The sequence below is a fragment of the Phyllostomus discolor genome, chromosome 7 (genome assembly GCF_004126475.2).
Source record: "Phyllostomus discolor isolate MPI-MPIP mPhyDis1 chromosome 7, mPhyDis1.pri.v3, whole genome shotgun sequence".
NCBI lineage: Eukaryota > Metazoa > Chordata > Mammalia > Chiroptera > Phyllostomidae > Phyllostomus > Phyllostomus discolor.
The window spans coordinates 2,634,754-2,703,343 of record NC_040909.2 but is presented as its reverse complement, the minus strand read 5'-3'; the positions used below and the strand labels follow the sequence as shown (position 1 = coordinate 2,703,343).

Here is a 68,590-nt window from a genome sequence, read left to right as displayed (position 1 = left end):
AAGCCCGCATCCCCATTGGACGCGAGCTTCGTCCACACTTCAGCCCTCCACGCTCCCCCGGAGTTCTTCCGTTTTTTAAAACCCTCCCCACTGGGGCCCCCACACATGCCCGGTTCTCCCCACCGTGCAGCTCGAGCGAGGGTCACATTTTGAGAAAGATGGTTTCCTTAGGCGGACTCACACAGCCCTCCCCCCCCCCCGGCCGCAAAAAAAAAAAAAAAAAAAACCAAAACAAAACAAAAACACCTATTTTCTGCATCCGCTGCAACAGTTCCCAACTTGGGGGAATGCCATTCCGTGCCAGAATGGGGAGCCCTCAAAACCAGTCTCTGGACTCGAGAATTTTTTTTTTCACCTCAAATGAACTCCCCCCTCAAAAAAAAACAAAAAAAACCGCCCGCAGTAAAAGAACCCACAAACGCCTGCAAGTGCTTTCAAAGCCACCAAGAACTCCCACAGAGCGGGACACAAACTTGTGCGTCGTGGGGACATGCAGCTCCCCGCGCCCTCCGCCCGGCCCCAGCCGCTACCTTGGTACCCGGGGAGCCACGCCGGTTTGGGGGTGCAGGGCGAGGAGAGGGTCAGCAGCCGCTGGGGAATCCCATGCTCGCGAAGAGGCAGCTCGTTCCGTTAGGATGGAAGCGGAACACCCACACCTCCTCTCGGCGCGGCTCTGGCTCTCCACCCTCCGCCTCCTCCGCCTCCTGCACCTCCTCCCGCCCCAGCGAGCCGGAGGGAGCGCTTCAGCAGCACAGCCACATGGTTACTGCACTTGGAAGCGGCTCTCGGAGCCTTATATAGGCCGGGGAGCTCCCTGGGCAATGTAGTCCGAGGCCGCGATGCGACGGCCCCGGGGCGACGGGACGGACTTCCAGTCCCAGAATCCCCTGGGCAGTGGGCGGGGCTCTAAATAGTTGCGCGGGCGGGGAGGGGCGGGGCGTCCGGCGGGGTATCCGGACTCCGCACGCGGGTCCTCGCTCGGACCTGGCGGGGCTTGGGGGCCCGCCCCCCCAAAGCCGCCCCTGGAGGGCGCCCCCATCCCTGGGGGACCCTCCTCATCCGTCTGGCCTCTTTCTGCTGAGTGCAGGTGTAGCCGGGAGCGGGGGACGGGGCGCCGCTCGGATTTCTGCTTTGGGAAGTTTTTACCAGCTGGAACCCTCCCTCCCTCCCTCCCTCCGCGCGCCTGGCGTCGCGAGCCAAGAATGTCAGAAATCCAGGGCAGAGGAACGCCAGTGTTTGCGGTCAGGGATTGAAGGCGCGAGGTCGTCTTTACTTAATCAGCTCGGGTTTGCACGGAAAACTATGCCCGGGAGCGACGGTCCCCGCCGGCGGGGACACAGGCCAGTGGCTGGATGGAGGGCACTTGACTGAACCGAACTGCGTGCGCCCTTCCTCGCCCTGCAGGAGGTGGGGACCTCGAGCCTCCCCCTCTGGTGCACAAATAGAGGAGCCGTGTTGGGACTCGCCAGCGCTGAGATGGGGAGGCAGGAAACAAATACAGACCGCGACCTCGGTCCTGACCCGGCTCTCCAGCAGCCCCCCTGCTCCCGGCAGCTGTAAATGCTTAAATAAATAAACCGCAAACAAGGGAAGCAAAACAAAACGACGTAGGGTTTGGAAGAGAGCCGTTGGCACAGAGGGGAGCGTCCAGGCGGGGCGCCCTCCCGCGGCTCGGGCAGCGGCGTCAGGGACGCGGTGGTTTTCGGCTCACTGCCAACCAGGGCCTGAGCTCCCCGGCTGCGGGCCGCTTCAGGCCCCGCCTTTGGGAAGCAAGGACTAAGCCCAGAGGCAGTCGGCCGGCTGCCCTCCCTTCCTCAGACGACGTGCATTCATTCCACAAACGTTTCCTGTGTGTCTACTGGGTGCCAGGCGGTACGCCAGGCGCTGGGGCACGGTGGGGAGCCAAAATACATCGCAGCCTCCCAGACGGGAGCCGCCTGCACCGCACAGGATCTGCTATAAGAACAACAACAACAATAATAATAATTGGGGAGACCTATTTCCTGGAGCCCAGGCCACATGCACTTTTCATGCGACCATGTTGCTGAGTTTTAACCACCTTGGCGTCTTCTTTATCCCTCTTTGGTAGGCCGCACTGGAGGGCTCAGGGAAATCGGGTACTTTCCCAAGGTGAGGCCAGGGATAACTAAGCAGGGCGGCCTGGATTCCAATTGCGGCCCCCACGTGGACAGAGTCCTAGTCTTCGGGGAGCTCCAGCAGCACAGCCTCCCCTTTCGGGAGCAGCCTCCGAGCCCCCGGGCAAGGCAATTTCATCTCTCTGTCCCAGTTTTGCCATCAGAGGAGAAAACCATCTGAATTTGCCTATTTTCTATCAGGTTGGCTCGAGGCACAGCGGGCAGTCTGGCAAAACTGTCAGGAGTGAGTTAGGGGAGCGCCACAGCTGATAACTGTTACGGACGTAATGCCAGCGTCAGTAATGACACCTGGCGTTTCTCAGGTACATGCTGTGTGCCAGGCATTATTGGTCTGAGCTCTTTATGGACATTGTTTCATCAAAACCCTATTAACAAATCTTTTTTTTTTTTTTTACTTATGGGAAAACAGGCACACAGAGGTTAAATAACGCCCCCCGAGTCCCACAGGTGGCGGTGGGCTGACTGGCACCCGAACCCAGTCCCCGGCCTCCCGGGCACACACATTTGCCACGTGTGAGTGTCTGCTCATATAACACCAGGCCAGGAACCGGCACAGCTCTGAAGTCCACGATGCTTGTGTTTATCACGCTCCCTCCGCCCTCCTCTCTTTCAGCACCGTCCCTGGTCGCTGGGCACTACAGCCTCTGTCCCGTGTCTCGAACCACTGCCCCGGCAGCAAGGAACTCCCCCCGCCTTGTCACAGCAAAAGGGCTCGCGCCTTCCCCATTTGTCCCGTCCCTTCTTTCCCCTGTGAAAACAAGCCATTTCTCTTTCCTCCCCGTGGTAAATATTTTGTTTTATTTTTTTTTTAAGATTTTACTTACTTATTTTTACAGAGAGGGGAAGGGAAGGAGAAAGAGAGAGACAGAAATATCAATGTGGGGTTGCCTCTTTCATGCCCCAAGCTGGAGAACTGGCTCGCAACCCAGGCATGTGCCCTGACTGGGAATCGAACCTGTGACCCTTTGGTTCACAGTCTGGTGCTCAATCCACTGAGCCACACCAGCCAGGGCTGTTTTATTATTTTTTTTAAGCTTTTATTTATTTGTTTTTAGAGAGAGGGGAAGGGAAGCAGAAAGAAAAAAGAAACATCAGTGTACGGTTGCCTCTCGCACGCCCCCTACTGGGGACCTAGGCCTGCAACCCAGGCATGTGCCTTGACCCAGAATCAAACTGGAGACCCTTTGTTCTGCCAGGCCTGTGCTCAATCCACTGAGCTACACCAGCCAGGGCTTAAACACAAGCCATTTCTGAAGGGTTTAGGTGTGTTTGGACAAGAGCAGGAAAGAGGCCTGTTGGGTGAGGAGCTAAAGGAAGCAAGATGCCTCTGCTGACCCCAGGCTCGGGGCGTCCCGTGGGGCTGGGAGAAGGCAGGAACTCAGAGAGGGCCGGTGTTCATTGTCCTGTACCTGGAGTTTAGGAGAGGCTGCTGCTCAGTAACTTTGCACGTGGAGGGAACATGGACAAGCTGGTCAGTGATTTAAGATCTGGAAGCCAGCATCCTAGGCACAGAAGGACACAAAAAGTGAGCAGTTCCTACCACTTTGTCCCATAAGGGGGGGTGAAAGCTACACCATCTCCAATCGCTGCCAACATGGGCTCTAGGACCACACACGCAAACAAAGAACACCATCATCTTCGTTCACATTCTTTTCCTGGGAGCCACGCGGAACCAGGGGTTTCTTATCAAACGGACGCCCCCCCATCTCCTGCCTCACACCTGCAAGACAAGACTACCATCCTAAGTTGCTCTGGCAGCCAAAATGTAGGGAAAGGCCTTATTCTTATCTCAGTGTTTGAACTGAAAGGAAACATGGTTGTCAAAAGAAAAACAGAAAGCTCTTTTTTACAGAGGAATTTAGCTAATCCATGTGGAAAGAATAATAAAATTAGAACAATCACCATGTTGCAGCTTCCAGTGCAGCCAGTGATCTAGACAAAGATATCAACAGAGCACAAACTCCCTGGACTGAGAGGTCGATGAGAACGGGATGCTCACGCGATCCTAAGCATCACCCCACACACTGCCCACTAGTTCGGAAGTGGAGAGTGGACCTTTACAACGAAGAACTGTGGCAATCTCCCGAGTTCCCCAAGGGACCAAGCTGGCTGTCAGTGACATGGGGTCAGCCGGGCACCCTCTGCCCTCTGATGCGGTTCTATCAGGAGTAACAGCACCACACGTGACGTGTCCTTGCCGGCGAGGTTGGAGGATACCGTCAGAACCCCAGGACGGGGGACACGCCACAAGATCCTTGGCCTGGACTCTTCCAATAAAACAGTGTCATGACCTAAAAAAAAAAAGGCAGGAGGACTACAGGTTTACAAAGACTAAAATGAGCATAACTACTAAATGCCACCTGTGGCCCTTTATTGGGTCCTGGGCACAAAGAAATAAAAAAGGAAATTGATGGAAGGCATTTTTCAGCAACTGAAAAAGTTTGATTCTAGACTCTATATTAAGGAAAAGTGTGGAATTATTCATTTCGTTAGGTGTGATCATGGTATTGTGCTTCCGTGGAATCTCCAGTGGTGTCTGCAACTCACTCTTAAAAAATGCAAACCTATTTAATACACAAAAAGTATGCATTGTATGTATTTATACTTATCTATTTTATTCAAAAAGCTACCAAAAATCTTGCTGCATTAATAGATATACCTATGACCACTTTTATGGTCATTTCACAGTTATTTTGGAGAATTACTTTATACCTTTGAGAGTGATAGTTAAGTGCAGTAAGTTATTTAGAAAAATGGTTTAGGAGAAGTTCCCTTGGTTTGAGGAGGAGGGTGGGAAAGCTGCTATTGGAAAATCTTTGCATTATGCTTTGTTGTTCTCACTTCAAAAAGAAAATAGAATGCGTACATTCTGACTCCAAATCAGTATGAGAAAGTAGCTTTCTGGGTTCAATTTAACTCTTTAGGGGAAATGCAAAACCAGCTAGTTACTGTAACGAGGCAACTTTTGTGTCAAGGGTCTCCAAGTTATAAATAATTCCAATTGTTACAATATATCCTTCTGAGAGTCTTTTCAGGTGGACCAGAAGAGCAGGGGGAATTATGCATGAGGAAAGGGAAGTGGGAAACTTGGGAATTTTCACAGGCTTCGCTCTCCCTTCTCCTGGGAGAGTTCTTTAGTGGTCACTGGACCTGGTCTCTAAAGCAGGCACCGAGTTCTGCTTTGTTCAGCCTGCAACAAGCAGAGCGCGCGGACTTCTCACTTCCTGCGCTGTATCGGCGCACCCGGACTCGAGCAACTTCGCTGCTTCCTTGGTTCCCACACGCTTTTGTTTCCAGATTTAAAGTGTGTTTCCCTTTAACTGTAGTTTTAGGCTGTGGGCAACCTGCATCATGCGTTCAACCCAGATGCAGAGTTTGAGGTCAATCCTTCACTCTCCAGACCACTTACAGGGTCAGTCAGCCCCAGGGAGGGGGGCGGGGGCGGGTAGAGGGATCCACTGGGGAACCTGCTGGTGGTCCCCTAGGGGCTTGGTTGTACAAATTGATGGTTGCTGGGCATTTACACCAGGCCCCAGGTGCTGGGCAAGGGGTGGGAGGTGGGTTGAGGGAGTGGGCAAAGGCTGTGTCGAATATTCCCTTGTCATCACCCCCCTTGCAGGGCAATTTCAGTCGTGGTGTTTGGAGGGCAACAAAGAGGAAGATGGCCGCTTTGTAGTCATGGGTTGTAGTCCTCAGCTGGTCTTCCACCCCACCCCCTCATTGTTCCTTCTTTCCAGGCCCAGCCTGCTGTGACCGAGTCCCCTGGTCCTCCTTAGGTCCCTGTCCACTCTCCAGGCCCCCTGACACTCCCCGCTGGGCTATTTCTCTGTCAAGGGTCCACACTGCCAGGGTGATCCTTCGTCACTGAAACGTGTGTGTTGGGCGTAACAAAGCAAGCGAAGGAGGGAAACAGCGTCTTCTGAGTAGCTTCTCTCCAAGTCTCCCTCAAGCAAGCCCTTGTATTTACATCTGTAACTGTGTTACCTCTTAGGGGAGAAGGAGGAGGACGCGAAGTGTCTGGTATTTTCTGGGCATTCTAAGGCTCACTCAACGCCCAAAGTGCCTCGAGGGACAGATGAAATTGGCTCCTCCTGGAGCAAATGAGCCCTTCTGCAAAAATCAGTGTTCCTTAGGGGGAGAAAAATTAAACATGCACGTAGTTCTCTTATCATCAGAAATAAATAAGGATATTTAAAGGGGAAATATTATTTCCAAAATATCCCACTCATAGGTAATTCTACGTCTCTGAATATACTGTTTTGTACCCGAATGAGAAAATGTTGTAACCAGGCTCAGTGAAAAGATTTCCATACAGTGACAAGTAAGTAGATCTGATCTCTCCAAAAACCGGTTCAGGTATTTGCTAAGTATTTGTAACTTAAGCATCCATTGAATAATCATCCGGCCTTCAGAACAAGCAAAACTGTTTATCTGGTCTTGGAAAAACTCACTGGGTTCAAGAAGTAGGGTGAGAAGCTGCTATTAGAAAATCTTCATATTATGTTTGTTGTCCTTGCTTTAAAGAGAAAGGAAAAAAAAAAGTACATTCTGACCCCAAATCGGTATGAGAAAGTAGGTTCTCCGATCAAATTAGCCTTCATTTCTCTCCCACTTAACTTATTTTCAGAGCATTACCACAAGGGAAGAGGCACCAATGTTAAAAATAACAGGAAAAAAGGCTTCTTGTAATGCTAATCTCCGTTGGAACAGTGCCCTGAGGCAACAGTGTGGCAGCTGGTGACATGTCAATCCACGCTACAAAGTAAAGGAGAAAGCCACTTTCACGGGTTCGATGGCATAACTCAACCAGCCGGCAAGTTACATTTTGGTTACTCTCGGCCCTTAAACTATGAATCTTATTGTGTGTTGCTATTTCGCTGGAAAGGCAGGAGAAGCAGAAGAGTGTTGGGGGAGTGAGAAAACAGTAGAGTTTGCCTTTCAAAGCCTATTTTGGAGCAAAAGAAACCACGGACCGCCGTCACTGTGCCCCAGAGAAGAGGCCCGTTGAGGAGGCCCAGGAGGCTTTGCTCAGAGGGTGGGGCATTCCGCCGGAGACGAGTGACTGGCAGATGTCGGTGCCCTCCGAGCGCGCAGTAGCAGAGGGCTGGCCGGTTAGAACTTAGAATTTACACGTAGCTTTCGGAATAGTTTCCAGTGCTGGGTTCTTTGATTCTGTGGGTCCCCAGCTCTTCCCGCAGTGCCTGGCACATGCTGGGTACTCAGTATAGATTTATTACAAAGACACCCCCAACCCCGTGGTCAATACATTTCTTAGCATCTTTATGCTCAAGGGATAGCTGGTCCATAAGGGTCAGAGAGATCACGGAGGTCCCTAATGTCCTATAAACAAACTAAGTGGCCCTCATTCTTTATCACTGTACTCTGTGTTAAGAGAAATGTATTCATTAAAGTCTTCTATTAAATTAAGATATAGCCAGCGCTAACTAGTGAGTTATCTGTGTCCTAGACAGGCCGGTCCTCAGAAGCCTGCCAGGCCCGCAGGCGGCGTGGCGTCAGAATGCCGGCGTGTGTCCACTCGCCGGTCCCCGTCCATCCAGGAGAAATAAATGCACACCTCCACACCAAGTCTTGGGCACAGACGTTTGTAGCAGCATCATTGATGAGAGGCGAGAAGTGGAAGCAACCAAATGTCCACAGACCGGTGAGCCAATAAACAAGGTGTGGACTTACCCCACACAACGGAATGTTACTCGGCCCCTAGAAGAACCGGACTAGTGGCACGTGGTTCCATCTGTATGGAATGTCTCGAATGGACCAATCTATAGACACAGACAGTCGATCAGCGTTGGCCTATGGCGAGCAGGGACTGGGGTGCTGGGGAGAAATGGGGGTAACCACTAAAGGGTTTGGGATATCCTGCCGAGGTAAGGCCCATGTCCCAAATGGATTTTGATGACGACTGCACATCTCCGATGATCGCAAAAAACATGAAATTGTACCCTCGAAATGGGTGAATTCTAGACTATATGAACTATTCCTCAGTAAAGCTGTTAAAGGGAAGAAATGCGGGACTTGAATCCTAGCACCTGGCACTCACTCGCTCAGGTGAGTTCCTTATCTGAAAAGGGACCGACACAATTAGCCTACCCAAAGGGGTTGTTGCTATAAAGATCAAATGAGAAGATTTGGGTGGAAACTTCCAACACAACGGCATGTAAGTGGTGGCTCCTGTTCACTATTCAAGGGTGTGGCCCGCCCACAGCTCCTGCTGCTGCATTTGGCAGCATTTAGGGGGCACCCCAGGCCCCCCACCACATCCTGCAGCCTCACCTGAAGAGGTGACCCAGGTCCGTCCCGCCCCTGCTCTGAAACAGAGAGATGGGGCTACCGGACTGTGAGACCCAAATGTCAAGGTCACAGGGGTCGGGTGAGCCTGTGCCAATCAAAGTGACAAGGCAGCAGACATAACTGAGGGGACAGAGGGGGGCACGGAAGACATGCAGAGAAGGACAGATGCCAGGAGAGGAGGGGGCCAGGGGCCAGGACCCAGAGCTGCCTGTCTTCCTGACAACTCCTTTGTCCGACCCGAAGCCTTTTGCAACCTCGAGCAGGGCCACTCCCTCAAAAAAGTCAGTGTGACCCAGGACTAAGTCACAGCAGTGATGCAACCACATCCCAGAAGAGCAAGGCCCACTTTCACATCCCAGCTGGCCACTCGCCCGCTCCGTGAGCACGGGTGGGGCCCTCTCTCCGCCCAGCCCAGCTCGCAAGTTCCCCAAAACAATCTGCATCTCCGAGGCCTGTGTCCGTCCAACTGGTGCAGTGACGGAGCTTCCTGCACAGGGTTGTCGGCACGAGATGATGCACCCCCGTGCTCAGCACGCAGTAGCTGCTCAGTAAGGGAGAGACTACTGGTTAGCACTACCTACAGCCTTTTTATTGTCAGTGTAACCGCACTACTTGCAGCGAAAGCCCTCCCTTCAGTAGCTAGCTGGTCATACGAGGTCATTGCCAACACACAGTCCTCCCTTTGAAAGGGCGATTGGGGAAAGGGTATTCCAGGGTGAAAGCTTCAAGTACGAGGGATCTGCTCTGTGCCTTCTTTTGCAGCTGAAGGAACAGAATCTAGAACAGAGTCACTGGTCCTTCCAGACCACGAGGCCACTGGAGGCTCTGCGTGCGGGGAGCCAGCCTTCCCCGCCTCTGGCTGGCGCCAGGTAACAGCCCCCCTGACCACCTGCACTGCCGCCGCTCAACGGACCCAGCAGGCTTTCCGCTGTCCTCTTAACCAGCTCTTTATTGTTGGGACTGTCCTAAAAACAGGAGACGCAGTTAAAGTCCTTTATTGTACATCGTTTCGTATAGACTTGTTACTGTACACATGATAGTAAATCCACTAGTGAAGATAGTGGGGTTAGTGCACTGAGTTCTTCACTCCTCCGTCCACGTGGGCAACTTCCACCAGGGACACTTTATCGTGGGGAAATCCACAAGAGTATCCTGACTTCCCAGTGACCCAGCCCGCTCTCCTGCCGCTGCGACCCGGAGAGAGCATTCCGCGCAGGGGACCATGCAGCCATTCCGGTGACTTACATTTTTCCACATGATTGTGAGACCAATTGCCCTAGAACCGGGAGGGAAAAAAAAAAAACCCGTCAGAACCCTGACTTTTGTCAGATTTCCCACAGGGGTGAGCACGGCACAGTTCCTTTTTCTCGTCTGCAATTATTTTCCAATTAATTTGTTCCCGGCCTGCTTTGCCCTTGCTCGCTTCTGGAGCCACGGCTTCACACCCAAATGAGCTTCCTCCTTCTATTGTGAGATGCGCCTTCTCAAAGGAGTAAAACACTTTCTGCTTCCTTGGTGTTCTGCTTTGTGGGCGAAGCGATGTATTCGATTTGCTTGGACTCTTTCCTCAGGGAGGCCTCTTGAGTTACAAAGTTAAGAGATCGTCCGTGGGTGGGAGACGGTTTCTGAGACGGCCACCGGCTTATCTGTGGATGTTCCACCTGGTAGCTCGCCCTTAATCATCGTCATCATCATCATCATGGCAAACACCTGATATTAGAAACTTCTTTTTTTTTAATATATTTTATTGATTATGCTATTACAGTTGTCCCATTTCCCCCTTCACTCCCCTCCCCCCTGTGCCCCCTCTCCCACCCACCTTCCCCCCCTTTAGTCCATGTCCATATGTAATACTTATGAGTTCTTTAGCTTCTACATTTCCCGTACTATTCTTGCCCTCCCCCTATCTATTTTCAACCTACATTCTATGTTACTTATTCTCTATACCTTTTCCCCCTCTCTCCTCCTCCCACCCCTACTGCTAGCCCCCCCTTGTGCCCTCTATTTCTGTGGTTCTGTTCCTATTCTAGTTGTTTACTTAGTTTCTTTTGGTTTTGCTTTAGGTGTGGTTGTTAATAATTGTGAGTTTGCTGTCCTTTTACTATACATGTCTTTTCTTTATCTTCTTTTCTTAGATAAGTCCCTTTAGCATTTCATAAAGTAAGGGCTTGGTGATGATGAACTCCTTTAATTTGACCTTATCTGAAAAGCACTTTATCTTCTCTTCCATTCTAAATGAGAGCTTTGCTGGATAGAGCAATCTGGGATGTAGGTCCTTGTCTTTCATGACTTGGAATATTTCTTTCCAGCCCCTTCTTGCCTGTAAGGTCTCTTTGGAGAAATCAGCTGACAGTCTGATGGGAACTCCTTTGTAGGTTACTGTCCCCTTATCTCTTGCTGCTTCTAGGATTCTCTCCTTCGTTTTTACCTTGGCTAATGTAATTATGATGTGCCTTGGTGTGTTTCTTCTTGGGTCCAACTTCTTTGGGGCTCTCTGCGCTCCTTGGATTTCTTGGAAGACTGTTCCCTTTGCCAGTTTGGGGAAGTTCTCCTTTATTATTTGTTCAAATAACTTTTCCACTTGTTGGTCTTCCCCTTCTGGTACCCCTATAATTCGGATGTTGGAACGTTTAAAGGTGTCCTCGATGGTCTTAAGCTTTTCTTCGATTTTTTGAATTCTTATTTCATCATGCTCTCCTGCTTGGTTGATTCTATCTTCCTTCTGGTCCACTGTGTTGTTTTGAGATTCAGATTCCTTCCTTTCACAATTGGCTCTTCTCCGTGTGTCTTCCTGCATCCCTTTTATGGTAATCTGCATTTTTTCATGTAATTTGGATCCAAAATTCACCAGTTCCGTGAGCTTCCTGATCACCAGTGTTTTGAACTGTGCATCTGATAGATTGGCTATTTCTTGGTCACTCAAAAGGATGAGTCCTGGGGGTCTGATCTGTTCTGCTGGAAACATATCTTACGTCTTTCCCCGTCTCTCCTATTATTTTACTTATTTATTTATTTTTTCTCCGGTCTGGTCGCTCCTGTTACGGTGGGGGGCGGAGCCTTAGGTGTTCACCGGTGCTGGGCACCCCAGTCGCTAGCTTGTGACGTTATATGTGGGGGCAGGGGCGGGAGCGGGGACAGGAGGGATCAATGGCGACCCTTCCGTTCTCCTGGAGTCAGACACTTCCCTGGGCTTCTGGGCTGTGAGCTCTGCCCTGATCCCCAGTCGCTGCCCCACTGATTCCCCCAGCCGCTGCTTGCGTACTCAGGGATCACCACTACACCGCTGCGCTCCCGCGTCCCGGATTGCTGTCGCGCCGATTCTGCGCCAAATTTCCCCCGACCCACACGCGCCTGCGACCCGCGCCAGCCCCATGCCTGCTCGCTCGGCTCGTAGTCCCCTACCAGTCTGGATGTACAGGTCTACTTCAACTTCTAGGCTGTCCGACTTCCATTTAGATAAATCCTCTGACAGTTCTGATATTATGACTGCAAATCATTGTTGTAAATTATTGTGGTTCTGTTCTTGGTTGTGCGAGGAGGTGCGGTGCGTCCACCTATTCCTCCATCTTGCCGGAAGTCAGAGAGCTAACCAGAAACTTCTTTTTTTTTTTTAAAGCAGTATTTTTTAAAAGATTTTATTTATTTATTTTTAGAGAGGGAAGGGAGGCAGAAAGAGAGAGAAACATCAATGTGTGGTTGCTGGGGGCCGTGGCCTGCAACCCAGGCATGTGCCCTGGCTGGGAATCAAACTTGCGATGCTTTGGTTTGCAGCCCGTGCTCAATCCACTGAGCTATGCCAGCCACAGGCTTTTATGGAGGTTTCACGATGAGCTAAGTGCTCTACATAGACTGTTCATTCCATCTAATCCTCATCACAGTCCGGGCACGGGGTTTTAGTAACCCCACTTGATAGATGATGAAGAAAGTAAAGGGTTCCTAAATTTAAGTACGTTGCCCAAGATCGTTCGCCTAGCAAGCAGCAGACGCTGCCCGAAGCCTCAGCTGTCCCTCTGCGCCCTGCTTCTCAAACCGTGGTCCCCCCACAACAGCATCGGCCTTATTTGGGGAACTGTTAGAAAGGCAAGTTCTTGAGCTGTCCCAGATCTCCAGAATCAGACATTCAGGGAGTGGAGCCCAGAAGTCTGTGTTTTTTTTGTTTTGTTTTGTTTGTTTGCTTTTTAAGATTTATTTATTTATTTATTTTTAGAGAGGGAAGGGAGGGAGATAGAGAGAGAGAGAGAGAGAGAGAGAGAGAAACATCAATGTGCGGTTGCTGGGGGTTATAGCCTGCAACCCAGGCATGTGCCCTGACGGGGAATCGAACCTGGGACACTTTGGTTCCCAGCCTGCGCTCAATCCACTGAGCTACGCCAACCAGAGCTGTTTGTTTTGTTTTAATCATCCCTCTGGGACCGGGTGTCAAACTCATTTTCACTGTGGGCCACATCAGCTTTCCGGTTGCCTTCCAAGGGCCGAACATAATTTTAGGACTGTATAAATGTAACTACTCCTTAACAGTTAAGTGAGAGCTCAGTGCTGCTGCTGGGCAGAAACAAGGGGCTGGGCTGGATAAAACAAAGTGGGAGGCCGGATTCAGTCCTCGGGCCTTGTGTTTGCCACCTGTGCTCTGGGAGATTCTGATGCATGCTACAGTTGGAGAATAGGCTTTGTAGGCACGAAGTCTTCCCAGCTGTGATTAGGGAACCGGGAAGCCTGGCTGGGAAATGGCTCCCGGAACTAGGGGCTTCGAGGCTGGGACCTGCGGCTTCCTGCCTCTCAGAGGGAGGCCTGAGAAGTGCCAGGCTTCCGGAGGCCCTCAGGATCTCCAGGGGCTGGCAGTTGGTGTATCTCTGAGTTCCTCTAACCGGCTAGCGTCTGAGCTCACCCTCCAGTTCCTGCCCCTGCCCCATGCAAAACCACTCACGTTCCTGGTGGCCAGGGAGGGCATCGTGGGTGATTGCCTGAGGCCCAGCTGGGTGCCAGCCAAACCACACTGCCTGACACTCCGAAGGCAGCCCTGTGTGTCTGTGGGTTCCAGCCTGTACCTAGGGTGACGCTGGCGCCGAGATACGAATTTGTGCTGGAGTCCTGCTGCTGCCTTAACAAGTGATCACACACCTAGTGGAGTTCATTTATGTTAAGCGCTGTTTTAAGCCTGAAAATGTAATATATATTTGTGCCTTTCAAATACGTCCAGGTGCCAATGTGTTTAATCCTTTGCTCGCGAACCTCCTTTAATTAAGGTGGCCTCCTGGCGTTTCATTTTCCAAATAAATGGGCGCTGAAAGTAAAAGTCATATTGTGTGAGCGTCTGCGAGGTTAATACATGTTGCGTAGGTATAACACCCTCCCCTTCACAATGGAGCGCTCCTTGTCGAGAAAGTTGGGAATCGCTCTTAGCGAACCACGACCGAATTTCTATGGCGTTCCCTCCTCTCTTTCCAGCTTCTCTCGGGCCATTCTGGCTGCTTCTGCTCATCTTTCCCTCCACGCGCCCCTGTGCAGGGCCACCAGAAAGAGACTCGATGGAAAGTTGGGAGGAAGAAGAATATCGGTTGCACTGGAGGGGTGGATCTCGCCCCCAGCATTGCTGAGAGACCAACGCCCCCAGGGAGGATGGTGGTGTGAACGCAGCCGTTTGCAAAGGGTCCATAGGCGCTGCATCAGGAAGCCGGTCAGAAATGCAAATTAGCCCCCCTCCCGGACCCGCTGATTGGCGGAGGCGCCCACCAATCATTGCAGCCGCACCGACGGTTTGGCCTGAACTTCTGGTGACAGCCAAGGCGACCAGAGACGCCGGCGGGACAGCGGGCCCTTCGCTCCGCCTCCCCGCGGGGCGGGGCGTGAGACCCGCGCACCGGCGCCCGCGCTTCCTCTCCGGACACTTGGAAGGGGAAGCGGTGGCATCTGAGTATTCGCGGCACAGTCAGCCTGCACCGAGGCTGGGCTGCGTAGTGAGCGAGCCGCCGAGGGTCGGGAGCGGCTGCCGGCTGGAGCTGGGCTGTGACTCAGCAGAAGCTGCGAAGCGAAGCTAAAAAAAGGCGTCGAGGAGAGTGAGGGAGGCGAAGCCGTGGGCAGGGAAGGACCACGTGCAGAAAGGCAGGGCCCGCGAGGTGGCAGGTGGCGGCGAGCCCGGAGCCCAGGGCAGGCCCGGTGCACCTGCTGCGGAGGTCCTGGAGCTGCCGCAGACTCTCAGGCTCTGTCCTCTTCTCGGAAGCGGTCCCGTCCCTTCCGAAACAGGAGCAGTCAGTCCCTTTTCTGCAGCCCCGGGGCTGCCTGTGTGTCCTTAACACGTGTCTCTTCTTTGCATTTTCTTCAAGGATCCTCCTGACCGTTTTCTTGGCACTTTCAAGGAGGGAGAGAAGACCAAGCCATTCGAACAAGAAGAAAAAGGCGAACGAAAATGAACTGCTACCTTGACTTTGCAGCACAAATTAGCAAAACGAAAACACCTAAATTAATGGGCTTCCCAATCAGGGCACCTCATAGCATAATGGCTCTCCTCTTGGGACTTCTTCCTTCTCCTGTCTAAATGTACAGGGGAAAGTATCCTGGAAAGAAAGAAAGAGAGAAAGAGAGAGAGAAAGAAAGAGAGAAAGAGAAAGAAAAAGAAAGAAGGGAGGGAGGGGGAAGGAGGGAAGAAGGAAAGAAAGAAAGAAGGAAAGAAAGAAAGAGGGAAGGAAGGAAGGAAGGAAGGAAAGAAAGAAGGAAAGAAGAAAGAAGGAAAGAAAGAAAGAGGGAGGCAGGGAGGGAGGAAGAAAGAAAGAAAGGAAGAAAGAGAGAGAAAGAGAAAAAGAAAACCTTGGAATGCTCCTTTTATGTATTAAATAGGTAGGTGATCATTGTAATAATCATAACTAATCATTTAGAGCTATTCCTATGTCCCAAGCAGTGTTCAAAGTATTTCACATTTTTAAAATTATTTCATGTCAGTCCCACAAGGGCTAGAATTTTCAGCTGCTCTGTTCCCCGCTGTATCCTGGGAATCACACCTGGAATCATGCTCGGCCACTACTCGGCACTCAATCAGCACGTGATGAATGAATCCAAGTGGATCCTCAGGGGCCCTTGAGCAGAGGTGCAATTCCGTCCCTGGCGCAAGCACTCCCTGTGTAAAGGCGGAGAGTCACATCCTGACATCTTTCCGAGCCTCATTCACACTGTCAGGCGGCAGGCTTCTGCAGGGACAGAGACCTTGACCTCCAGGGGCAGCCAGTCCTACAAATGTTTGGAGCTCTGTTATTTGAGAAATGTTGAAGTTCAGATTTCACCTTCTTCTCACAGTCTGAAGGTTTTTATTCTTTTGATGATGCGTCATTCATTCATTCATTCAGCAAATATTTACTGAACACTTAAGCATACACCGCGTTGTTCTAGGCTCGGAGGATATACGATCAAATGCAAAAATGCTGTACCTGCCCACGCAGAGGGAGATAAACCAACCACATCATTTCTGGTAGAGACAAGTGCGTGAAGACAGTAAAAGAGGCGATGGGACAGAACATAATGGGAAAACGTGCATCACTTTATATGTGGGGACGGGGAGGCTGAGGAGGTAACCTTGGTGCCGAGGCCTGAGGTGACAGGAAAGAGCCAGTGCTGAGAAGGGTGGAGTGTCGCAGGTGGGAGGAGCAGCAGGTGCCAAGGTCCTGGGGTGCGACCGTGCGTGCTGTATTCCAGGAGCAGCAAGAAGGATACCGGGGCTGGTCATGGGGAGCAGAGGACAATAACGGGAGATGACATGAGAGGTGGGGGGCTAGATCACGTAGGGCCTTGTTGGTCACAGTAGCAGCCAGGAGGTGTGTGCCCAGATGTCCCCTGAAAGTGAACCTCCCATAAGAACTACGCGGTTAGGTGGCAGCCCCTAGCAGGACCTCCTGGGGGATCAGCCAGTGTGCAAAAGGAGGACCCCGCCTTCCTGGGCAGCCCCAGCCAATGACTGAACAGGGTGGGGAGACTCAGGCTGGAGCAATTGGCTCAATGCGCGGCTGCGCTGAGGAGTGATCTTTGCTGTCGAGACTCCCATTGGACCGGCCTGGGCAGCACTGCGTCGGTTCTCCGGAGAGCCAGAACTCGTAACAGGAGGTGGATCTATATACGTGTATATCTATGCATCTATTCCTACGAACAGACAGGTATAGGTGAATAAATAAAGAAGCGTTATTCTGAGGCACTGGCTCACGTGATTATGGAATCTGAAATGGCTCCCTACCTGCCACCGGCTAGCGGGAGATCCAGCAAAGCCACCGGTGTAGAGTCTGGGCTGGTCCCCAGGCCTTTCTCCACCTTTCCTTTCCACTCAGCCCCTCCACGACTGGGTGAGGCCCAGCCACGTGGGGGAGGGCCATCTACTTTACTCAGTCCGCCAATAGGAATGCTAGTCTCTTCCAGAAACACCTGCTCAATAATGTTTAACCAGGTCCCCAGGCACTTGATGGCCCTGTCAAGTGACCATGAAATGAACCATCACAAGCACTGGTGTCCAAGGCATTTCCGTCCCCATGCGCCTTCCTTTCCCAGGTGTCAGGCCCTCGCGGCCGCCTGGAGGCTGCGACGGCCGTAGACTTCCAGTCCGGCGCCCCTGCAGTTCTCACAGGTGTTGCCGCCAACGACGCTTGCATTTCTAATTACACGTGGCTTCTGGCTCCGAGGGGAGCCACCCTGGCAGGGGTCCTGGGAGGGGTCTGAGCAAGTGGGTGACAGCATGGGGGCTGGGGACTGGGTTAGGGATGGCGTTGTCTAAGCAGAGATGTCTGTACCGCATTGTGTCCCCATGAAGGAGGAACAAATGGGTTCAGGAATCAAGGGGCAGAGGTAGAAGTGTCCCACGTATTATCACCCCTAATGGCCCGCTGGGGGCTGTGCTCTTCCCCTTCCTGGACCCAAGGGAGGGGACTCTTTCTATGGCCACAGAAAAGGTCCCCGGGGAACTACCAGCCAGGGCTGCCGCCTAGGCACTTTGGACTCCTTGTGCTCAGCAGGCAGACAAGGAGTCTCCAACTTGGCAGGGAAATTGACCCTGGTCAGCAGGAGAAGGGTGAGGTGTGAGGCATCTTCGGTGGCACCGCCTTTCGGTGACAGCAGAAGTCACCAGATCCCACACCACCTGGCCCTGTGTCACCTGTCTCTCCTCCTTCCATTTTCTCTCTCCACCCTGCTCACTCTCCTGTAGCCACACTGGTGTTTTGGGAACACACAAGTCATCGTCAGGCATGGGGTCTTTCTTCTGGCTTTCCTTGGATAGGAGAGGTAAGAAGATCAGCAGGGGGACCTCAAATGGGAGGTGGAGCATGGGAAAAATTCTGCATTAATTGGGCCCTAATTTGTGTTGAGTTGGGTGCTGAGCTGTACCTTTCATTCCAACCACAGGCCTCCTCGCTTAGGAATTTCTCATCGATTTTTTTCCATGCACTCACTGACCCATGAGAATCTATGCAGGGGACTGAGAGAGAAGGCTGAGGCTTCCTGGAACAGTGACAGCAATGGCTAAGGACAGCAAGCATTTTTGAGGTATTGTGAAGTGCTAAGCCCTGTACAGACTTTATCTCATTTAATCCTCATGAAATCTCTAGGAAGGTGCTATTATCATCTCCACATCACACACGAAGAAATAGAGGCTCAGAAGGTGAAGTAACATGCCCAAGTCATACCTCTCGTGAGTGGCCGGATTTTAGCACAGCCCTTTCTGTATTATCTTCTCAACGATTTGCTTCCCTTTAGGGGAAAGAGATCATGATTACTGCCATTCATTCATTCACCCATTCATTCGGTCATCACACACTGAGTGTCGATCACGTCTCAGGTCTCGACCTGTTTGCTGATTCAGGGTGGACAAATGGACAGGGGCTTTGGGTTCACGGAGCTTATTGTCAAACAGGGTAGCAGGACCACACATCAGAAGAGTTCGGGTCTCGCAGGGGAGCAGACACAGCAGGTGCTGACACGGGACTTTTGCAGAAACTAACAAAGATTATCCTTGACCTAGAGCAGGGGTGTCAAACTCATTTTCACCCAAGACCACATCAGCCTCGTGGCTGCCTTCAAAGGGCCGAAGGTAATGTTAGGACTGTATAAATGTAACTGCTCCTTAACAGTTAAACGAGAGCTCGGTGCTGCTGCCGGGTGGAAACAAGGTGCCGGGCTGGATAAAACAAGGTGGAGGGCGGGATTTGGCCCTTGGGGCTTGTGTTTGCCACCTGTGCCCCAGGCCCTAGAATCTCCAGTAGATGTGTAAAACCTGGGTTAAAGCATTGACCTTTTAGCCTCATCGATTGTAAAGTGAGTAAGGTAATTACAGGTTTTTTGCCAAGCAGCTGTGATCTCAAATGAGAAAACATGTGAAAGTTTTTAGCAAACTGTGAAATAGTCGATATGGAGGAAATGTTTAAATTTTTTTCATTTTTTAAAAATTCAGGTATAATTGATTTATAATATTATATTAGACTTAGGTGTACAAAATCAGACTATATTTATTTGTATGTATTGCAAAATGATCACCACCAGATTTTTCTTTACATTAAAAATTCAAACATAAACTAGAGAAAATAGTACAATAAACACTCAAATACCCATAAACGAGCTCCAAGAATGATCAACTGATGGTCAATTGTATATCGTTTTCAGCCAATCCCCCATCTCACCCATATTTTAGGAAGAAAATCCTTGAGAGCATATATTTTTATCCATATATACTTCAATTCCTATATCTCTAAGAAAGAGATTCTTTTTAAAAAACCACAAATGACACGATCACTCTTAAAAAAATAAAAACAAAATAGACAGTAATTCCTCAATTTTATCGAATATCTTAACTTGAATCAGTGGTCACATTTCCCTGATTATCCTAAAAATGGTGAGGTCAGTAGGTTTGAATCAGTGTTTAAAAATGTTCATATGTTGCAGGTGACTGAGATGTTTTTAATCTATACATTTCTGCCTTCATCTCTTCACTGTCATCTTGCTTTCTTCCCCCTGAAGAAACTGGATTCTATAAAGCAGCAGTTCTCAGACTGCAGTGCCCACGGGTGTGATTAGAGTCACCTGGAGAACTTGATGAGGGCCCCGTCCCGGGGATTCTGATGGGGAATTGCGTTTCTAACAAGCTCCCACGGGCTCCAGCTGGTCTGGAACCACGCCTTGCAAGTCCCTGTCCTCACGTCCCCCAGTCTGGATTCCTCAAACTGTATCCCTCGGTGACACGCCCTTCAACGCGGTCATCTCCCATGCTCCTCCTGCTCAGGGAAGGTCATTTAATTGCCAACCGTACAGCGTGATGGTTACAACTCAGGGCTTGGAGTTTTATGTTAGAGACACCGAGACCCAGTGCGGCGTGGTTTAAACCTCATTTTTGATACTTCTTTGCCATGTGACCTTGGACAAGTTACTTAATTGCTCTGTGTACCCAAGATGTCAGGGTCGTTGTGGGGATTACATGCGTTTTCAAAAAGTGAAGGGCTTACTTGGTATGGTGCCTGGCACATAGCAAATGCTAAATAAAAGTGATGGCAACGTTTTCAACCAAGAAATAATCATGAGCTCATAGTCTGTGGAAAGTCAGGAGTTTGTAGAGTTTTGTCAGGTTGTTAACATGGCCAGAGCCCGGGACGAGGGCAGCCAAAAAGACGTCCCTGGGGAGAGGCAGGGAGAGGGTGAGAAAGTCACGTCCAAGGCGTGTCCACCCGCAACTCGGCCCCTTTAAGGAGGGCGGGGCCACGTGACCCATAAGGTCACATGGCCCGCGGGACAAGATGGCTGCGCCCGCGTTGGGGTCGCTGGGTGGGCGCCGCGCCGCGCTCGCGCTGCTAGTCTTGCTGCCGCAGCTCGTGCCGCGGGGCGGGGCGGCGGCGGCGGGCGAAGAGGCCGGCGCGGGCGCGGGCTCCTGCGGCTGCGGCGCCCCCCAGCGGCCCGGGGCCCCCAGCAGCTCGGCGGCGGCGGCGCACCGGTACTCGCGGGAGGCGAACGCCCCGGGCCCGAGCCCCGGGCAGCGGCCGCAAGTGCCCGCCAAGGTGCGCTCTCGGTCCCCGGGAGGCGGTGTGTGTGTGGGGGTGGGGGGCGCCCTTCGGTGCTGCAGGGCCGGCCTGGTCCGGGTGACAACCCGGAAGGCAGGTCACGGTGACAACCACACCCCCGGGCGCGCACCAGCTGATCCGGCCCGAGGACCAGTCCTCCCTCCCGGGTCCCCCGGGTCTGGGGCGCGGCGTCCTTCCGAGCGCCGGGAAGTTTGCCGGCAGGACAGTCGTGCCCCATTCTTGCCCCTTACCTTCCACCTCCTCCCCCTTCACCCTGTGCTGTGAATGAATTCTCAGACTTTCAAGTCACGTGGGCGGGGCTTTAAACCAGCGCTCCGCGTCGCTGTCACGCTCGCGTGCTTACCGGGAGCCTCTTCCAGAAGACTGCGCTTCTGGAGGGCAAGGACGTGTCGCGTGGTCCTGTGCTCCCTGGCGCTGCAGCACAGGGGCAGGGTTCCGTCCATGGCAGGCGCTTTCTCACTGTTCCTGATGGGTGACTTGCGCAGGGCCCGCACGTGTTAGGTGCTAGGAGACAGAAATGACAGTAACAGCGATTGCTTCCTTCCTGCCATCTGCCAGGTACTTCGCGCAACGGCAAGGTTGTGGAGGCAGCTTCCGGGACTGGAAAGTGGTCCTCTGACTCCCGAAGAAGGGCGCCTGCCTGTGTTTACCCAGGGCCACACCCTTTCTCCCTTCTCCATCCCACTGTTCTTTCCACTGGGCTCATTGGACTGATTTTCAGGCCTTATCTGACTGTCTCCCCTTCCTGCTACAGCAGCAGGGGCTTACTCTGAACTAACAGTTAGTAATTCAACATGCTTGTCTGTTCGTGTCTCGCCCCAGCCAGGCAGTGAGGGCGCTGGGGGCAGGACTGTATTTGTGTCTCAGGTATAGAGTGTTAGGAGGCTGGTAGCTTCTGCTTGTTCTCCGTCCCGTATATTTATTGGCCTTTTAAGTTTTCCTTCCCGTTCCTCAGAGGATGACCTGCTTTGTTAGTGTGTAGCTTTTGTGGGGTGGGGAGCCCTGGCTCCTGCCCAGTGTGTGGCCCTAATTGATTTCAGTTCCTCTCTGGCTTGCATGCTACGTAATGACTGGTTTCTCCCTCCTTAAGGAAGAAGCCCTGTGTCTGTCTGTCTGCCTTGCAGCCAACAGCGAGGTTGTCTAATTTGCAGGTGCATGTTGGTCTGCATCAAAACTTCACTCAGAACCCTCTGGCCAGCACTGAACATTGCTCATTGGAGTGCCCCATCTTCCTATCAGTTCCACGTTTATACGCTATACATCTCTCGTCTCTTTAGAGTGGTTTTGTGCCCCAGCTGGGTATCGCGTGGGTCGTCTTTGGCTACTTCTTGCGTTCAGTTTCTGTGCTCTCTGCGGGCGTCTCAAGCTGTTAGTGTAGTAGCGGTTGCCGAGAACACAGCGTGCGAGGCTTCAAGGACTTGTGACCTAACGACTGTACCTGAGGCAGCCTCGTCTTCAGGACAGGGCTCCGCAGGTGGCACTGCTTTGTCTCCGTTTCCCTCGGGTTCAGATATTCTAGTTCATGTGCAGAGGACGTGGGTCTCATTCTGACTCTTAGCCATTTTTTCTAAATTCAGAAAGTGCAGCATTGTGGGGCAGGTGCTTGGGTGTCTTGATGGCCCTTTTTTCTTTTCTTTTTTTACAGGCTTTTTTTGGAGAAGTTTTAGGTTCACAACAAAATCGAAAGGGAGGCACAGCAATTTCCCACATACACCCTGTCCCCACACATGCTCCCCTCCCCCACGGTCAGCATCCCCCACCGGAATGGTGCATGTCGCCACTGATGCACCTACGGTGACACGTCGTAATCCCCCAAGGTCCACAGTTGTCTGTGGGGTTCACTCTTGGCGTCTCACGTTCGCTGGGTTTGGGCGACGTGTCTCGGTCATCGTAGTGTCCTGCAGAGTCTCTCCATGAACCCGCCTGGTTACCCCTCCCTCTTCTGCCCACTGGCAACCAGGTGGGTCTCTCTGTTGCCATTGTTTGCCTGTTCCAGGCTGCTGTGTGATGGGGATCACAGTGTGCGGGTGTGCAGCCTTTTCACGTTGGTTTCTCTCACTCAGTAATACGCATGTAAAGTTCCTCCATGTCTTGTCAAGCCTTGTTTGTGCATTTCTTTTCAGTGCTGAAGAATAATATTCCGTTGCATCATGCAGGTTTATTCATTCCCTTACTGAAGGCATCTTGCTTCTGAGTTTTGCCAGTTATGAATAAAGCTGCTGTACACATTCGTGCGCAGGTTTCTGTGTGGACAGAAGTTTTCAGCTCCATAGGGTAAATGCCAAGGAGCCTGGTTGCTGGACCAAATGGCAGGAGCGTGCTTAATTGGCTAGGAAGCCGCTGATCCGACTCTCGAAGGGGCTGAGCGGGCTGCGTCCCGAGAGCAGGCTGTGTTCCGAGAGCCACCCGTGAGAACGCCTGGTGCATCTCACCTCGCTGCGTTGGGTGGCGTCAACGCTCCAGGTTCAGCACCGCTAGGAGGTGGGAAGTGATGCGTCATTGTTTGGATTTCTTCTTTTTTTTTTTTTTTTTTTGCTTCACATGTGATGTGGAGGTCCTTTGCCACCTGCAAGATGAGGTGTTTATTAAGGTCCTTGGCCCTTTTTAAAATTGGATCACTTTTCTTATGGTTGCGTTTTAAGAGTTCTTCGTGCATTTGGGGTAACAGCCCTTTATCGGGTGTGTCTTCTGCGAATGTTTTTTCCCCAGTCGGTGACTCGTCTCCTCACTCTCTTGTGGTCGTTTTTCAAAGAGAAGTTTTACATCCGAATGAAGTCCAGCTGAGCGATTTCCTTCAGGGGTGGTGCCTTTGATGCGTTCTCCAGAGCGGTGCCGTACCCCAAGTCTCCCAGGTTTCCTCCCGTGGTGTGTTCCGGGTCTTTGCAGCTCCGTGCTGTGCGTTCAGGTGTGTGAGTTAACCTTTGTGGAGGGCGTCAGGGCTGTGTGTAGATCCATGTTTCTGCGTGGGGGACACCCCGGCGTCCCGGCACCAGTGGTTGAAGAGACTGTCTTTGCTCCATCGCGTTACCCGTTCGCTGTTGTCCTTGTTTTGCCAAAGATCAACCGACTGTCCTTCTGCGGACCCGTTTGTGGGCCCTCAGTTCTGTTCTGTCGATCTCCGTTCTTTCTCCCACACCAGGCTGTTTTGATTACCACAGTTTTATGGTGGGTCTTGAAGCTGGGTAGCGTTGGTCCTCCGACTTTCCTGCTCTTCTTGCTCCATGCTGTGTGGGCTCTTCTGGGTCTTTGTCTCCACGTAAACTTCAGAATCAGTTTGTCGATAACCATACAGTAACTTTCTGGAATTTTGGTTGGGATCGTATTGAATTTATTTTTTCTTTGTTTTCTGTTTATTTAGTTTAATTCAAGAGATGTGTATTTGGCATAGTCCTGTGTCCTGGGCATAGAGGCAATGAAAAGACCCCTGCCCTGCCCTCTAGGCCCCCACCCTCTGGTGGACTGGTTCCCCCACTCCCCCCACCCTCGCCCCCAGCTGAGAAGGAGACGGGGTGGGCTCAAAGCAGGTGCAGGTATACGGTGTGCTCTGGCCAGCGGAGGTGAGTGTGGTTTCCGAGAGAGAGAGAGAGAGAGAGAGAGAAAGGGAGAGAAAGGGAGAGAGAGAGAGAGGGAGGGAAAGGGAGAGATTGAGAAAGGGAGAGATTTGTCACACTTTTAATGGAACACTTTTCAGGTGTGTCTCTTCGTGGTAGGCTAATTTAATGAGCTTTTGGCACGTTGAGGGACACAAGGAAATAAACAGACTGCGCTTCACCCTCAGGGGGTTCCCGGATGGACTGCAGAGTCAGGGCAGCGCCAGTTGCCTGGGAAACAGTGTAGGGATTTTCAAATTTTAATTAAGTTCCCTGTGGTTAAAAAGTATGCAGTTCCCTTTGAGAAAATGGTCCTAACAATTTCCTACACAGCTTATTTTGTGACAAGGCATCAGAATGTTTTAATCTCCATGTGTATTTCTAAACAGTTGTTCGTAGGGCCTTCGGCTCGTGATGATGCCGCTGTATATGCCGTCCCCGTGTGTTTGGCTGAGCGCCGGCCTGACTTCCTGTCCCAGGCGTCGGCACGGGACCGAACACCCCCTCTTGGTGAAACCCCTCCGCCAGGAGGAAGAACTGGCTTTGCCGCCCTGCACACTCCGTGGCGTCTGGTTAGCCTGTGCCGGCACCTGGAGTCTGTGCCATGGTGTTTGTGTGGCTGTGTGACGTCTTCTTCTGCAGCTGGGGGGCGTGTTTAGACCTGTTTTTGTCTCTGTGCCCTCCAAGTGCCTTACGCTTTTTTAGGCATGCCGTAACAATCCTTGAATGATCTACCCACTTTTCAGAGAAACCTTTGTAACCTATTCTTTTGCTGTATCTCCCCCCCCCCCCCACCAAGATTCCAGTGAGAGATGATTCCCCCTTCACTGTAGCGGCCACTGCGGCTTCCCGGGATTGGAGATCCCAGGGCTTGAGGAGAGCGTAAAACCATTCCGGTGCGACGAGAGTCCGTGCAGGCGGGGAGCGGGGAGTGGCGGAGGAGGGGAGCCTGCGTGGGCAGGTGGGCAGGTGGGCTGAGGCTCCGGGCGCGGAGACTGCTGTCTCCCGAGCCTCCAGTGTTTAGGTGCGGGTCTGAGGAGGGAAGGACGGGTCAGGGACAGGGACAGGAGCTACATGAGAGAGTCGCAGATCAACTCTCTCCATTTCTGTGCCCGGGACAGAAATCTCAGGAGCAAGTGCAAGGAAAGACAGAAGGACTTCCGCAGACACAAAGGTGGCAGCGGAGGGCACCCTGGGGGCTCTGGTTGGTGGGGTTCGGGGGTGGATCTGGCCTCAGGCAGGCACGGCTGGGGTCGGAGACTCGGTGTGCAGCCTCTCCAGCCTCCCTGGGCTCTCCTCCACGCTGGCTTTGTGTTCAGGGGAGTCCCTCCTGCTGGTGAAACAGCCGGAAGGGAGAGGGGCCCCTTCCCCCGTAGCAGGGCAGAGCTGCTGAGACCGCCCTCGATCGGGGGTGGGGGGGGGTGGGGGTGGGGGGGGGGGTGGGCCTGGCCCGTTGCAGCTGGGTGAGGAGGACGCCCTGATGGGGTGGCTGGAGCCGCCCGCTGGAGCTGAGAGCCGCAGTGGGAGACAGGGTTCCCGAGGGGCGTCAGGGGCTGTGTGAAGGAACCAGGGAGCGGGAGCCGGGTGGGGGGGAGGCACAGCGCCCACCGTGCTTGGCCGGAGCGCGCGGCCCAAACACGGCTGCAGCTGCTCCTGACGCCCCCGAGCCTCTGGCTTCAGCGGCAGAAACCGGGGCGGCAGGGGGCGGGGTCAGCTGGCTCTGGGGAGGAGAGGCCGGTCTGAGTCCGGCCCTTCAGGGCAGCCCTGGTGCGGTGGGAGAGCGTGGCCGCCTGGCGCTCCGGGTGCACCGGGAGGACGCTGTGCGTCTGCGGCACAGAGCGCTTCGTCGGCGTGCCCTGGGGATCGCAGCCGCTGGGCGCATCAGGCTATTTTTATCCGTATCCAGATATGGGTGTCTGTTCCAGAATGGGAACGCGGCCTGGTGGGGGCCGGTGGCCTCTGACGGGAGGGCGGGTGCAGGGAGGAAGAACGAGGCCAGGAGTCCACAGCGGGAGTCGTGCCGGGCTCTCCAGCACGTGGGTGCTCGCCTCGCGGGCGGGGAGGGCGGAAACAAGGTGGCCGTCCGGCTTCCTCAGGGACAGTGCGCAGGGCCACCGAGGGCTCGTCTGTGCACCCAGGGATGGACGGGTGTCCCTGGCAGGACCTGCCTGTCTGCGGTGGGAAGCTTTTTACCCCCGTCAAGCCCCCTGTGAAGCCTTCCATCATCAGATCATTTACAATGATAATCACTGTAACCGCACGGAAGCCCTGGTCCGAAGCCGTCTGTCTGTGGGCTGCCCTGCAGGCTGTGTGCAGCTCTGACCTCTGTTCTGAGGATGGGGGTCCTGGGTCTGGGGCATCTGTGGAGGTGGTGCGCAGGCCTGGTGAGCCCGGTGTGGGCCGCGCGCCGGGCCTGGCGGGCACGCCCCCTGTGCAGACCGGCTGTTGTGTCTGGGGCGGTGCTGCAGGAGAAACGGAATTTTCACATCATCATTTGGAAGCATTCAGATGATGAAGTCTTTGTTATATTCACGATCTCTCCTGGTCAGTCAACAAAGAGGGGTTTTTTGTTTTGTTTTGTTCTGTTTTTTAGTGTCTGCCATGGACTGTGTTCCGCCACAGGTGCTGAGAGAGAGCCGTGAAAGCTGCATTTCTGGTTCCCAGGGAGCCGGGGCGCTAGGGAGGGGAAAACACATTACTGAAGTACCGGGTACTTGCCGCTTGTTGGGGCAGATGGAGGGGTTTTCAGAGGAGCCCCCGTGAGGGCCCTAATACCCAGCCAGGAGGGGGTCACCGTGTTCACAGACGCTGGTGCAGAGAGACGGGGCGCAGTGGCCTTTCTTTGGGTGTGCCAGTAAGAAATCAGGGGTGACAATTGTGTTTGTCTTGCCCCGAGGGGCGGTGGGGGTGCTCGGGGCGTTTAGGTGGGACGGTACTGACGGTATGACCACAGTGACCCTTAACGTATTGTTCCTCTTGAATAGCCAGGGCATTTCCATGGCGTAGACACAAAGGCCAGTGGTGCAGACGGGGGCGTGGCGCGACGTTTCCTGCTCACCTAACACCCTCCGCCCCAACGGCGGGGCACGAGTCAGTGCTCGTGTGTCTGCCCGGGGCTGCGCCCGCAGATCTAGGCAGCGACAAAAACGCGTGGCTGTGGCTGTGCGTCCCCCTCGCGCCCTTCCCATGCGGAGAGAGTGCGCCGTGCTCTGGTCACGGAGCGCCTTGCCGTGGCGAGCTCTCTCCGTGCCAGCGTGTTGAATGCATCACTGCTTTCTCTCGTTTTCCTGCGGCGGCTTGGTCTTCTGTTTTATGGATCATGGATGGCCCACACTTTCCTTAACCAGTCCACAATCGATGAACGTTCAGGTTACTCTAATCTCTTCCTTTCTGCGACAAACAGTGCCGCTGTACCCTGCACTGGGTGCGGCAGACTGGCGTTCCAGAAAGTTCAGGAGGGCTTCTGTGTGCAGGGGGGCGGGTTGGGGGGGTGGGCGAGTGGACGAGGGTCGATGGCTCAGGAGCAGGGAGCGGGGCCGGATGGGGGGCCAGGCGACCGCGGTGTCTGGGAGCAGAGAAGAGGGAGAGGCTGGAGGGTGGACGTCTGGGAGACCCAGCAGGACGGGGTGCCCTCCGCAGTGTGGCGATTAGGGGACCGGAGCAGTCAGGCAGGACCTCTCAGGACAGGTGACAGGACACTGGTTCCCACTTGTCGATGAGCGCAGCTCCGTGCCCGTGGGAAACACAGGCACGGCACCGGGGCAGCCCCTGGCAGAGACGGCGGGAACACCGAGGGTTGTTGAAGGGACCCAAGGAACTGCAGTTAGAGTCTCGGTGAGGAATTACGGACAAGGACATAACAAGGACAAGACACGGTCCCTTAGTAAACGCTTCAGATTTTCTGTGGCATTGATTTAAGACTTTTCCGTTCTCACTGGAGGCCCACGCTCATTCAGTGGGGTTTCAAAGACACTGCGTGGGCGTTTTTACTTCTGCTCTTAGCCAGAATCCGAAGCAGCGCAGTAACTGGCGCTCACACGTGCAAAGCGGCGAGTCCTCCCTGCCCCTGCGCCCGGCCGTCGGCAGGCTGGCGGCTGTCGCCAGGCCGGCTTCCACGGCACGCTCTCATGTGTCCTGTAGAGTTTTGACCAAAGACACCCCTTTTCTAAAGAATCTCCGGCCCTGGCTGGCGTAGTTCAGTGGATTGAGTGAGGGCTGGGAACCAAAGCATCGCAGGTTCAATTCCCAGTGAAGGCATAGGCCTGGGTTGTGGGCCAGGTCCCCAGTGGGGGCCACATGAGAGGCAACCACACATGGATGTTTCTCTTTCTCTTTCTCCCTCCCTTCACCTCTCTAAAAATAAATAAATAAAATATATAAAAAAAAGAATCTGCACTTCCTTTTGTGACTGGTCCCTCACTCCCTGTGAGAGGACGTGACCCCCTGTCCAGGGCGTCCTGTGGGGGTTGGCCCCCTCCTGGGTGCTGGCCGGGTGCTGGGCGCCCCGCCCGTCCCGCGGGTCACACTGATGGCCGGACGCCTGCGTGCCCCCTCTCGCTGCAGATGGTCCCCATTCCTGCCGGCGTGTTCACCATGGGCACCGACGACCCCCAGATCCGGCAGGACGGGGAAGCGCCCGCGCGGAGAGTCACCCTGGACGCCTTTCACATGGACGCCTACGAGGTCAGCAACGCGGACTTCGAGAAGTTCGTGAACGCCACCGGCTACCTGACCGAGGTAACGGGTCGGGGGGGGGGGGGGGGTCCGCTCTGCACCACTTCCCGCCGCACGCCCACGCGTGCCGAGTCAGCGCTTTGCACGCAGGGCGTCGCTTTCGGGTCTCCCTGCCCCTCCGTGTGGCAGGCGGCTGTTCGGGTGGCAGACCCAGGCTCGGACAGGTGGCGTGCCCTGGGGCGCAGGGCTGTGGAGCGGGGCGCGGGGCCCCAGCCTGGCGGTGTGACCGGCCCGTTCCGCTCTGCTGTGCTGGGGCTCTGATGGGCCCGACGGCGCCGCTGTCAGACGCAGAGATGCGGCTTCTCATTTTTTTGCTCCAGTACCCGGGGGCGGGCAGTGCCAGCCCCCTGCGGCGGTCACTGACCCACGAGGCCCGGCTCTGGGAGGGGTGTTCGTCCTCCCGGGCACAGGACGGCGGAGGCTGCGCAGTTAGGAGAGTTCCGGCGAGGCTCTGAACCGCGCTTGTTTTGTAGGCTGCCGCTCTCCGCTTGCTGTAGGACTTGCCCGGCCCTCCGTCGGGGGCATCCCTGGCCCTCCCCTCCCCCAAACCCAAAACACCTTTTTTTTTTTAATGGAAAAAGTAGCTGAGAGGGAGTGCTGGGGGCAGACAGCCTTCAGATGGGGCCTCGTGCTGTCACATTCCTCGGGGACTCCCTACCGTGTGCGAGTGGCTGTCTTTCTGTGCCTGTTTGTCGGGCCGCAAGCAGCGATGTCCCTCTGCTTTCTGGTTCCTAAGGACGCCCTCAGGTCGAGCTCGTCTGCCGTCTGGTTGAGTCAGCACACGGCTTCTGAGGACAGAACTCAGACCAGGGTCCCCGGGAAGACTGGGTACACGGAGCGCAGGGCCCCCAGGGACGGGGGCGGGGAAAGCGCACCCGGCTCTGCTGCCCTCTGACTGCGGTTCCGTGCTCCCGCGGCGAGGCAGGCAGGCAGCCACGGCAGCAACGGGACCCGGGTCTCGTCACGGTGGAGCCAGGCACTCTGCCTCGCTGCTGCAGCTGCTGCTGCTGCTGCAGACGCCGAGACCCGCCCACCTTGGCAGTGAGGAGGAGCCGGAGGCCTGCGCTAGTGGTCGGTCGGGTGTTGCTGGAGAGCGTGTGCACGCCGCTCCGGCTCACTTGGGTTTGACGTTTCCACGTTGCAGCCGCACTGATTTCGTTTCACTCTGGGAAGGCGGCCCTCTCCGCGGTGCCGTTCTGCCGGGGGTCCAGGGCACAGGGACGGCAGGAGCCCCGTGCTGGGTGCTGTGCGCCCTCTGTGCGCCACCTCACGGCTCCTCTGTCCCTCCGCCGCCCTCTGCGCCACACTGCTCTTGCTCCCTTGATGCCCCCTTCTTGGGACGTCCCGGCCCCTGCTGGTCCCTCGTCGTTGCACAGCTGGACCCCTCTGTGTGTCATCTCGGCTCCAGTGTCCCTGTCGCTCAGAGGCATCTTCTGCTCGCGCCACCCGAGGGCCCTTTTCTCCGCACTCTGTGCCTTACGGGGTCAGGTGAAGGGGTAATGTTTGTCTTTGTGTGCGTTGGTCTTTGTGCGCCCGTGTGAGCGCTGTGAGGGCAGGGACCGTGTCTGTCTGGTACCGACCTTGTGTCCCCGTCATTGAGCCCGAAGCCACACGCGGTAGGACTTGGAAAGGTGGCGTTGAGGAAAGGTTCAGGCAGGCAGGCATGGTGGGCCTGGGGTCCCAGGAGGAGGAGCAAGGGGGCAGGGAAACGGTGCCCCACTCAGGAGGAGGTGTTTGGGTGCTCGTGAGGCCTGAAACGCAGGGGCCCAGGAGGCAGGCAGTGCCCTGTGGGGATGGGCCTGGCCTGGAGGCGGCGACGGGAGCCGGCGCACAGGCATTCGTTTTAGAGCCGTGAGGCGGGGAGGTTGTCCCGAGGCTCCCGTGGTGTCCCACGGCGTGGCCTCCTGGAGGTCTGCGGTGGAATCACCAGCGGGGCTGTTCTCGCATGCGGGTCCCTGGCCTCGCCCCGACCAGGGGGTGTCCGGAACCGGGGTGTGGGGGGGCAGTGATCTGTAACAAGCCGGCCAGGTCAGCTGGGTGCACCAAGCCGAGGGGCTGGGGGCAGAGCCCGGGGGGGGGCCGTGTTTGGGGGCTGGAGGGGAAGCCTGCGCATCTCGGGAGGTGAGCAGCAGAGTCAGACGTGGGGGAGTCAGCTGGGGTGCCCTGGAGAGCCAGGTCTGCGCCCCACAGAGAGCGGGGGCTGAGGGGCTGGGGGGCTGAGGGCCCGAGGCAGCGATGGCGGATGAAGATGATGGGAACCCAGGTGTCTGCCCGGGGCGCGGTGCCGGTGAGCACAGCGGACACCTCCGTGGGGCTGGGCGGGTCACTGGCAGCGGGCAGTGCGGTTTAACTCCTTCAGCTCCGGGGCCAGGACGAGGGCAGCGGTCGGTCACGGAGTCGCACACGCAGAGATGCTGCCACGTGGCAAAGTCACCGTGGTGCTCAGGGCGGGGGTGTCTCTCCTTCCTTCTCAAAAGCGACTGTTGTCCCGTCTGCAGGTGCATTGGCTAGACACGTGGACGTGGTCTCTGTTGAGTGACACTCTCCCTCCCTCTGTGGGAGCCAGATGCCTTCGAGTCTTTTCTGCATCCTCCGGGTGGTCAGCAGAGGGGCTTGGGTGTCTCTGGGCAGGAGGAGTCGCTTTGACAGCTCAGAGACAGTGGCACCCGCGGAGCACGGCCCCGCGGCCTTTTCTGGACGCTGCCCCTTTCCCTTGCAGGCTGAGAAGTTCGGTGACTCCTTTGTCTTCGAGGGCATGCTGAGCGAGCGGGTGAAGACCGGCGTCCGGCAGGCAGTAAGTGGCGCCTGCGGGCTCTGCGGGCCCTCCGCCCCCCACGGAAGGGGCCTGGGTGGGGAGCCTCAGGCTGGTGCCCCTGCCCCTCCCCCACCCGCACTGCGGATGTGCCCAGAAGGACCCGGGGCCTGGGGTGGTGGTGGGCATGCCGGGTCTGACTGGAGCGACCGCCCCGAGCACCTGAGTGACACCCCATGTGCAGAGCAGGGCCCAGCCAGGCTCTAGACAGCCCTGGGTGACTTTTGCTCATGGCCGTGTCCAGAGGGGAGGGGTCGTGTGACCCTTTTTTAACCCCTGCCCGTGAAGCCATGACATCGTCAGGTACAGGGTGGAGAGAGTGTCCTGCATGATTGTGAACTCTCTCGACACAGTGTTGTTCTTCCTGGGGAACCGACCACGGACCTGGCCCTCCCGGGGCGTGCCCGCTGTCTCAGGGGCGAGGGGCGGTCCTGGAACTGGGGTTCGATGTGTGTCCTCAAGGCCGAGTGGCAGCAGAGAGCCGCACCTTCGCCAGCTCCTGCGTGGGAGCGGGCCCTGGTGTCTGTGGAGACGGTTGGCAGGGCCGTGCACGTGTGGGTTTTCTCACGTGTCCCGGGAGGCAGACGAGACGGGACCGGGAGGGGGAGTGCGGGAGCTGGAAGACAGAGTGCTCACGAGACAGAGGCCGAGAGTGCCGGCGCGGGCGGGGCTGGTGACAGGGCGCAGCGGGTCAGCCACTCGCGGGCGAGGATGGCGATGGGGCAACAACCGTGTCCGAGGGCACAGGCTCTTTCTCTCCGGACGAACGCAGCAGAGTGTGGGGGGGGGCCGGGGGGCAGCGGCCAGGTGCACCCACACCTGCTCTCGAGTCACGCGGAGGGGAGTCTGGCCAGCCCCTCATGTGTGCTGCAGAGAAGTGTCTGAAAGTGAGCCGGGGCTCCGTGTGAGTGTCACGGTTTCGGTGACCCGCTACAGGCTCCTGTTACGCGTCCCTTCTGTGATCTGACACAGAGGTGGTTTTGAAGGGCTTTGAGGTCAGATTGGCCTCGTGCCGTTGGGTCAGTGGCTCACGACTCGGTCCCGCGTTGTCAGCGGGATGCGGGGTCTGGGCGGGGCCGGGCCCCAGCTCTGCACGTGTGAGCTCTCAGGCCCAGGCCTCCCGCCACTGAGAACCGTGGAGCACGCATGTCCGGGGCAGGGGCGGGGGCAGAGCTCCGCTGGGCTGTGCCGTGCCCCACCGGGGTGAGGATGAGCAGCTGCCGCCGGCCGGCTGACCGACCGTGGTCGGCTCCTGGCTGCACTGCAAACCCTCTCAGTGCGCTTAGAAAGGGTGGGGACAAATGAAATGGCTCTGCTGACGATGGTGGGGGGAGCTGAGGGTCCGTTTTCTCAGCGCGCTCCAAGGCCTCACGCGCCCTCAAGTACCAGGCCTGCCCTCACCCCAAGTTCCAGGGTGGGGGACGCTGGGGGCCCCGAGACGACTCACAGGGAAATGGGTGTCATTCCCCCGTCGGGTGTCTCTCAGACCCTGGTTCAGTCGTGGCAGAAGTCTCCTTGGGGCCCTAGCATGTCATCGACACCTGGAAACACGTGTCAGATTAGTCCCCTTTTTAACACGGAAAACAGGCCTCCGGGCCCCCTGCCTGCAGAAGCCAGCTGGCGTTTCACAGCGTTGTTCACTCTCCTGTAATTGTTTTAAATGTCATTATCGTATAATATTGCTTTCATGGGATTATCTTAAGTGCTTTATTATAGTGATACCATCATCAGGTTATAATTACGTTACATGATGATCACGGGAATGCTCTGTTTATGACAGTTTACACTAGTGATGTAAATCATCCTTAAAATAAACCCCTTTTGATGGTGGGACACGGCAGTCCCACCGAGCGAATGCGCAGCTCACCGAGTTGTCCTGACTCGGACCTGCTGGCCACCGTCTCCGAGGTCAGGACCGAGGTCAGGAGTCAGGGCCGCGCCCCCTGCCCCGGGTGCCCCGTCCGTGTGCCCCCGCCCTGTCCCCAGAGTAGCTTCTAAAGGAGATGCTTCCCCACGCGTCTTCCTGTGTGGGGTTGTCACCAGCGGCGAGTCCCGAGGCTTCTGCGGTCTCATCCTGCCCTCTGAAAGGGAGTGGGTGTCTCTCCAGTGTCTTACCCTGCAGGCCCCCTCCCATCACTCAGCCCTCCCCCCGTTTCCCCGCAGACGCTTTGTTTCTGGAAGACCCCGGGGCCTTGGCTGGCAGGCTCCGCTCACTGGATACTCGGCCGCCGGCCCGTCACGGCGGGGCTCGCCTGCTCCCCCTGCGTCCCTGCACGCGGGCGGCCGGACCCGAGCCGGGGCCCCCGGCAGGCCCTCACGTTGGGCAGCTCCGGCCCCAGCAGGCTCCCGGAGCCTGCCCCCCGCTTTCTGGGGTGCCACCTGTCCCTTGCGCCCAGTGCCCGGGTCCACTCACTCACTGGGGGCTGGAGATGCAGGTTGTTAGTAGTCTCTGCCCTTATTAAGAGATGAACTTTTATACAGACGTGGTTCCCTCCAGCGGCTGTCTCCTGGCCCGTGGGTGCTGTTCCGTTCCGGCAGGAAGGACGGGGTCCGGTAGAAGGAGGGCCTGCCTGGGTATGGTTGGGAGGGTGGTGATACCGGTGTGATGGCTGACAGTTTTGATGTGGACCATTCACCTAAAGTGTCCTGTGCTGTGCTTGAGTGTGATGTTGTTATGTTACAGAACGGCACACTTGTGACTTTGTAATGAAACGGGTATTATTTGTGCTGGACCCTGTGTACTCCAGCCTTTATAATAATGAGTTAGTTCCCTATACTCTCCAGAAGTGACCAATTATATATATTTAATTAGCATTTTGTAGCCCTGGCTGGTGTGGCTCAGTGGATTGAGCACCGGCCTGCAAACCAAAGGGTTGTTGGTTCGATTCCCAGTCAGGGCACACGCCTGGGTTGTGGGCCAGGTCCCCAGCAGGGGGCGTGTGAGAGGCATGCAAACACTGATGTTTCTCTCCCTCTTTCTCTCCCTTTTCCTCTCTCTAAACATAAATAAATAGAATCTTAAAAAAACAAAGATAATTGTAGGTTCACGTGCAGTTTTGAGAAACAACACAGCGACCCCACGCGCCTTCCCCCGTCGCCTCCGATGCTGACGCCCTGTGAGCTGCAGTGGTCTCCCAGCCGGCAGGGTGGCCGCTGATGGGCCACTTACCTTTGTCTGGTTTCACACGTTTTATGTGTGATTGTGTGGTCACCACATTTTTCAAAAATGTTACGAATTTATGGGTTTAAAAATACCTTATGGACTTTTGATGGTCACATTTTGCTATTTCTGGGGGACGCCTCTTCAAGTTCTCATGAGTCTTTTCCCACTTTATTTACTTACTAATGACACTCGTACACAGTTTTTCCCCACGGTCTCCCGCGGCAACCATTAGCTTGTTCTCTGCGTCTGTGGGTCTGTTTCTGCTTTGCGTATTCACTGGTTCTGTTTTCTCAGGTTCTGCATGAAAGTGGGATCGTGTGGCATTTGTCTCTCGCTGTCTGGCCTGCCTCGCTGAGCACACTGCCCGGTAGGCCGTGTGACACCGTCCTGTCCGTGCGGTTGCAGATGGCCAGATTGCTGCTTCGCCGTGCCGGTGTGTACCCGGCTTCTGCCTCTGGCCGTCTGTGGGCGGGAGCCTGGGCCGCACCCCAGCCTTGGCGGCTGCAGACCACGCTGCCGTGAGCACGGGGGTGCGCACGTGTGTTCGAATGAGCGTTTGGGTTTCTTTGGACACACGCCCAGAAGTGGCATCGCTGGCTCATGAGGCAGCTCTGTTTCTGATGTTCTCGGGGACCTGCACCCCATCTTCTGCGGGGGCTGCAGCAGTTCACACCCCACGGTGCCCTCCCCGCCCGCGCCCTCGCCAGCGCTCGCTGATCGTGGATGTTGAGGACAGACGTTCTGCAGGTGTGAGCTGGGTCTGCGCTTACACTGCGCACACAGCTCACTGCAGAGTAACACTGTAGCACCTCAAGGAAGTCTAGACGCCTTGCAGCCACCTGTGGGCTCCCCCCCCCCCCCCCCGCCCCACGGTGTTAGTTACAGTTGTTGCGGATGGTGGGTCTGCAGACACCGCAAAGGTCCCGGACGGCGTTGTTTGTTTTGCTCGTCTCCTTCATGCTTGCTTTATTTGTGATTTAAAGATGAAAACTGTTTCCTTACACTCACCGGCGCCATGGCTGTTGCTGTCGGTTCCCCAGGTCCCAGGCTGCCCTCCGGCATCTTTCTGTTCCGCCCTCGACACCTGTCACCTCATGATCACTTCCTGAGGATTTGTCCAAAAATGGAAGGACGCCGGGGGGTGTCACCTGCTGGAGCGTTCAGTTGTTGCAGCTGCAGGGCTCAGACCCGGCGTGACCCGCCGGTGTTGGGAAGCAGCCCTCCCCTGGCACGAACGCACTGGCCAGCATCGGGGCTCGGGTGGGGGGAGTGAGCGAGCGACTGGGGAGGGCCGTCCGGGCTGGCTGATGGGATCGGACAAGAAGAGCACGGTAACAGCTCCTATCTTGAGTCTGCGTCTGAAAGGAGCCATTGTCCGCCTGGCTCCGGAGCCGGCATGTGGCGCGGGCCCAGGAAGCCAGAGCGCGATAACCCCAGATGGCGGGTGAGAAGCCAGGAGGCCGGCAGAGCAGGGCCTGCCTGTCCCCGCCTGCTCCCGGTGAGCACGTGCAGCCCGCACCGGCCCCGAGGCTCAGATCCGTACGATCTGCCCGGGCGGCCTCGAGTTCCTTCCCACGTCCCGGGTCTTCTGAGGTTTGACTCGGGGGAGAAATAACAGTGACTCCAACGCCCCTCCCTCCAGATGCCGGTGTGGGCGTCATGAACCTCTGCAGGGGGCAGAGGTAGATTGTGGAGTCGGGGTCATGCCAGGGGGTAGCCAGCTGCAGGGGAACTCATGCAAAGACGATAATTTGGGAGGGCGGGCCTTTTCACCTGGTACGGAGCCCACCTCTCACAGAAGAGGCAGCCGCTGCCCTGCAGGGTGGGGTGCACCTCAGCGCCAGGTGGGGTGGAGGGGACACCTTTGCTCCCTGGGTACCTGCCCCCCCACAGAGCTGTGGGAAACCCGCCAGCCAGGCTGACTCTCTCTGCAATGGGGACCCTCCTCTGAGACCCTGTTGAAGTACAGTTTGTCCAGAATAGGGTCCCCAGGGTGGGAAGGGGCCGGGACACGTGGAGACCTTGGGGACAGGCGCTCGACTCCTTTCACAGATGCGTCTCCAGGGTGTGCTTTGGGCGGTAGCAGTCTGGGTGCCGCGGATGCAGCGGGGACCTGGGTGTGCGTCCCACCCCTCCCAGGGGTTTATTTTCCAGCGCTCGGAGGCCCCGGCTGGGTGGGCTTCTGTCCATCTGCCACTCACCCGAGAGTGAAGCAAAGCCCAGGAACAGGGTGGAAAGTGCGCAGGGGGTGCTGGGCTGGGGGTCTTTTTGCTCTTTTATTGGTGGGGTCTGGGTGACTTCTCTGAGGAAGTGACCCTGAGCTGGAGCCTAATGGAGCGGTAGGAGCCAGTGTGACCCGTGATGAGGGAGTGAGGACTGGGGGTTTGTGGGGTCGGGGCTGGAGCAGCAGGTGGCAGGCGGGGGACACAGGGCTCTGCAGGCCGCAGGGGTTCAGGCCTCAGTCTTGTTTTAAAGAGCCCTGTCCGGCTTCTGCTCGGTTTGTCTTTGTGAGACCGGATCGGCCTCTGCACAGGGTGGGGGGAGGAGAGACGCTCCCAGCGGTCTGACACTCGGAAGTTCATCTGAGAGCCCCCGGGGAGAGGGGAGAGGGGGAGAGGGGAGAAAGAGGGAGAGGGGGGAGAGGGGTCGAGCAAGCGTGCCTGCGTGCTCTGGTCTGGGCAGGTGGGGCAGGACATGGGAAGGTCCCCGGGACCCTGAGCTTCGGGAAGACTCAGCGGTGGGCGCCTGGCGGTGTCCTACAGACGTTGGGAGGGTGGCCCAGGAGGGGTTCAATTCACTCCCTGTTCCTTGGGAGCGAATCATTGCTGGCCGGGCGTCCGGGTGCCGTGCAGTGTGGGGACCAGGAGCTCCCTCTCCCAGCCGGCAGCTGTCCCTGCAGACGGGCAGGAAGCAGGTCCCTGACTGAGGCCCCAGGCAGAGGGCCTGTCCCTTCCCGGGCAGGGCCGCACCTCCTCTTCCTCCGTCTCAGAGATGACGTACAGGTGGGCTTGTTCCCATGTGGGCCCCCTCCCTGGACAGCAGGTGGGGGAGGACTTCCCCTCCTCAGGGCCCCTGTCTGTGCTCTGCCCTCTGTTTGACCCATTCTGGTCCGGAGCCTCGGAGCTTGTAAGGAACGGAGACAGTGCAGAGTCGCTCCGTTGGCTCCCAGACCTTCCGTGACCCCGGTCCTGCCCGTGGACACGGAACAGCCGAAGGGGGGACCCTTCTTGAGAGAGAGGTGTGGTCGACACCCCAGGGGACGGCCGCGGTTTGTGCACCGGCTGGCCTTCTGTTGGGGGGTGGGGTGGGGGCGCTCACGCACTATGGATCGACGCTGTAGGTTTTCCAAAGTGACGGTTTTCAGCAGGAGCTGTGGCGACCCCCGCTCAGGGACAGGGGGCCCCTTCAGGAGGGTTCACAGAAGCGGAAGGTGGACACAAAGGTGCTTGAGGGTGTTCGCTGTAGTGTTACCCGAACGGCCAGAGAGACCCCGAGGTGAGCCCACTGGAGAGGCGCGATGCTGGGGCAGCGTCGGGTCCCTGACGGTGCGGCCGCGTGGCCAGTGTGGCAGCCGCGCGAAGGGTGTGTCGTGCGGTCCAGATGGGACTTAGGGAAGCAGCGAAGGCAGTCAGTGAGAACAACGTACAGCCTGATAAAACCGTGAGAACGTGTGTGCTTGTCGACGGTGAACCTGGAAGGTGAACGTAAAAATAAAGTTCGAGGTAGAATGGTGCATGTAGGTCGTTTACAATTAAATTAATAAATAGTTAATGTGTTCACTGTTGCTTGCTTTTATTTTTCCAACGCGAAGTCAAGGCTCTTGGCTCCGTTGAGAGAAAAGACTGCGGACGCCTGTGTAAAAGCGTGCTCCCTGTAGGTAACGGAGAAATTAAAAGTGGCCCCGAAAGACCGCCGCACGTCCCCCGCAGCCCCGCGACCGGGGCACCCACAGCAGACACCCGGGGCGCGCGCGCCCGCTCGCCTCTCCTTGGGGCGGGAGTGCGCATGCGCCTGTGCACAGACGCCCCGTAGCGGGCGCTCCCCACTTCCGGTAGGGGGTGTCCGTCTCGCTAAGTCATCACACTTTTTCCTCCTCCTCGCACGTGACTTTTGGGGGCTGCTGTGTTCCCTCGCAGGGGCGCGGCGGGTCCGCCGCTGGGCCCGCGCCGCCGTGGCCGGTTGCCGGGTGCTGTCCGGGCGCTTTCAGGGCGGCTGCACCCCGGTGCACGGCCGCCTCTGTGCCCGAAGAGGGGAAGGATGATTTTAAACGGCGAAGCGTCCTTTTCTCTGGTTTCTGTCGACAGTTGAAAAGCCCGCGTCAACTCTGCACGTGTCCATGCCCTCTCTCTCTCCTGAGAACGAGAGCGCCAGGTCGCCTGCAGGGGTCTCGGCCGGCCTCGTGCGCCGCCCGCCCGAAGCGCAGGCCTCCCTCCGCCCGGCCTCCAGGCTCTCGCAGGGAGGGCCGCCTGCCTGGCCGTCCGCCTGCCGCCCTGGGGGCTCGTCGTGTTCCAGCGAGAGCTGTTGCACTAGGAGTGGGAGCAGAACGTATTGGGAAGTTTCATATTTGCCTCGAGTTTTGTAAATATTTATACCGTGTTTGAAAAGACGTGCATTTTCCTCTCTCACCCATTCCGTCCAGCAGTCAGGCGCCTGATCTGGGGGGAGCTGGCAGTGAGCTGTCAGACCCCCCGCCGGCCTGTTCTGACGCTGGGTGTGAGTGTTCGCTCCGTGTCCAAGCGCGCCGTCTACTCTCCACCCTGGTACTGGGCGCTGGACGGAGCTCCCCTGCCTGCTCTCCGTTCTGTGTGACTCTGTCGGTCGCTCGATTCGTTTCCCGTTTCTTTTAAATGTCACACGGATTTGAACAGATCCGCGGGTCCTTCCCCCTTGTTCCCCGGTGCCCGCTGAAAAATTGGCCCAGGCTCTTTTTATGGGCGTAACTGGTGTGTGCGTACCACGTTTCCAGAGACGGCCATCTTTTTCGTCGGCCTGTCCGAGCGCATGTGACTCCGGAGGGAAGGTGGTAGGGCCGTGAACGTGCCGCCTTTACCTGCGCAAGTGCGTCGTCACCGGGCGCTGTGTCCTCCGCCTGCGCCGACCAGCCTCCAGACCAGTGTGGAAGCGCAGCCACCGCCTCCGGCGGAATAACGGCTCCTTGCCCTCTTCCCCTTCTCTGGGGGCTGTTACTGCAGGGCTGGCCGCGTCCCCAGGGAGGGGTGAGCTCCCCAGTCCTGTCCATTTCTCACGTTTCTCACGGGGACAGCGCTGCTCACCCGGAGATCCTATTTACATTATAATTGGCCGCTGGCTGTCTGGTGCAGCTGTTTCGACTTAAGCCCAAGACAGTTGCTATGGAGATGGGCGACTAAAAATAAGTCACCACAGTCCTTCCTCCCTAGATGAGCCACATTCTGGAAGTGGCTCAGTTGAACAGAAAGTGTGGGGGTGAGCAACCACACGGCCTCCCCCAATTTCCCTTTAGGGCGAGGCTTATCATAGACGCCAGCCACTCTCCTTGCTGCCGGTCCCCTGCACACAGTGCACCTGAAGGCTGTTCCGATGCAGAAAAGGAGAGAGGGACGTCAGAACGGGCAACATGGCCTCGATGACTCGGCTCCTGTACGACTCTCAAGGGTTGTCTCTCAGCTCCTAAACGCAGTCGGGTGGCACTCGTCTTCAAGGCACGGCCAGAAGGTCAAGAACAAGCGCGTAAAAACATGCCGTCGGCAGCGGCATGTGGGAGCGGAGGGCACCTCCTGACAGATGTGCCATCAGTTCGGCCAGAAAACTCGGTGGCTTTCCCAGGGCGCCTCGCTTGGCTGGGACGAGTGACGTCCCCCGTGGTTTCCTCCGTCCTCCTGGTGGGGTGACCGGTTGCTCGTCTTTCCCTCTTCGTGTGTCACCTGGGGACACGGCTCCTGACCTGCATCTGCCCGTTGCCATGGGGACGTGCGGCGTCTCGCAGGTGCGCGCTGCAAGGCTGGCGCTCCTCCGGGACTCGGGTTCGGTGAACAGGTGCCTCCTGCCTGCTTTCACCCCGCCCCCCACTTCTCCCTCTCAGGGTGCCGTCTGCTTTGGGGGGGGCATTACTTCACCTGCAGGTGCTTCTCACCTCACGACAGTGATTCCAGGTGACAACCACGTGATCTTCCTGAGAGCCCTCTGGGGGCGACCCGCGTTCTGACCCCCTCGGCCACGGTCTCTGGAGAAGGGCGAGCTGGCGGCTGGCCGAGGCTCCTGCTGCTGAGGGCGAATTGAGGCAGATTTTCACCAATCAGAATGGGCATCCTCTGACGTGTGGAGGAGGACATCGCAGCACATGGTCACCGACAGAACCAGCGATGGCGGCTCACTCTCGTGTCGTCGCTCTTCTTATCCTGTGCCAGGGACTGGTCTAGGTGCTAGTTTATCTACCAGGTCGGCCAGAAAGTTCATTTTTTTCCTGGAAGATGGCTCTCGTAGCTCTTAGTGTCTTTAACTTCACTTGCAACAATTTTGTTAGATTGTATTGTCACAGCTGTCATATCGGCATGCATTTTTAAAAAACTTATCAAAATTGGTGAGTTTTTGTGCATTCCAATATGGAAGATGGAAGAAAATACGCATCATCTTCAGCACATTATGTTTACTATTTCAAGAAAGGTGAAAACACAGCTGAAATGCAGAGAGGGGTTTGTGCAGTGTGCGGAGAAGGCGCTGTGACCGCACGCCCCCTTCCCTCCACACTCGCCCACTGAGCTCCCCGGGATGCCGGCGACCACCCCAGGGCAGCCCGGCGTCCACGCGGGCTCCGCTGGGAGAGCTGTCTGCCAGCGTCTGCCCCTCAGCTGGCGTTGGTGGCCCTGCCGGACCTGATCTTCGGTGGCTCTCCTGCTGCCGGCCTGTCCCGACTGTCCCGAGGCCATGGGCGCGCCCCATGCCTTTCTTTACCGAGGGCTCGCTCCCGGCCGGGTGTCGGCGCGTTACCTCCCTGCCGTGTAACTGCCCGGGAGGTGGGCACGCTCCGTCCGTGTCTCTGAAATTGAGGAGACAGGTTTGGACGGGGCGGTTAGGTGGCCGAGGGTCACGCTGTGGGTGGCAGAGCTGTGATTCGGATCTTTGGCTGCAAGGCGAGGCTCTGAGCCAGTCACCGACTGGGGACGGCTTGCTGCCGTGTCTGGGCTCACGGGGCCACGAGGCAGGGCTGCCTGCCGTGGCTGCCTCCACGGGGGCTGCTGCTCCTGCTGCTGTCACAGCTGGGGCTCCGGGGGCCGGACGGCGGGCGCTGGGCTGGGTGCTGCCCCGGGCTCTTTTGGAAACACGCCCCAGCCTTCTGCCCTGCGCGCACCTTGGGCTCTGCCCACCGTCGTGGACCATCACCCTGCACCAGTTGTCAGGCCGACTGTCCCGTCATTCGCTGGGCAGCGGTGCTGCCCCCTGCTGGCAGCACCCGTCAGATGGAGAGGTCGGCCTGGGGCGCCTCCCCTGTGGGGTCTTGGAGAGGCAGCCCACCTAAGCAAGCACCCGTGTCCTTGGTGCAGCAGCGCTGCTTTACGGTGGGAGAAGCGCCTGCTGTTCAGGGTCATTCACCAGGAGCCTGTGTCTCTGGCCTCCCGGCCAGGGCGTCTGTCTGGTGGCAGAGCCGGACGGAGCCCGGGGCCGCGCGTGCGGGCGACCTGGCAGCCGGCCGCTGACGCCAGCCTGTTCTGCTTGCTCCGAGGTGGCGGCCGCTCCCTGGTGGTTACCCGTGAAAGGCGCCGACTGGAGACACCCTGAAGGGCCCGACTCGACGGTGGCGCACAGGTGAGCTGCCGGCTCCTTCCCCGGGGACGCGGTTCATTCCGGGACGGACGGCCGTGCCGCTGAGAGGGAGCTCGGCCGCATCCTCGACTGGAACGGGGCGGGAGGGGCCAGGTCTGCCGGGGCGGTGTCCCACCTTTGGGCGTCTGGGCCACACGTTAAATACCCTGCAACACGTAATCTCACACACATATACACACACACAATCTCATAATGTTCTAAGTGAATCTAGGATCCTGTGTTGGGCTGCAGTCACAGCCGGCCTGGGGTGCAGGCGGGACACCCCCTGGGACAGGTGCGTAGGGAGATAGACCCACAGGAAGGGACACGTTGGCAGAGAGGCCTGAGCGCCTGCACGGACAGGGCTCTTCTCGGCCGGCTCCTTCCGCCTCATTCGTCCCGTCAAGGAGCTGCCTCCCTGGGGGCGCCTCCCTGGGGGCTCCGCCCCTTTGATGGGCCAGTTGCCAGTCTCGTGCCACGTGTAGTCACGGCCACCTGTCCCGTGCTCCTCGCGCGACTGGTCAGTGAGAAGACTGACTGCGGACAAGCAGTGTGTCCAGCTGGGTGGCCTTGTGGAAGCTTGGGCCGGGGCCTGGGGCCCGTCCCTTCCAGCCCTGTGCCGACACACTTCGGAGCCGCCGTCTGACCGCACGCCCGTGGAGCGGCACATCGGTCGGCGAGGCTGGGGGCGGCAGGGAGATGATTAGCTGCAGCGGAAGTGGAGCAGCGCTCTCGGCGGGGTGGGGGGGGCGGGCGGGCAGGTGTGGGACAGGGGGCAGCGTCTCTGAAGCCCAGGAGACGCCCCGCTGACCTACTTCTTCAGGCGGGGCTCCGAGCCCCTGAGCCCCTGCGATTGCCAAGGTCGTCCTGGCTCCGGCCCCCCTGGCCGGGGAGCCGGGCCTCCGTGGAGCTCAGCGGTGGCCCGAGCCCCTTGGAAAGTGGCAGCAGTCCTTCAGGGCGGGTGGCGCCTGCACAGGGGAATCGGACTGGGAGGCAGAACATCACACGGGGCCCTGGGGCGCCTCAGGGTGGGGTTGGGCCTCTGGGCTCCCAGGGAACCTTGTTCTCGAGTTTAACAGCAGGAGACGAAGCTGAGAGGGGAGGGGAAACCCAGAGGGGATGCATTCCAGTCCTGAGTCCGTTTCTGAGAGAGGACACGTCCTCTCAGTCCCACGGACCGTGAGCGCCTGGCTGGAGGCACGCGGCCGTGGTCTGTGCCTGGGGGAGCTCAGAGACACACCAGGGACCCATGAGGGGGTGGAGCCCCCTGGAGCCGAGCGGACGGGGTGGAGGTTATCTGGTGCTGGGTACATGCCTGTGTCCTCTGATCTCAAACTCTCCCGGCCTTTCCCGCCCCTCCACACCCTCCGAGAACAGACGCACTTGGACTCGACTGGGGTGAGGCAGAGTGGCTGCTAAAGTGCAGCACAAAGCCACACAGTCAAGGCCAAGTGTCCCAAGCTGGGCTCTGGGGACACAGGTGCTGGCACAGCTCAGTATGCAGAACGCCTGCTCGGGGGCGGGGAGTGCCTGTGAGGGGTCCGGGCAGGGATGTGGGGTTGGGCAGAGGGGGAAGCCAAGGCTGTGTGGTGGGCCCAGGGGGTCCCAGCCATTCCTGCAGGGACTCTGGGGACCCGTGGCCCGTGGGATTGGCCCACAGGTGGCCGGCATGGCTGGGCCTGCTGCTCCTGCTGTGTCGGTTAGCCCTTGGTGGCTCTGAGCTGACCCGTGGCCACCGTGGGCGATGTTGGTTCCCGCGCCCTGACCCTGTCCGTGTCCCCCTTACTCCCTGTCCCCAGGCCGGACCACCCGGTGCTCCACGTCTCCTGGAACGACGCCGCGGCCTACTGCGCGTGGGCCGGGAAGCGCCTGCCCACGGAGGCCGAGTGGGAGTACAGCTGCCGGGGGGGCCTGCGCGACAGGTATGGGGGCCGTGCTTCCTCGCCCCACGCTGACCCTTCCCAAACCTGCGGCCGCTCTGGTTAGAGAGTCGGTCCGACAGTGGCTGCTCCTCCGCCCTGGCCTCCCCTCCTGCTCGGGGAGTCACTCGGCAGATGAGTGGCAGTCACCACGCGTCAGGCAGGGCGGGCTCCCTGTGGTCCCGCGGCGCCCCCAGCAGGTCGGGCCTGGGCCTGGCACGGCCTCCTTGGAGCTCTTGGCTGGGGCCTCGCTCCCTCCCTGCTTCCTCCAGTCGCTCCCCGACCGGTGGTCCTTCTCCGCCTCTGGAGCCACGTGGCCGGAAACCAGTGTGTGGGCTGCACCTGGGAAAGGTCCTTAAAATAGCGAAGCCTTTATGAGCGTGTGCTGCGTGACGGTGGCCCATCCCCCTGCCACGGGAGTCGGCGGGGAGGCCGACTCCCCGGCCTCCTAGAAGCCCTGTGAGCGCCGCGGCCTCTTCCGGCCCCTGAGCTCCCCGGAGACCGGGGCCCCGGGGGACGAGACGGGCGCGTGCCACGCAGACGTCACAGCATCCCGGTACAGCATCCCGGTGAAAGCCGTGATCGTCACACGCCTGCAGTTTGAGTCCACGTGGCTCACCCCGAGCAAGCGAGCCGCGTCCCCGCCTCCATTGGGTCCCTGCCCTCCTCTGTGGTCCGGTCCTGGAGGCCTGGGCCGGGGGGACAGGCTGACCCTGTGTCTCCCCCGTAGGCTGTTCCCTGGGGCAACAAGCTGCAGCCCAGAGGCCGGCACTACGCCAACATCTGGCAGGGCCGAGTTCCCCGTGGCCGACACCGGCGAGGACGGCTTCCGCGGCACCGCGCCTGTGAGTAGTGCGGCTCCGGGCAGCTCCGGGCACCGGGGCGAGGAGGGGCGGATGGCTGCCTGGCTCCCCTTACCCCCCACTCCCCACTGTGCACAAGGAGAGGGTAAGGGAGAAAACCCAAAGGCCCTGGGTTCGCCCGCCTCACCCCATTAGTGTCTGGGGCGTCTCCTCCCGTGTCCTATTAACGATGCTGACGGTGGTCGGGCTGTGCTGGCCGGGTGCCGGGCATGGCGCTGAGCTGTCAGCACGAACTAGTCTCGTTGAGTGTGGACGCAGCTCTGGGGGTGGGCGCTGTTGCCCCCGAGTCCCAGGCGAGCCGCTGGCAGGCAGCGCCGCTGGCAGGCGCTCAGGGCAGCTTGAGTCCTGAAGCCCGTGCCCTCTCCCGCCATGGGGGGCAGTTCCTGGGTGGAGGTGCCCCGCACTGCCCGCACTGCTCCTGGTCAGACAGGACTGCAGCTGTCCGAGCCCTGTTGCTCCCGGCTGTCAGCAGGGACAGTACAGTTTGTCTGTCCTGAGCAGCCCCTCGCCAGCACACGGTCTTTCAGCGCCTGCAGGAGACCCCCCCCCCCCCAGCAGGCCTCACGTATCCGCCGCTCACTGTCACGAAGCAGGCTGTGCCTGTCCTTTCTGCTGAACGCGGAAACGGTGACTGTCTGGGTCATAAACTGTTCAGTTGTGTCTCTGGTGATATTCGTAAGACGGATCCCCAGCAGGGACATTAGTGACTCAAAGACCAGAACACTTTCTCGATGAGGCTCCTGAATCTCCGGCCAGAGCACTCTCTGGAGCGTGTAGGTGCCATCTCCAGCGGTGTGTGCGTGCACCGGGCCCCTTCTCACCGCCGCTCCTTCGCCGGTGCCGCCACGTGCCGCCGAGGCAGGGGTCAGACTGCCCCTCTGGTCTCCACACAGTGAGGAGGGAGGGCGGCCTCGTGGTGGGAGCAGCCGTCCCGGGCTCGTTGTTCCCCAGGCTCCAGTGTGCGTTACACTGGTCTTCCAAGTCCTTGTCGCTGCTTAATGTTTGTGTCTTCGTTTCATGCAAAAATAACTCTTCCAGCATTTATTTATGAATGTGACCCGGATACATTATTTGGAATTCATGACCAAATGATTCCAAAATTTCAATTGAAGCAATAAACAAATAACAATCATGTGTCTTATGTGTTTTATTATACACAAGACATTTTGGAAGACGTGAAGAGGGAGAAGGCCCTTGACCTACCAGAAATTTAAAAATATTTCATGCTGCAGTACTTAGAGCATCACAGCCTTATTTTGGGCAGAATTAATGTAAGAAATAAATCGCGTGAGCGTGTACAGCCCTTAACGAGGTGTAAGAGGGCACGTGTGTGTTCATGTGAAGTTCCACATGGAGCCAGCACAGGCCGCAGGGGAAGGGAAGGCCAAGGCCCCTCAGGCCATGCAGCAGCGGGGCCAGGGGGTGGGGGTGGGCAGTGGTGGCCCTGCTGTGTCCTTGCAGCCGCATTGGCTCACTCTGAAACTCGCGGGTGCAGGTCCTGGGGACCGCAGGACCGTCTCAGGCTCTGCCTGGGTGAGAAGCTGGAGGGCGCCTCCTGGTGGTGCAAGTGCAGGCTCAGGGGGCTCACGGGACCCCTGGGATGGGCGGTGGGACAGTGGCCTTTGCCTATCACCCACATGCAGGAGCAGGCAGCAGCTCCCTGTGGTGCCCCACCCTGTGGTGGGGGGTGCTGGCCCCTCGGGCCTGTGCCCAGCTTCCTGTGGCGGGTGCACCACCAAGAGTCCGGTGCGAGAAAGGCCGCAGCAGCCTGGATGCCCCTCGTGGGCGCTGGGCCGTGAGGAGGAGGAGGCAGCTGCAGGCTGCAGGCGGCCTTAAAGCCCAAGGACCGATTGAACACCTGCCCGTGTTAGCAGAGGCCCCCTGCCGGGCCGTTGGGACAGGTCTGACATGTGACAGCATGCACGGCCTCGGAATTTCACGTCACTGAGTGTGCGAGCCTCCAAGGAACACAGTTGCGGAGTCTCAGGTCAGAAAACCACGGCGTTGCCTGTGACATAAGGGCACTGCGCCCACATCCGGAGCTGGAACGTTCGACGGGGAGCGGGCGAGTGACTCCCGAGAATGCAGGCCGCAGGGCTCCCGGGGCCAAACGAGAGCAGAGACCACGAGAGCGGTACCCGGGGGCCCTTGGAGGGCTGGCCGGCGGAGCAGGACCCGAGGAGAGAGAGGCCGGCCCGCCTGCCCGAGTGGCGAGGTCACCTGGGTTTGGAATGGCCCTGACTCGATCTGTGTCTTCCTCCGGGACTGTTTTCGGAGAAGAGCCCCAGCCAGGGCCATGCCTGCCATCCCAGGCTGCCCACGTGCCCCGGTGACTGAGGACAGGACCTGGTGGACCCCAGCAGGAGCGCTCCCCCACCCACGGTTTCCTGAACTTCCTTGTTCCCCATCGGTTCTTCAAGCCGTCCTGGCCACAGTGGCCCCGAGACGCGGGCTCGTGTTCCGCCAGGCCGCTGCTGCGCAGCCGTTACACGTGGGGCCTGGGCTGCCTCTCGGGCCTCTCGCCCCGAAACAGGCCCGTGGGAGGAGTTTCTCACGGTCGCTCGTTTTCTCTGGAGGCCCCTGGAAGGGAGCTTCGCTAGTGTGATGAGCCTGACTGAGCAGCTAAAGTCCGGATGCTTCTTGGTGGCCCATCCCATACGGTGATTCTGGGGGTGGGGGCGTCCAGACTTCACCTTGTCTAAGCATCCAGTTCGGAGGGGGAACGGCGCCCACCTTTGCTCGGATGCCGCCATCTCCTCACTGTGCGGTGAGCTTGCCGGATGCACTGGATTGGGGGCCCTCAGCTGCTAAGTGTGGGCCCACATCAAGGCGCTGGCCGGTGGCCGGGAGCCCCTGCGCCCTCCCACCCCAGAACCACGCCCGTTCTCTGAGATTCGCATCTCTCGTAGCTCAGTGCCCGGCTCCCTCCCCACTCTCCCTGACAAATTAGTTTCTCTTTTCCTTCCTACAGCTTTCCAGCAATTACCTTCTACTCTCTCTGATCTTCTCCGAGTCCTTGAAAGAACAGTCTGTGCCAGGGGCCTCTCCTCCTTGACCTCCCTCTGACCTTTGAACTCTGACCCCAGTCCCAGGTCTGCCTCGATGCCCACCCAGGCAGAGGAGGGTGTACCTGCGGCCGCCGCCCCTCCTGGGGATCCTGTGGCCTTGGCTTCCATTCTCTTCCCGCTTGGTTTTCCCTGCTTGTCCCGCTCAGCCTTTCAGAATTGACTTTGTAAAAAAATTTAGGGCCCTGGCTGGCGTAGCTCAGTGGATTGAGCGCGGGCTGTCAACCAAAGCATCGCAGGTTCGATTCCCAGTCAGGGCACATGCCTGGGTTGCAGGCCACGGCCCCCAGCAACCGCACATTGATGTTTCTCTCTCTCTCTCTCTTTCTCCCTCCCTTCCCTCTCTAAAAATAAATAAAATCTTAAAAAACAAACGTCCTAGTTGATAACCTTTTAAAAAAAATTTTCGGTATCGTCTTTTCTCCCTCGCTGAGTTGCCTGAGGTCTGGCTCCCTGAGCTCCTTCCTGCCTCTGATGGACACACGTGGAGTGAGCCAATGCCCCACTGAGCGGCCCGGACCGTGTCCCCTGCGAGGGCGGAGGACCCGGCGGAGCAGGAGTGCCCGCGGCCCCCGCCCCTGGGATGGGTTCCCGGAGCAGCGCCCCAGCTCGAACCGCCTGAGGCCACCCCCCCCCCCCGCCCCCCGCCCCGCTTCCACCGTCACCTGAGGCCACACAGAAAGGAAGTCCAGCTTGTTCTTTCCTTCAGTCCCACGTCGTTGGTACAGGGAAAAGATTTTTTTAAAAAAGGATAACTTGATTTTTTTAAGTTAAAAATGAAACTTTTTGTTTGAGCTTTTTATTTTAAAATGTTGAAACAAATTTGAGTCACCGAAAGAGCAAAACTGCTCTGCTCTTGCTGTTGTTCAGTTGAGGGGTTTCTCGTGCCCCTCCCTCCTCCCCTGACAGAGGCCTCGCGCTGTGGCTCCGCCTGAGACGGGTGTGGCCGGCTTCCGCCCTGCCTTTCTCGGTGATGTCGTCGCTTGCTGCAGAACCTGGACCGTTTGCCGTAGTTCCAGAGACGGTGAACTCAGTTTCCTCGTCGGAAGGGTCCCCTCAGGGTGTGGGTGCTAATGGCCTCGGCTAAAAGTCAGCATCGGGGGAGTCCAAGCCTGGGGCGTCTCTGGGCCGCACTCTGGAAGAAGAGTTGTCTTGGGCCACGCGTTAAATACCCCGTGACACGTAATTGCAGAAACTTCATGCTGTTTAATTTACGATTCTGTGTTGGGCCGCACTCACAGCCACCCTGGGCCGCTGGCCGGACACCTGTGGATCAGATGCCGAGTTGTAGGGTGGGGCAGTGGAGGGGACAGTGTCAGCATGGGGTCTCTCGGCCTGAGTGGCCGCGTGTGGCCAGTGCGGCTCTGCTCTGACGGCGAACGTGCGTTGGGTCTCACACAGCGCGTTTGTCACGCTTTTGAAGGTCTCAGTGTCATCCGCCCTGTCAGACACAGCGGCATCGTGAGCCACCTTGCCTCTCCTGCACGAGTAAACCGGTTACTAAAATTCCAAGGCACACCGACAAATACTACTGTTTGCCAACCTGACAAAAAAAACACACCCAGGTGTAATTTTGGTTCATCCACACCTACACCAGAGTGGTGGTGGCCGTCGTCACTTTGTAACCTGACGACCAAGGGAAGGAGGTCGGTGCCCTGGCTCAACGACGGTCAGGCACTGCACGCTGGGATGCAGGTTTGGTCTGTGGCCCGTACTTCTTCTCTATTACGACCGATTTTGCCGGCTTCCCTACCATGTGGTGTGTAGAGACTCTCCTTGGATTTCTAATTTGCCCCGAGAGCTCAAAGCCAAAAACCGTCTCAGCCTGTGTTTTCTTGTTTTTGCGTGGGCCAGACTGTGCGTTGGCTGCGGGATGAAGATTAATACTCAGACTTGGGAGTTACAGCTCTTCGTGCTCTTCTGCACCGCCGGGGCTTCCCGGCGAGGTCCGTGGCCCCACCGCGCTTTCCCGTGTGGTTTCAGGTCGCCTCCTTCCCCCCGAACGCCTACGGCCTGTACGACATGGTGGGCAACGTGTGGGAGTGGACCTCCGACTGGTGGGCGGTGCACCACTCCGCCGAGGACGCCCGCAACCCGGTGAGTAGCGGCCTCGGCGTGTCCCGCCCGCCCCGGGGCGAGGACTTTACTTCTGTGTTTCTCAGGGGCGTTTGTGTGCTCTCGGAGTTAAGCTTGGAGTTTCCCCAGGGGCACACCAGGTACCGTCTCTCAGTTCAGCCCGAAGGCAGTGAGGGCAAGTGTCGGGGGCGTTCTGTGCTGCCGGACCGTGACGTGGGAGCACTGGGAGGGACTCTGCTGGAAGCGCTCCGTTCCGTGAATAACTGTGCAGGACTCATCGGCGCCGTATCAGCGCCGGGTGGGGTCTGCTGCGTGGATCCCTGGGCGGAGGCCGAGGCACCCGGTGACGGGCTCCTGAACTCGGGGTGGGGGCACGGGGGTGTCAGTTCCGTTCCTCGTGCGCCTCAGGAATCGGAGACACCACGCGTGCCTGAGGTGGGCCCTGCTCGGTGTGGGGGGTGCCGAGCGCAGCTGGAGCACCGCCCCTGCTTCCAAAGCCAGGGTCTCTCAGCGGGACCACCAGAAAGCGAGGCCCACTGCGTGGCTGTGCGTGTGGGAAGCGCCTCTCTTGAGAAGGGCACGTCTGATGTTCTTTTGCCGTGTGAACAGATTGGGAGGAAAATGCCGTGTACAAACCCCATCCCCGGCAGACTAGATATTCATAACTCAGGTCGAAGAGTGTGTATTTATACCGGCGCCAGCTCATCTGGGAACTCGGTGTGCTTAGTTTAAACCTTACCCTTTCGGAAAAAGGCACGAGAGAGGATGATCAAGAAAATTGTGTCATCTCTCCTCATCTGAGTGCAGCAGCTCAGAGTGATCGCAGCCTCTGCCCGACTCGGCACCCAGGCCGTTGTCCAGAAGGCGGGGATCCTTGCTTGGTGCGCTTGGCTTCCCCTCACTGTATCTTAACCGTACCGTGGGCCTCGCACGAGTGACCGGGGGGACTCAGACTCCATTCTCGGGGGGACTCAGACTCCATTCTCGGGAGCAGCTGAAAGAGCTGAGCTCTTCCTAACTGTTGTTTCTCCCTCGGTTCCCTTGCCCCTCCGGGCAGGGCCAGTGGTCAAAGACCGCTCCTGTCTTCCAGACGAGAGCAGGTTGTGAAAACCTGGCGGGGTGTGTGGCAGGCAGAGGCGGCTCTCGCCTGGCGCCATGGGACCTGGCCTCGGCCGCTGGAATCGGAAATGGAGCCTTCCCCAGATAAGGCGTCTGCCTGTTGCGGGGTGGGGCGGGGAGGGGGGTGCGCCAGGCCCCGGGCGCTGGCAGGCGGTGAGTGCCGCCATCTGACCATCTGGCGTGGGGCGCAGCGCTTTCGGCTCTCAGCTTCGCAAGTGCTCGAGTTTCTTCTGGGGCCTTGCGGGGAAACTCCCGTCGTGTCCACGGCCCCGGCTCGCTCTGGGACGTTGCTCTCGCTCTGCAGACCGTCCCGTGGGCGGTGCCCCTGGTCACGGCGGCCTCATGTGCTTCCTGATCTGACTCGGAGGAAACTGAGCATGTGGAGAACTCAGCCCCGGGTCCCGGGGAAGCGCATGCCCATCGCTCGGCTCTTTGCAGCTTCTGGTTCCTGTCCCGCTGCCAGTGGACGAGCCACAACCGTCCCTCGGCGGGGTCACCGTGCCAGCCTCCCAGCGGCCGGGCCCCGCCTTCCCCCTCTCTGCCGTGTTGCGGCTGGGACTCCCTTCCCGGAGAGCAAGCCCCACCCGTCCTGCCTCCAAGTAGCAGCTTCCCAGGCACCTTGTCGTCCGAAGAAGCAAGTGCAGACCCTGGGATGTGGCTTCCGAAGGCTACATACAGTCAGTCAGCCCTTGCTGGCCCCCCCCACCACCCAACCTTTAGTTATCGAGTGTCCTAAAAATTCAGGAAAAGTACAGAAAATAGTATAATGTGTGTACCTGTACTACCTACCATTTAGATTTTAGGCATCTTAACAGTTTACTGCATTTTTTTAACCGAAGAAAGGGAACCAGAAAACCCCTCTAGTCCGCCCTGGGCACTGTCAGAGTTTTCACTCCAGGCCCCCTGGGCAGCCCCCCTGGGCAGCCCCCCTCTCCGCGGTTTCCAGCCGAGTGGGCCGCGCCCACCGCCGGTGGCTGGGCCTGCGCACCTGCAGTGCCACCTCCAGAGCGGTGGGGGGTGGGCAGGGGCAGGGGGGTGGGCTGTGAGTCATGCCTCAGCTTCCTAGGTTGTGAGGTTCTACATTAGCTCCCCGCCCTCCTCACCTTCCCAGTCTTCTGTCTTTACCGGGTTGTTCTCGGAGGTCACTGGGTTGGCGCGTCAGGTCCTGTGCGGAGCGCCCGCCCCACTGACAGCCTGCGAGGTGGGTCGCGCCGTGTCTGGTTCTGTGGCTTTTCCCTTCCTGCCCCGTCCCGGCGTGCCGTCTGTCCTTTCCCTGAGGGTCCTGGGAGTCAGGCCGCGTTCCTGAGAAGAGAAAAACAGAGCAGGGAAACCACCGGCTTTTACCAGGTTATCCTGGGGATTCTTTAACGTGGAGAGGTGGGCGGATGAGTGCCAGGTGTGCCCGTGTCCACACGCGTGATTTCCCTGTGAGCACATTCTTTCTTTCATCCGGGCGGCAGAATCTCCCGGCTGCCTGCTGGGCTCTGGCCCCCCAGGGCCCTCCGGGCCCCCCCCGCCGCTGCCTCTCCCTCGCCTGGCTCCTCTGTGGGCCTCTGGGCCTCTCCCCTGGTACGTGGACACCAGCCATCGGATTTGGGGCTCCCAGTGGGTCAGTGTGACCCCCACCTTAACCTGGAAGTGCTAACCTGCCACGCCCCCACTTCCGAGTAAGGCCACCTCCCGAGGCTCTGGTGAACGTGAATGCGGGGACTCTCTCCGGCCGCCGCACCCCCCCCAGTGATTCTCCCGTCTTCGGCAAAGTGGTGGCTCCTCCCTGCCTCGTGGTGTTTCCCTGGCAAGTGCGGCTTTCCCGCCAGGCCAGGCGCGCAGCCCTGGGGGCAGAGCCCTGGGGGCACCCTGTACGCGGAGCCTCTGCTCGACGGGGGTCACGTGACCTTCTGTTCGTCAGAATGCACCGGAGTCTGCCCTGAGGAAGGTTAGGAAGTTTACTGGATGTAGATTGTACCTCAGTGAATCTGACCTAAAATCGTTCTGAAGACACAAGGCAGACCCCTCCCTGCAGTTGGCGGAGGGCTCACAGGCGTCACGCAGTAGGATGGCAAGCGCGTCATCACGTAATTCAGAGCGGTGGCTGGTGCAGTGGGTGCCGGCCAGGACGCAGGGTAACTGCGGTCAGCAGGAGCGGGGTGGGGGAGGGTGTAGGGGGAGGGATGCTGTGGCGGCAAGGGGCGGGGCTGGACCTCAGAGGGTGGTTGGGAGCGAGGGGGATGGGCGTCGGGAGGGGGTGGGGTGCAGGCGTGAGGCCTGCGGGGAAGCACCCGGGAGTTGGGGCCGCCCCGGGGGTGAGGCTGGACGAGGCGGCCTCTGTCCCACCCCAGGGCAGCTGCGCAGCGGACTCACCAGCTCTCTCCCCCACAGAAAGGGCCCCCCTCTGGGAAGGACCGGGTGAAGAAAGGCGGCTCCTACATGTGCCACAAGGTAAGCCGAGTCACTGCGCCTGTGTCGGTCGGTGTTCCGGCAGCAGGCCGGGGGTCCACCGCACCCAGCAGCCCCACACATGGTGCGCCAGCCTGCTTCTGCAAGTACACGCCTAACTAACCCGTCAGAGCTGGGGAGACAGTCTGGGCGCAGGCACCGGGAGCCGCGGCACCCGAGGCAGGCGCTGGGAACAACCCGGCCAGCCTGGTCCCGTGTGTGGGATCCGGACCCTTCGAGAGGCCGGCCCGTGAACCGGCATGCGGCCTGTGCCTCTTGTAGTGCGTGAGCCTGGGAACACGGCCTTGACCTCTGCCCGGCTCCCGTGGCGGACTGCTTCCTGCCGAGGTGAGGGTCGGCTGTGAGTGGGGGGCCCTGGTGTCCTGGGGTGGAAGCCTCCGCAGGTCCCAGGCACAGAGCACGGGCTTGTGAGACGCGCGTCGGCCCCCAGAGCGTTTCTGCCATTCTCGGCAGCAGCTGTTCTCCGGGAGGCGGGGCGGCTCGGAGTGTTTTCAGCGGCCGCTCCAAGGGGCTTGGAGACCCAGCAGCACTTCTTCCCCTTTCTTTAAGTCGCGCATTTCAGCATCTCCAGCACCCTGACCTTCTGTCTTTCTGCCCCCGGTGCAAGGTGACACTCTGCAGGTGGTTGTTACGGGAAGTGTCCCGGGGTAGCTCAGTCGGTCCGGGCCGAGGGAGCCTCAGAGCCACCCACAAAGGCTCCAAGTTACGCTGCTCACTGATCTGGTGGCGGCCGCGTTGACAAACTCCGCCCGAACACAGCGGCCCTCATCGCACACTGGAACCATCTGGAATCGATAAACAGACCGACACCTGGGTTCCCTCCTGCCTTGTTCCGATTTGGTTTCTTGGGAGTGTGCCCGGGCACCAGCGTCTTTACGCTGTCAAGGTGACACTGACACGGAGCCGCGTCCGGGGCCTGCCGTGTCAGGGACTCGCTGGGGGGGGCGGTGTGTGTCTGTCGGGGCGCAGTGGGTCTTCTGCGTGTCTGGGGGTTTTCGATCCGCTCGCTTAGGAGGGCGTTCCTGGACTTGACGTCATCACTTTCTGCTTTACACCTGCTGCATTTATAAGATGGGGACACATTTATCTTTGAAATTCTCACTTTAGTTTCAAGTTAAAAACATCGCCCCAGGTCAGCCCAGAACTTTAAATGTCTGTGTGCACATTGGTCTTCGGTCCCAGGTTTCTTCTCTGGCTCAAGCTGTCACCGCAAGAACACCGGAATCCTCCTGTCAGGGGCGCAGACTTCCCCGAAAACTGGGGGAATGAGTCTCTCTTTGCACCACCCGTAATTGCCACCCATCCTGTCTCTGACACGTGGCACTTTTCTTAATTGGGAACCGAGTTACGCTGTACAAATTGAGGGCCAGGAGATTCTTTCCTCCAGAAACAATGGGGAGAGTGAAGCGTGTGAAAACGGTGTGAGCACGGACACTAGGGTGTCCCAGTGCCCTCACGGGGGTGTGTTCTGGAGGGTTTGTGTAGAAGTTATGTGTTTCTTTCTTAAACACATGGTGGGGCAGAAGTAGGCTCACACTTGTGAGAGTGGAAAGCAGCACAATAATTAATGAGTAGTAGCACAAGAATAAACCCTCCGTTTTTCGTACTCACAACCGGAAACCCCCACTTTTCTGTTGGATACAATTCCCTGGGGGAATGCTTTGGGTCTGGAGTTACGGCCCTCGGTTCCATCTAGTCGGTAGCTGCAGGGTGTGCGGAGCATCTGTTCTTCTTGACTAACATCGGGGAGTCTGTGTCTTTCGGGGGCTTTGTTCACGTCATCCGGGTCACCGAATCCACCGACGTGGTCTTTGCCTCGCCACTGGCTGTGCAGACCACTCATGCTCAGTGGGTTGTCGGTGTGGCTGGGCTTCATTTCGGTGTGTTGATGTTTGTTTTTCTTTCTGTCTCACCTGTTTTTTCCTACCCCCCCCCCCCCCCCGGCTTTTTTGACTTTGCGGGGATTAAGTGTTTTATCACTTGATTTCTCTCCTTGGGTGTATAAGCCGTACCTCTTCGTTTCACAGCTGTGGTGATGTACTCGGAGTGCTGACCTGGCCGAGGGGATGGGGAGGGGGCGTTCCAGGAGGGAGGGCGCCAGGAGGAGGGCACAGCTGGCTGCCAGTTACTCCCAGAGCCCGGCCCCTCCCACTGGACCGAAAGTGGAGGCTGTAGCTCCTTGATGGAGTTGCGGACCCCAGAACGAGGTCCGGGCCTGGAGGTCTCAACTGCTCCCTACTCTCTGGGACCCCCGGACCAGACTGAGCCTTTCTGAGCCTCGGTCCTCACGCCCGCCAGGTGCACGTGCAGTCGCACCTGCGGGAGGTTCTGAGGAGGGGCGGACGGATGAAGCGCCTGGGGAAGCGCTCCGTGCAGTGCCGTGGGCGCTCAGGGGCGGAGTCTCAGCTCGGGGGCGGAGTCTCAGCTCGGGGGCGGAGTCTCAGCGAGAGCTGCTGCAGAGCCCCCAGCATGGCCTGGCCTGGCCGCTGACTCTGTTACAGTCAGGCTGTCTCCCCTCCTCCCCTTGAATATGGATCCAACCGATGAGTCCTTGGCTAGGCGGGGGGATCCTGGCAATGATTCCTAAGGCGAATAGGTGAAAATCACTAAAAGAAAGAAAACAAATTCTACAAAAAGGAAATAACGCAGTTCATTTAGAAAATATCACGCTGCTTTGAAGGTGGCTGCGGTTTGGCTGGAGGCTGGCGCCACTGCATGACTGCGGTCAGTCTGCTGGTGACCAGCGGTGGGTGAGAGGCACCCCCCCCAACGCCGGGGAGGCCGCGAGGCCCAGGAGGGGAAACGAGGCCACATGGCCTCCAGGCAGGGGCCCGGCTCTGGGGCGGGGCCCAGGGGGCTGTGGTTCCGCATCCAGCGCTCCTCGGCCACAGGCCTGGGCACCCGTGTCTCTGCAAGCGTACAAGCCAGACGCCGGCCACGCAGAGCCCGCCCGCCCGGGCCCTGGGAGGGCGCCGCAAGTGCGTGCCCGGGTGTTCTCAGAGCCGCTCACCGAGTGGGTGCAGTTCATCCCGGTGGGGCCTCTGCTCGGCCCGCTGCAGGGGGACCCCCAGTGCCCCCCGCCCTTTCCACCAGGCTCTGGAGTCCGTGGCACCTGGAGACCTGGCGGCCGCAAGCGGTTTTCTGTGAGGGTGTTTGGGGTGAGCTGCAGTTTCCGTGGCCTGCCTTTGTCCCGGAAAGTCTCTGCGTCCCGTCACCGAGGCCCCGCTGTGTCCCACTTGCCTGCAGAGCCCTGGGGCGGGCAAGTCACCGTCTCAGGTGGATCGTCCCCGAGTCCGGGACGACATTCTTAGCTCAGGTATTGAGATCAGTTTCACACAGTAATTAGCCACTTTGATGGTGTTCTTAATTAGTGAAATGACCCATATTTCAGCCTCTCGAAGATCTAACCTCGCTAATAATAACTGTTTTCGGTGCCAAAAGTGGACTCCGGACGAGAGAGCAGCGAGGACGTTCAAACCAGGCCGCGTCCTCCTCGAGAGTGTGTCCCTCGGCGGCCCGCGCTGGGGTTCAGACGGGCTGCTCTTTGGGGAGTGTCCGTTCAGGGAGGGCACGCGCGGGAAACGGGGTCGCGGGTGGGGTGGGGGTGGTCCGGCGCGCTCCGCCCTGGCGGGCAGCAGCCTTGCCCGGGGGCTCAGCGGGTCCTCTGACTGGGCGAGCGCCGGGTTTGTGGGCTGCGGAGGCCCAACAGCGGCCCAGGGCTTCCTGCTGTCGCTGGTTTTAAGCTTTCCTGGTGTGCACACAAAACGTTTTCATTGCATTAAAAATTATAAAGCAAATAATACACATAAAATGAAGATAAAAGAATGATTTTCTCTGCTTCCCACAAGACGCAGCTCGAGGCAGGAGGCAAGACTCCATACTTGCTCCGACTCGAGTCTGGGGAGGCACATGGCTTTGCGCGCCCCCTTCCTGGGCCAGGGCCTGCGTGCGCGCCTGCACCCCCGGGGTGGCGCTCTGATGGCCGCGCGGGACTCACGCACCCCTCCAGCCGGCGGCTGTCATCCAGGCCGGGACTGGCCGGCCCCCACAGCCCCTCCCACGGCCTGACACATGACGGGCTGGCGACCGCCCTGCACCGGTCCAGGGCTGAGAGGGCAGGACTGCCGATTCTCAAGAATGTGCTTTTCACTATTACAACTTCTGACATTTCTCCTTCTTCAGAACACTTGTGGGTTTTTGCCTAGGCCCTGTTCCCCACCTGCAAACTCCGAGACCCTCCTCTGATGTACTCATAGGCAGACGCTCGTGAGCGCCCTGCACGCGTGCGCAGTGTGGGAGGCGCAGGCTCCTGGCCCGAGGGCGGCTGCTCCTCGCACCGCGGTGCGTTTCGAATCTGCGGGCTGCTTTTCTCCGGCGGACGTCGTTACCTAGATGCACATCCGGTTTTGTATTCCGGCTCTTTCATTTGCTGTTGCATCACGGGCATTTCCTGCCGTTGAATGTTACATAAAGATGTGGCTTGTAGTGGCTGCTTATCGGTCTGACGGGTGGAAGCGCCGTCAGCCGCGTGACCCGTGCTCGGTCCGCGGTTCGTTCTCGGCACCGCTCCCTGACGTCTTTGGCGGTGCGTCCCGTGCGTGAGGCGTCGGACCCTGGCTGGTCCGTGCTGAACTCGGGGGTGCCGCGCGCGCGCTGCGTGTGCAGGAGGGCTGCTCGTGAGGGCGGCCCAGTCTGCGGGGCGTGGGCGCAGCCTGCGGGGCCCGAGCACTCACCCCCTCCCCCTCCCCCCTGCACAGTCCTACTGCTACAGGTACCGCTGCGCGGCTCGGAGCCAGAACACGCCCGACAGCTCCGCCTCCAACCTGGGGTTCCGCTGCGCCGCCGACCGCCTGCCCACCGCCAGCTAAGCGCCCAGAACGGCCTTCCCGGGCCCCAGGAGAAGTCGTGTCTGACCCGCACTCAGCTTCCTGCAGCGCGACCGGCCACCCGTGCGCAGATCCCCACCCGAGGTGGGGCCGTGCCCGCCCGCCAAAGGAACCGCCTGCCGGACCAAACTGCTTGCCTGCTTTAGCGCGCTGGCCCTGTACTGCGCTTCCGGAGTCCGGGGCCCTGTTTGACTTTGGGGTGGAGGGAACCGCGGCGAGGCTTTGGAGGCAGCCTGCGTGCGACCCAGGCTCTGGACGCGGGGGCAGACCCCAGGGTCCCACCCACGGTGGCCCCTCCGTCCAGGCAGGGGATGCACGCAGGGCCTCCGGGGCTGCCACTCGCCAGTTCTGTGAATGTATCAGAGTCTGTTTTGATTTCCCGGTGAGAGTTTACGACAGGCTGCTTTTGAGCTGTTTTTCCTCGTGCGTGAACCTCGGGTAATGGTAATCATGTAAAATAAGAGTTTTCTTAGGTGTTTCCGGAAAAGGACGGGGTCGGAGAGGCCCTGCCCAGTCTTTATCGTCACGTGCACTTTGTTTTTCCAAGGAAATGGGTGTCTTTCTCATCGTGCGGGGACTCCCGCCGCCGGTGGCTGTGGGTTCCGGTTCAGCCTGTGAACTCGCAGGGACGTCGTCGGTGTCCCCGCTGTGCTTTATCTTTTTACATTAAGTGCCTTTGGTTCAGGGGGCAGTTCCCAGCCCCATCCCCCCCTCTCCCCACGGCCTTCCGTGAGTGTGAGACCGCGGGAGACCTGCCAGGTTCTGGGGGAAGGGGAGGGGGAGGGGGGCCGTGGATGAACTGTGCCCAGGCGCGGGGGTCTGTGCGGGCCCAACGGCTGGGGGCTCAGATGCTTTGAATCCCGCCCCCTGTGGAATAAACCGGTGTCTGCGGTCACAGCCTTCACGCGTGCTGGCTCCTTTGTTCCCGCCCCCTCGTGTTTTCTGGTGAAGAAATGATGGGTGACATCATGCGTGTGTTGGCTGGAAAACCTCCCTGTCCACTGGCCACGTGATGGCTTTGACATGTGAGCTGTTTGTGGGAATTTCTGTTCCAAAGAGCAGGCTCTCCCGCCAGGGGCCTCCCTGTGCTCCTGCTTCTTCGTGCCCCAGGGCAGGAGGGGACATCAGGGGTGGTCCCGTAAACCCTTCCGAGGCAGGAGAGCCCCCCTGTCTTAGAGGGATGGCTTTCCAGCAGGGGTCCCCATTGTCAGGGTCTTGTCCAGGCCCCCCAGGCCCCCAGGTGCCTGGAGACATGTCTTTGGAAAGAAATGGCCCGTCTTTCTGCTGGTCATGGAGAAAGTCAGTATCATTCCGCCAGCACGTGACTGCCACCTGGTGCCACGCCTCCCAGCGTCCCCACGTCTGTCTTGAGAAACAGCCATGCTCCTGGGCGGTTTCACGTGTATTAATCTGCCAGTTGGTGGATGTAGAATGTTTCCCTGCAGACTTCCACCAATTGATGATTCATTCCAAGCAAAACAAACAAAAAAAAGCATTTGCGTATTTGCAAAAACTAATGTGGGGGATAAGGTATTTTATTCTTCAAGCCACCACGTGTCGAGTGGAGCTTCTGTTCCACTTGCTCCTTCCCACCTGCTTGTATTTTTACACGGTTTTATTTTTGCCGTGCGTGTTTTGGGTCCTTCTCCCGCTAATGAATGTGATACTGCATAAATATTTTGGAGTGTGTTTTGGCCTAGTCTTCAGAATTGCATCTTGAGCAGCAGCACAGCGTCGGAAAGCGTGCAGGACGAAACCCCACGAAGCCCCACGTTGGGAGCCACGTTTGCAGCTCACCAGCCAAGGAACACACCCAGCTGTGGACACCTGTTGCCGCTCCCCTGTGCTCATATGGACAAGGGACAGACAGGATGACAGTGTAGTCATTCCAGCCTCAGTGCCATCGATACCTTCCTGAGAGGCCCCCCCCCTTCTGCAAAACTGCATGGAAAAAACGGGGCCCGGGAAAAATAGGGCAGGGGCCGATGCTTAAACTTGAGGAATTTTGTGAGCGGAGCAGGGACAGAAACAACAGTGGTCCCTGTAAAGCCAGTGGCTCGGTTAGGTTTCCCGTGGCATTAGTAGCCGGCGACACAGCGAGTCAGCCCTTTGCAGCCGGGAGCCCCGGGGTTCCGTCTTCCTTCTCCAGCGTATGAGTCTTTGAAGGCATTTGCATCAAAAGTAAAAATCTGGGGGCTTGCAGGCTTCTTCTTGGACCCTTTTTAAAGAGCTGGGGATGGAGTCTCTGCTTTGTAGCATCTTTAGCTGGGGCTCGGGTTTTCGGGTTTTCGTTTGTTTGTTTTGTAAGGAGCCGTTCCCCTGGGTCTGTGCTGACGGCCCTTCCTTCCCGCCCCCCCCCCACCCCCCGAGGTGGGGAGGGGAGGGATCCGAGGCCTGTTCCAGACCTGCCTGGGTCCTGGGTCCTGAGTCCTGCGCAGTGTGATGGATCTCGGGGTGTGCAGATGGGCCAGGCGGGAAGCAAGTCTATCCTGCCTTTCTAAAGCCTCGTACACATGACTAGAGCGGGTGGGCTGGGGCGTGGAGTGGCCATCAGGGTGACACTTCCCTGCTGGGAAACCTCTGATCACATCGGCGCTCCCACTCCGTGTGGTTCAGCCCGCAGCTCCAACGCAACGTGGGTCTGCGCCCGTTCAGCTATTTTTCTCTTTTCTTCCTCCTCCCCGCCTTCCTTCACGTATGAGCCTTACCAGCGGGAACCCTACCACTGACCACTGTCTCCTGGGGCGCCAACCTGCAGGCAGCTCTTGGGAAGGAACGGGAGGCGGGGGCTGTTCTGGCCCTCTGGGGTGGGGGTAAGGGGTGAGGGTGAGGGGTGGGAGCAGGACACGGGCCTGTGTGTGTGTGTGTGTGTGTGTGCGTGTGCACGTGTGTGAGTGTGAGATGCTGCTCCACTGTCCCCGTGGCAGCCGCACAGCAGTGGGCCCAGAGCTGCTGCCCGCCCGCTTCCCGGAGCAGCTGGCGTCTGTGTCCCCGAGTGAAGCCTTCCGAGTTTTTAGCGCTGGCGACCAGCTCCCACGAGCGAACACGAGCGCGGTGCAGGCCTCGGGAGCTGCCTCCGCAGCCAGGCTCGGCCCGGGGCGCTGCCTTCAGCCTCGGTCCAGGAAAGCCGATTCCGTGTGTGCGGCACAAAATCTCGCGTGTTTCTCTTGGAAATAGGGACTGATGGGGTAAGTAACGCACCAGCTGGGAATGTCCAGGGTGGGGACGGGCAGGCGCTGCCCGGGGGCTTCATCCTACCTGGAAATGCCCCCCACCCCACTCACTCCTCAGCAGGCGCGGGCACCTGCGCGGCACCTTCCGTGGTTCAGGGTCACGGACAGCCGCGTTCGTGACTAGGTTGGCGGAGGGATATCAGACGGCGGCGGAAGTGTCGGATTCTGGACTGCCGGGTTCATTTCTTTCTTTCTTTCTTTTTTTTAATCCAGTTTGTGCCAATTTATTCTGCCATATTTTGTGAAAAATGCCTGTTTTATTTTCTCTCCTTATTGGAGGCGATAACCTATTTGATTCACTCAATAAATATCTCTTGATTGCCTACAACATTCTAGGCATGGGGAAGAGGGTGGTAAACAAGATCCTCTGTTCTTTTTTTATCTTTAAAACTTATTATTTATTTATTTATTTATTTTTTATTTTAATCGTTGTTCAAATACAGTTTTCTCCTGTTCGGATTCATTTCTACATTAAACTGACCTCTCTGCGGTAAAAACCGCCCCGAGCAGGCCTTGGTCTCCCAGGCCGGCAGAGCCCGCCCGAGGGAAACGGGGCCTTGACTGTTTCGGATGCGTGAAGCCCGGTGGGGACGATGAACCGCAGGAGGCCGCGGTGGCGCCGGCGGGCGCGGCCGGCCGGAGCACCCTCCGTCCTCCCGCTCGAGAGCGGGCACCACTACGGCGGGAGTTTGGTTAACTTTTTGATGAAGCAGAAGCCGTCCCAGAGAACACCCAGGGAGGCCGTGTGGGAGTAGAGCCCCCCTGTGACTCGGGCCCTGTTAGGGGTCGGGAAGTTAAGGGGATCAGCGCCAAGGTGTGGGGGGAAGGAGATGTCTCCCCTGCCCCCAAGTGGTCACTGACCCCAGAGCCACCCCGCTGAGCAGGCGATGGGGCCCCGGCCATCAGCCCTGGTCATCGGCCCCAGCGGTGGGGCAGGATGGGCCCCATCCCCCAGTGCGGGGGTGGGGTGGGGCGGGAGCGCTGCCCTTGCACCCCCTGCCCAGGCCACACTTGACAACACACGCCATCGCCTTTGCCAGTTGTCTTTGCGGAGGAGCTGGAAGACCCACCGGAGGGCTCTTTCCCACCTCGTGGCTGGGCCTCTCATCTGAGTAACAGGAGGCGCACTGAGGGGGGGGGGTCTGGGGGCCCGGGGGCGGGTGTTGGCAGAATCAGCTCCGGACTCTCAGCGGAAGAGAGATAAGCCCAGAGAGATAAGCGTTCTTGTCAGGTGGCACTGATAAGAGGGTCACCTGCTTATTGACTTTGGTCCTTGTGGGGGAGGGACCCTGTGGGGCTGCTGTTTTGAAGTCCACAGTTGGCTGCTGCTGCGGACACTTGCCAAAAAGCATTTTATTTGCTTTTCACTGATGTGGAAGGGAGCCCCGTGAGCTCTCCGGTTGCTGCCGCTGCCGCCGGAACCGCTTTGATAGGGAAAGGCTCCGCCAAAGGGCTTGGCCACCGGAGGCACAGAGTGGGAGGCCCCCACCGTCGCAGCCTCTGCTGGGGTGTGGGGGTGGGGAGGCGGAGGGGGGCCCCTCCCCGCAGGTCCCCAGCCCCTGCCCCTTGGAAGGCGGTTGCATCATTAAGCCCGTGAGAAAGGTCAAAGTTACTTCCGTGCAGCTGTGGTCCCCTGGGTGGATGTTGTCCTCGCTTTGTGGTTCTGTCCCCCTATGTCTTAGGAAAGTCCGACCGAGAGTGTCCACAAGGTGCCCGGGGATCTGTCTGCAGGGGGCCGAACCAGGGCAGGCTGTCTGGGTGACTTGCGTTCCCCACCGCATTAGCCCGTCTGCCGCGTGTTGAGAGTTTGGGGTGGGAAGGGGTGGGGGAGGAGGGAAGGAGGGGCCCAGAGCGAGGTGGTGGGGCGCATCTGGGGTCAGGAACACGGGCCCGGGGGCCGGAGGGCCTCCGTCTCAGCCCTCACCCTCCCACGTGCCAGCACTGGGGCTTTGGGCGACCTTCTGACCCCGCTTGCCGCCGCAGTTTCGGGGATTACGGGAAACACTTGTACAGAAGGCAGGACCGAGGCAGGCGGGTTGAGATCGTCCGAGCAGAGCGGCCTGCGTGTGTGACATGTCGACCGCTTCCTCACGGGTGTCCCGAACCTCAGAAGTCGGTGCCCTCGTGAGTCTGGTGGAGCTGGCGAGGCCGCCAAGGTTGGTGCTCGGGTCCTGGGCCTTTCAAAAGGCCTGCTCCCCTCCCCCACCCCCGCCACTCCCCCCGAGTGTACCACTTCTTTCTGTAAAACGATTGTCTTGGTAAGGAGGTGGAATTCTTAGGGGCCAGCTGGGGAAGGCCGGGTAAGTGGGAAATAGTGAGGCTCGGAAGGCGCCTTATCGGCTCGTCTGCACCAGGCTCAGACCCCGGGGAAGATGACCCCGGCGGGGACAACTGGGGTGGTATGTGAAGAATGGAAAAAAAAATGTCCCGCACGGGGCTCATTAAATGGCGTCTGGGAAGCAGGGGAGGGCTCGCCGGTCTCCGTGGAACCGGCTGCCAGTCCTCGCCCTCTGCCCCCGCCGCTGGCCGGCCGAGAGCTGGGTGCTGCAGCGAAGGCGCCATTTGGGGCAGCTCCCGAGGCAGCCGTCGTGGCTGTTCCGGAACATTCGTGGATATTCAGTTCAGTGGGGAGGCAGAAACCGCCGAAATTCCCCTTGGTAACCTTATCCTTATATTACCGAAACCTTTTGCTGCAGGAAGCATTCGGCGAGCCAGGGGCTGAGTCAGAGCGATGATGGCTGTGGGCTGCCTGCCAGCTCTGGACGGTCCCTGCCGGAGCTGGGAGCCGGCCCTGTACCTCCGGCCGCAGGAACCGGTTTTTTTCCGTGAAATGGCACCTGCAGTGGTTTTGGGTGTGATGTCCCCCTCTAGTGGCCAGGTCGCTTCTTGCGGCTTTTGCACAGGGGATACCCGGAGATGAAGAGCCTTCAGTCCAGGGGCCCCGTGGGCTTGGGAAGGCTCCCGCGGGAGAAGGCGGCCCTAAAGGGTGGCAGCTCTGGTCTCTGGGTTCCTCAGGATCGGGTGGCGCCGGAGGACGTGCCCTGCAGAGGGGAGGAGAGGCCTGGGGGGCGATCTGGGCTCGTACTCCGATTACTTTCTGCCTCTCCACTGCCTTTGTTAGTGGTTATCATTAGTAACTGGCAAGCATCACTTCCAAACCTTTGTGTTTTTCAATTGTAAGAACAATAAAAGGCATAAGGTAAAACTAGAAGCTCTAAAATATACGCAGACTGTGCTTAGAAGCCCTGCATTCCGGGACTCGTGTCTGTTCCCAGATCCTTGCCAGCAGGTAACGACTCTCACCAGTTGGTGTGTCTTCCCAGGCTTTTTCCTGCTCCTGCGAGTTCGCAAACATATGTTCTAGCGTGTGTATGGATGCACAGTGCAGATTATGTGTACATGTATATGCAGGCACACAGGAACCATGGGAGAGAATACTATTTTTTTTTTAAAGATTTTTATTTATTTATTTTTAGAGAGGGAAGGGAGGGAGACAGAGAGAGAGAGAAACATCAATGTGCGGTTGCTAGGGGTTATGGCCTGCAACCCAGGCATGTGCCCTGGCTGGGAATGGAACCTGCGACACTTTGGTTCCCAGCCCGCGCTCAATCCACTGAGCTACACCAGCCAGGGCGAGAATACTATTTTCAAGCAGCCCAAGGAGCCGCCCGCGGGAGTCAGCAGGCGGCGGCAGTCACAGCGCCCCCTGGCGGCCCCGCCAGAGCCAGCGCTCCCTCGGCCCCACCACGGCCCGCGGGCACCTCCCAGGAGGGTGCTCACACCCACAGCTGGGGCCCCGGTTTCTGTAACTGTCGCCTGGAGTCACCTACAGATCGCCTGGTCTGGAGGCCGGTGGGTTAACGATTGCGGTCCCACAGGAATATACATATTGATATATATTATATATAATACATACATTAAAATATGTGTGTGTGTGTGTATATATATGCTCGAACTTTGAAAGCTGCTGCCCGAGCGCCTCGCTCCCAGTCTGGGCACACCTTCAGTGCGGGGGACCCACGCAGGATAAACCAGGCTGCTCCGACAGTCACAGAAGGGGGCGGAGCCAGGGCCACGGTGGACAGCAAGGAGTTTCTGCCCATGAGCTCTCCAGCAGGACCGGGGGAGGTGGCTGTCTCGCCCACCGGAAACACACCCAGGGTGGGGCGAGGCGAGGAAGGAGAGGACTGAGGTCCAAACAGAAGGACAAGGTAACTAACACCTTAGGAGAAAATCCTTAGTGAAACGGGCATGCGTAACTCACCCCATAAAGAGTTCAAAGTCACGGTCGTGCCGTGGCTCACCAGACTCGGGAGAGACAGAGGGACACGGTGAGAACTTCAGCGCAGAGAGAGAAAACGTAAGGAGGTGTCTGTCACACAGACGTCTCAGAGCTGAAGGACGCAGTGACAGGACTGAGACGCACTGGAGGGTCTGAGGACCAGACGAAGCTGCAGAGGGGACCGGCGACCCGGAAGACCGGGTGGTGGAGGGCCCCAGCTGAGCTGAGGAAAGAACGTCAGAAAGTGAGGGTAGCTCCAGGGCCCTGTCGGACAACATCGAAGGGATAATGTGGGTTATTTCCAGTTCTTATTGTTAAAAAATATTCCAATAAACCTGTGTGTACCTACTTGTATCTTTGCCAGCTTACGCAGAAATTTCTGTAGGATGAATTACTGGGAGTCCAACTGCTGTAGCAAAGCATATGGTCATTTTAATTTGCAGTGGGTACCGATAGCCCTCCAAAAGGCTGTACCAACATACACCCCCCCACCCACGGTGAATCGGCAGCTTTTCAATGTATTTATTTATTTTTAATTCTAAAACGAAGCTGAGAACCGCCATGGCAGCTCAGCACGGGGGAAATTCTTCCGCGGGATCCAGGAGTAGCAGCCAGGGGAGGTGAGTGGAGTGAGCCTTGGGCTACCGTCTGGACTGGGCCGGGAGCACTCCAGCCTTCTGTGACCGGAATACAGCGCTGGGGGGTGGGGTGCTGGGGGGGGGGGTCCCATCCCGACGGCACGTGACCGTGGGCTACAGAGGTGATTTGCTGTTCATGGAATCAGCCTTCCGGAGTCGACTGTTCCCCTCCCCGCCCCGCCCACAACCCGCAGTGGCCTGGAAGCCGCCTGTGATCACCACGTATTTTTGTCCTTGTGGTGGGGAGGCTCAGGAGCCCCGCCCCCCACCCCCACTCCCGCCTGACCTAAGAATTCTGACTGTTCCTATGTGTGGCTTGGTTGGGGATGCTTCTGACCTCATGTGCCCCCGAAGTTAAAAAAAATTATGGTAGTCCGAAGGTCAGGAGCCGAGTAAGGCTCAAATGAGGCCCGGGACCAGCTACCTCTCCAAGTCCCCCGTCACCCCGAGCACTGCGGCCTGTCGCCGCTGGGGGCTTTAGTGAGCGTCTCTGTGAAGGCGGGGGTGGGGGTGTGTGTTCTCCGCAGAAAGGGGAGGGGGCGGGGCTGTCGGGCTGTTCTGCCTGCAGACGTGGGTCCGTGGGGCTGCTCTCGAGAGTCCCCGTGTGTCTTGGGGGCCCCGTTCCCGTGGGGGCCGCTGCCGCTGCTGTGGCTCTATCTCCCGACTCCCTTTCGGGGCAGGAGGCGAGACGGAACGTAGGGGCGTGCCGCCCTGCGCACAGGCCTGCGGCGGACCCTCCCTTCACAGTCTGTGAGGACCCCTCCCCTCCAGCCAGCTGCCCCCGGGGGTCCCCGGATGAAGCACCCAAAGGCGACGCCAGCCAGATGAAACTAAGTAGCAGCCTTTGCTCTGTTGTACCTTTGCACAGCAGCAGCGGCACCAGGAGCTGGCCGAGTCCGGGAACACCTGAGCGACAGCGGGTCTCCTAGCGAGTTCTCCATAACTCTCGGCCCTGTGACCCGAGCCTCTGGCATGTGTGGGAACTGGGGGCCTGAAGCCCTCGGCTTGCAGCTCCCCGGGGACGTGTGGCCTTTGGGTTACCCTTGGCTCGTGCTTTCTCAGGTAGGACCATGGGTCTGCACCGGGAGCTTGGAGCTTGAGGACTTAGATGCCCCACAATGGCCGCAGGACTCTTATTAGAGTCGGGTTGGCTTTGTAGCAAGGGACACATTACCCCACTTACTGCCGTGTTTGTGCTCTGAGGGGTGCTGTTTATTAACGAGGGCCGCTGAGTCTTCTTAGAGAAAAGTGGGAGGAGCCTGTAACGTTCTGTGGCGGTGTGGCGGTGTGGGGGCGGGGACGGGCGGGGACAGGTGTGGATGGGCGTGGGCAGGGGTGGCGGCGGTAAGCGAGGTGTGTGATCGGCCCCCAAACCAGAGGCAGCGGGCGGAGGTAACACGAATCCCGAAGATGGAGCTTGAAAGCGCAGGGCCTCCTGGCGCTAGGGGCTAAGCACACTCAAGAAGCTATGAATTAATTT

The 68,590-nt window shown here is 58.2% G+C and overlaps 2 protein-coding genes across 6 annotated transcripts in view; one reads left to right on the top strand and one right to left on the bottom strand.

The window, feature by feature from the left end:
* Nucleotides 1–764, bottom strand: part of ITPR1 (inositol 1,4,5-trisphosphate receptor type 1) — a 214,465-nt gene extending 213,701 nt beyond the window's left edge. Inside the window, 1 exon segment of the mRNA XM_036030250.1 lies at nucleotides 531–764. The gene's annotated coding sequence lies outside the window, so the exon portion shown is untranslated.
* Nucleotides 765–20,180: 19,416 nt separating this feature from the next.
* Nucleotides 20,181–59,857, top strand: SUMF1 (sulfatase modifying factor 1). Of its 5 annotated transcripts, XM_036030246.1 has the most exons (9): nucleotides 20,186–20,470; nucleotides 28,648–28,821; nucleotides 31,538–31,612; nucleotides 42,493–42,575; nucleotides 44,372–44,494; nucleotides 45,222–45,336; nucleotides 50,403–50,516; nucleotides 53,994–54,053; nucleotides 58,829–59,370. In XM_036030246.1, the coding sequence occupies exons 1-9, from the start codon at nucleotides 20,213–20,215 to the stop codon at nucleotides 58,937–58,939; spliced, it is 1,113 nt and encodes a 370-aa protein (XP_035886139.1). In that variant the 5' UTR covers nucleotides 20,186–20,212; the 3' UTR covers nucleotides 58,940–59,370. The 5 variants fall into 5 exon arrangements, with proteins under 5 accessions (XP_035886138.1, XP_035886141.1, XP_035886142.1 ...); XM_036030248.1 differs by lacking the exon at nucleotides 31,538–31,612 and having other exon boundaries at nucleotides 20,185–20,470; nucleotides 58,829–59,068; XM_036030249.1 differs by lacking the exon at nucleotides 50,403–50,516 and having other exon boundaries at nucleotides 20,185–20,470; nucleotides 58,829–59,068.
* Nucleotides 59,858–68,590: the final 8,733 nt, after the last annotated feature.

Excerpts from the sequence above, each read along its gene's own strand:
- SUMF1 (XM_036030245.1), top strand. The coding sequence starts at position 20,213 with ATGGCTGCGCCCGCGTTGGGGTCGCTGGGTGGGCGCCGCGCCGCGCTC. Across the intron at positions 28,822-31,537 it reads CCACCGGCTACCTGACCGAG|GCTGAGAAGTTCGGTGACTC; the intron begins GTAACGGGTCGG and ends TTTCCCTTGCAG. Across the intron at positions 50,517-58,828 it reads CCGAGGACGCCCGCAACCCG|TCCTACTGCTACAGGTACCG; the intron begins GTGAGTAGCGGC and ends CCCCCTGCACAG.